The sequence below is a fragment of the Aegilops tauschii genome, chromosome 1, assembly GCF_002575655.3.
Source record: "Aegilops tauschii subsp. strangulata cultivar AL8/78 chromosome 1, Aet v6.0, whole genome shotgun sequence".
NCBI classification, from domain to species: Eukaryota; Viridiplantae; Streptophyta; class Magnoliopsida; order Poales; family Poaceae; genus Aegilops; species Aegilops tauschii.
The window spans coordinates 53,316,869-53,388,957 of NC_053035.3; the positions used below are offsets into that span (position 1 = coordinate 53,316,869).

General features: G+C 45.6%; 1 long non-coding RNA gene across 1 annotated transcript; it reads right to left on the reverse strand.

Moving 5' to 3' along the window:
• Positions 1-38,308: 38,308 nt before the first annotated feature.
• On the reverse strand, positions 38,309-43,791 carry LOC120967171 (uncharacterized). Its single transcript, XR_005761063.3, has 4 exons — positions 42,898-43,791; positions 41,532-41,784; positions 40,557-40,736; positions 38,309-38,644 (listed from the first exon to the last, which is right to left on the reverse strand). It is a non-coding gene; the product is annotated as an uncharacterized lncRNA (long non-coding RNA).
• Positions 43,792-72,089: the final 28,298 nt, after the last annotated feature.

Genomic DNA, 72,089 nt, shown 5'->3' on the forward strand with positions numbered 1-72,089 from the left:
ACGGTCTCATGTCTTGGGCAGCCCCAAACCTCAACTATATATAGGGGGGAGGGGGCTGCGCCCCCTCTAGGGTTTCCACCCCAAGGGCTGGCGGCCAGCCCTAGATCCCACCTAGGGGGGCGGCCAAGGGGAGGAGAGGGGGGGGGGGCGCCACTAGGGTGGGCCTTAAGGCCCATCTGGACCTAGGGTTTGCCCCCTCCCACTCTCCCATGCGCCTTGGGCCTTGGTGGGGGGCGCACCAGCCCACCTGGGGCTGGTCCCCTCCCACACTTGGCCCACGCAGCCTTCTGGGGCTGGTGGCCCCACTTGGTGGACCCCCGGGACCCTCCCGGTGGTCCCGGTACATTACCGATAACACCCGAAACTTTTCCGGTGACCAAAACAGGACTTCCCATATATAAATCTTTACCTCCGGACCATTCCGGAACTCCTCGTGACGTCCGGGATCTCATCCGGGACTCCGAACAACATTCGGTAACCACGTACATACTTTCCCTATAACCCTAGCGTCATCGAACCTTAAGTGTGTAGACCCTACGGGTTCGGGAACCATGCAGACATGACCGAGACGTTCTCCGGTCAATAACCAACAGCGGAATCTGGATACCCATGTTGGCTCCCACATGTTCCACGATGATCTCATCGGATGAACCACGATGTCGGGGATTCGATCAATCCCGTATGCAATTCCCTTTGTCTATCGGTATGTTACTTGCCCGAGATTCGATCGTCGGTATCCCGATACCTTGTTCAATCTCGTTACCGGCAAGTCTCTTTACTCGTTCCGTAACTCACATCATCCCGTGATCAACTCCTTGGTCACATTGTGCACATTATGATGATGTCCTACCGAGTGGGCCCAGAGATACCTCTCCGTTTACATGGAGTGACAAATCCCAGTCTCGATTCGTGCCAACCCAACAGACACTTTCGGAGATACCTGTAGTGCACCTTTATAGCCACCCAGTTACATTGTGACGTTTGGTACACCCAAAGAATTCCTACGGTATCCGGGAGTTGCACAATCTCATGGTCTAAGGAAATGATACTTGACATTAGAAAAGCTCTGAGCAAACGAACTACACGATCTTGTGCTAGGCTTAGGATTGGGTCTTGTCCATCACATCATTCTCCTAATGATGTGATCCCGTTATCAATGACATCCAATGTCCATGGTCAAGAAACCGTAACCATCTATTGATCAACGAGCTAGTCAACTAGAGGCTTACTAGGGACATGGTGTTGTCTATGTATCCACACATGTATCTGAGTTTCCTATCAATACAATTCTAGCGTGGATAATAAACGATTATCATGAACAAGGAAATATAATAATAACCAATTTATTATTGCCTCTAGGGCATATTTCCAACATGCCCCTAGGGGGATAGATTGGTAGGAAAAGACCATCGCTCGTCCCCGATCGCCACTCATAAGGAAAGCAATCAAAGAACACCTCATGCTCTGACTTCGTTACATAACGGTTCACCATACGTGCATGCTACGGGACTTGCAAACCTCAACACAAGTATTTTTCAATTTCACAATTACTCAACTAGCACGACTCTAATATCACCACCTCTATATAGCAAAACTATTGCAAGGAATCAAACATATCATATTCAGTGATCTACAAGTTTTATGTAGGATTTTATGACTAACCATGTGAATGACCAATTCCTGTCAACTCTCTAAATAGATATAAGTGAAGCAAGAGAGTTTAATTCTTTCTAAAAAATATATGCCCACGCTCTAACAAATATAAGTGAAGTAAAAGAGCATTCTACAAATGGCGGTTTTCTATGTGAAGAGAAACACGCAATCCAAACTTCAAATGATATAAGTGAAGCACAAGAAGCATTCTATAAAGCCATACTCAAAGAATATAAGTGAAGTGCAAAGAGCATCCTATAAATCAACTAAGGACTATCTCATACCAGCATGGTGCATAAAAGAAAAAAGAAAACTAAATGCAAAAGACGCTCCAAGATTTGCACATATCGCATGAACGAAACGAATCCGAAAACATACCGGTACTTGTTGAAGAAAGAGGGGATGCCTTCCGGGGCATCCCCAAGCTTAGATGCTTGAGTCTCCTTGAATATTTACTTGGGGTGCCTTGGGCATCCCCAAGCTTGAGCTCTTGCCTCTCTTCCTTCTTCTCACATCGAGACCTCCTCGGTCATCGAACATTTCATCCACACAAAACTTCAACAGAAAACTCGGTAAGATCCGTTAGTATAATAAAGCAAATCACTACTCTAAGTACTGTTGAAAACCAATTCATATTTTGTTTTTGTACTGTAGCTACTGTAGTATAACTTTTTCATGGCTTAATCCACTGATATAAATCGATAGTTTCATCAAAACAAGCAAACTATGCATCAAAAACAGAATCTGTCTAAAACAGAACAGTCTGTAATAATCTGAACATTCACCATACTTCTGATACCTGAAAAATTCTGCAAAACATTAGGAAAAATAAAAAATTTGTATAGAAAGACATCGCAAAAAGAATCAACCATTTGACGTTCCAGTAAAAAATGTAAAATCGCGCACTACAGCCAGAATTTTTGTCCTGCACCGCACAAACCAACAAGCATTGTAAACATCCTAAAGGCAAACCTTGGCACATTATTTTTATTATACAATGGAATTGTACAAGGGGATAATTATTTTTTTTGAAAAGTTTCTGTAATCAAGATTCACAAACTTTCCGTGAGCATGAACAAAGTTCAAGGCTAGCTCCCACTTTAACAATGCTCGTCTTTCTCACTTTCGCTTTTCTTTTTGAAAAAGTTTTAGGCTCCCCTATTTAATTTTTTGTTGTTAAACTTTATGAAAGCACTCAACAGAAATAAATGACTCTCTAAAACTTCCGGGTTGTCTCCCCGGCAGCTCTTTCTTTAAAGCCTGATGAACTAATGATTGTTGATCCTTAATTTAGGGCAATATATCTCTGACTAGTCCTGCTCGATGTATTTGCATGATAGGCCGGGTGTTGTTCGAATTTGAACTTTGTGTACGGATTGATGACAAACTAGAATGCCCATATTTTCCTTGCAAATTACTGATCATTCGAAAAGGCACGGTAATTGATTTATGATGAGTTCTTGAATTAGAGTGAGTTTGTGATATAGTGATCTCAACGTGGATTTCACATTTCATGGTATCCGTAGTAAGTTTTTCATTGAAAATTCAAATTTAAAAGATGAACGGTATGGTGGTGAGAAAACTTTGTATCACTACTAGAATCAGCTTCTTTGTCGTCTGCCATGGCAGACGGCAAAGGCATGGATCACGGACGGCAAACTTCTTTGCCGTCTGCTAGCAGACGGCAAACTGTCCGTCTGAACACGTGCCAGCAAAGGCCTTCTTTGCCGTTCGCTTCCTGGAAATGGACGGCAAAGGATTGTGCCGTCCTCCATCCGAGGCCAGTAGACGGCAAAGACAACGGATGGCAGTGCGGTGGCATGAGAGCCGTTAGGGGGTTAACGACGCTCTTTGCCATCTGCCAGCGGACGGCAAAGAGTCAAAGCTCTTTGCCGTCCGCTAAGAGACGGCAAAGAGCTCAGCTAGGCAGCACTGGGAAGCTGCCACGTGGCCAGCTATGCCATCTGCCAGTGGACGGCAAAGTGATTTGAATCTTTGCCGTCTGCTGGCGGACGGCAAAGTGACCAAATAGGCAGCCAATGTTCCCAGTTTTTACAGGTAGCTGCCACGTGTCCTCTTTGCCGTCCGCTAGCAGATGACAAAGAGCTTCGCCGTCTGCTAGCAGACGGAAAAGAGGCTACATGTCCCCTATTTTTATTTGAATCCATTTAATTTCACAGGAATTCACACACAGATATACATATTTTTTTTCACATGCACAGCAGACATATGATGTATCCAACACATAGCTCCATCCATGACAACATACATACATAATAAGAAACAGAGTTCCATCCATACATATTACAGTAACATCACAATGTTCATCCAACACATTGTTCCACGCATCCATATAACAAGTTCCACATTTTTCATCGATACAAACGAAAAAAAGAAAAGGGAAACAAGCACTCCATCCATGCAAGCTTCCATATAGTGAATTAAATCTGCAAAATGGGAAACAAGAAAGTTAGAAGAAGAAGACTAGAATCAGAAGAAGAAGAAGAAAATGAAGAAGAAAAAGAAGTAAGCATACTTAGGTAAAATGGAGCTAATCTAGCTAATTATGCCATTTTTGAGCGAACTAAGCATATTATGCCATTTTTGATATAACTTAGAGCTAACTTCATTTTGGAGAAGAAGAAGAAGAAAACTAGAAGAAGAAGAAGAAGAAGACTAGAAGAAGAAGAAGGAGTTCTTCTTCTTTTTCTTCTCCTTCTTTTCTTCCTATTCCTTCTTTTCTTCCTCTTCCTGGATTCTTCTTCTTCTTCTTCTTCTTCTTCTTCTTTTCTTCCTCTTCCTTCTTTTCTTCCTCTTCCTGGATTTTCTTCATCTTATTATGTCATTCGTGGACTAAATAGGCTAAATTATGTCATAAATGGACTAAATAGGCTAAATAAGAAGAAAAAGAAGAAGAAGTCTTCTTCTTCTTCTTCTTCTTCTTCTTCTTCTTTTCTTCCTATTCCTTCTTTCCTTCCTCTTCCTTGATTTTCGTCATCTTATTATGTCATTTGTGGACTAAATAGGCTAAATTATGTCAAAAATGGACTTAACAGGCTAAATAAGAAGAAAAATACCGTTATCACGGAGGTGTAGGAATAGTCGGGGCCGCGCCACTGCCAGACGGAGGTGAAGGACCGGTCGGGGTTCCTGCATTGGCAGACGCAGAAGGATTGGTCGATGCTTGTCGGGAGCCATGCTGCACCAAAGATCATTTCCAATAATGTCTCGTTAGCAAGTTCGCAAACTAAAATGTGAATAGTAGTAACTAACGACCATTCAAATCAAACTCACCGTGGTCGCCAGAGCAATCTGGGGCATCGGCGGAGGGGCCTGACCATTTTTCTCGCACATGGTCTGCACATTTGGTTCTCACGAGTCAGTCATATTAGATAGTAATGCGAACATTACGTGCATGATTGGGCTAAATATGCACGAGAAACGTACCACGATGAGATCGTATAGGGCCCGGTTAGCGTTGTTGTTCCGGTTCCTCTCCTCCTCCAACAGCTTAGCCTTCCTCTCCTCCAGCTCCCTCTCCCTCTCCGTCGCCTCCCTTTTTGCCTCCTCCAAAAGCGCTTGGGTCTTCAATCTCTCTTTCTCAACCAATGCCTGCAATACACCACTCCTCGTTAGCATTGTAATCATTGACGGACGCACACACAATGTAATGGAGGAAAGGTGAGAGAGTCCGTATAACTAACCGCCATGGCGAGCTCCGCGGGCCGTGCACGAGGTGTTATCTTAGGATCAGAGCTACTCGGGCGCTTCTTGATCTGCGGGAGAGTCCTAGGACAACGTATCAGTCCATCACCAATGGCTTGAGAGTCATGGGACCTCCCGCCACCAGATATCATCACTAGATCTGTATCAAAAGGATCCTGGCTCGGGTTAAAGTCCTCCCCTTTCCTCGCCTTCCCATGGTCTCTGTACTTCACAAGCTTGTGGTGGGAAGAGATGTTGGTGAAGCTCTCTGGATGATCTAGGTCAGACTCCGTGAATGGCTTGGCCTTCTTGTACCGGGCCATATGGGCCATGCCATAGAGGTCGAACAGATTTGGCACAGGCTTCTTGTGGTGGTGCGCCTCAGAGAGAGGAACAAAATATTAGTTAAGGGCTCAAGCTAGCATGAAGAATGATATTGCTATGTAAATAGGTCATTTTGGAGCTAACAAAGGTTATTATGTCATTTTCGAGGAAAATAAGCTAAGTTTAGGTCATTTTCGAGGTAACCAAGATTATTATGCCATTTTTGACCAAAGTATGCTAATTATGTCATTATTGAGCTATCCAAGGTTATTATGTCATTTTAGAGCTAATTATGTCATGAATGAACTAGATAAGATTAGTTTAGGTCGTTATTGAGCTATCGAAGGTAGTTATGCCATTTTTAACTAACCTTAGCATATTAAGTCATTTTATAGAGCTATCTAAGGTTATTATGTCATTTTATAGCTAATTATGTCATGAATGAACTAGCTAAGATTAGTTTAGGTCGTTATTGAGCTATCGAAGGTAGTTATGCCATTTTTTAACTAACTAAAGCATATTAAGTCATTTTATAGAGCTATCTAAGGTTATTATGTCATTTTGGAGCTAAATATGTTATAAATGAACTATCGAAGGTAGTTATGCCATTTTTAACTAACTAAGCATATTAAGTCATTTTGGAAGGGATAAATGCTAGCATGAAGAATGGAATTGCATGAATCATGTACCAAACCACATACCCAGTTATCCCCGTACTCAAACAGGTTGGAGCTCCCTTGATGGTGTGGCACACCTTCCATTTGGTCGCGCTTATCCTTGGCCTTCTGGTGTTCGACTAGCCATTCGGGAGAGCACCACGCATCCACCAATGCCTCCCAACAGTCCATCTTATCCACAAACCATCTCGGGGGCACCTAAGTTAGTCAAGAGAAATTTCAGCGCTACGCCTACGAATCAAATCAAGAAAACTAAGTTCAAGGCCTTCAGAATAGGTAATTACCTGCATGTACTTCTCCTTACTCAGAAACTTGCCGCGACACTTCTTGGCCCTCCTAATACCCTTCGAGGCGTAGTAGTCTCGAACGGCCTGCACCCGAGCCTCGTGCCGTAAGTTCTGAAGTAGGCGCTTGCACTCGGTTTCAACAGCCATAGAAGCGGCCTCCTGCTCTCCCTCTGAAACCCTGTAGAAGGTCTGCAATCAAACAAGACAACACTGATTAGTACAATCACTAGGTAATCACTATGTAGTGTTGACTTTTAATTCTGTAAAGGAGAAATTACCCAAAACCGACGAAACACCATGTTGGTCACCGTCTCGCACAAGACACCGGCGACCATCTCCCCCGGTGGGGCCAGGGCAACCGAGTACAGCTCCCAGCTCAGTGCTAGCTGTGGAAACTGACCCTCACCGGGCAACGTGACCCGCCCAGGGAAGTGCTGCCGGCAAATCACACCAAGGACCTGGTTGGGCCTGCGGACACCACGGGGGTATACCCAGCCCCTGCAGTATGACAAGGCCAACACATTAGATATTAATTAGAAGGAACATGAAGGCAAAAGGTTAAAAAATATTAAATGCACTTACTTCAACCCTTTAGGCGCAATCAACCACCTCTGGTCGGGGGTCGCCGGCACGGGCGGGAGCTTTGTACAGCCACACTTGTAGACCTTCTTGCCCTTCTCAACCAGCTCGTCGTCGTTGTAGCTATCATCAGAAAAGGTGTCCTCGCTGCCATCAGTAGGGCCACTAGCCTCCGGAGTCTCGTGGGAAGAAGACTCCGGGATCGGAGTCTTCTGGGACAAAGACTTTGGGACTGGAGTCTTCTGGGCTAAAGACTTTGGGACCGGACTCACGTGGGGCGAAGGATCGGCGACACAAGTCTGGTGGGGCGAAGGATCGGCGACCCGAGTGTGGTGGGGCGAAGGATCGGCGACTAGAGGCTCATGGACCGGAGTCCGAGACGGGTCCACGTGGTCGGCTGAATCAGCTGAGGGTGGTGGCGAGGAAGGCGTAGCAGCCTTCCTACCTCTCCCGCTACCACGTCCACCTCTAGCAGTCTTCTTCGTCCTCCCCCGACCTCTCCCAGCCGAAGAAGAAGTGCCCGTCGCAGCTGTCTGCATACTGTCTAGCAGCGCTCTCCGGAGGGGCTGGGCTAGAATAATTGAACCACCCCTCCCAGTAGCGCTCGCAGGAGGCTCGGGGCGCTCTCGACCCTTGCCCACCATCCTGTCAACACCTGCAATGACAAAAAGTAAACGAAATTAGTACAACATAAATATTTTGGATACCCGACATGAATAATATGTATATAATTTAAGTGTATCATCATCATGAACATAATAAAAAATTGGATGCTCACATTACTAATAATACTCTGAATCTTCTATATATGCTCCGGGATCATTAAATGCATCATCATCATTGTCGGGGTCGGGGGGTCGAGGTGTCGATTGTCGGGGTCTCAGGGTGTCGGGGTCGGGGTCGGGGTGTCGGTGGTCAGGGTCGGGGTCGGGGTGTGGGGTCAGGGTGTCGTGTCGGGGTCGGGGTGTCAGGGTGTCGGGGTTGGGGTCGGGGTGTGGGTCGGGGTGTGGTGTCAGGGTGTCGGGGGTCAGGGTGGGGGGGGGGTCGGGGTGTCGATTGTCGGGGTCTCAGGGTGTCGGGGTCGGTGCTCGGGGGGGGGGGGGGGTCGGGGTTAGGTTCATCATCATACTCTGAATCTTCTTCTTCTTCTTCTTCTTCTTCTTCTTCTCCTTTTTCCTCTTCTTAAACCTAGCACTAATTAACCTAAAACAAAACAGGAAAAAACTACACCTAAACCTAGCTATTCTTCTTCTTCTCCTCCTCTTCTTCTAATTATTCTTAGTTTTTTTCATTACTAAACATAAACCTAAAACTAAACTAAACCTAAGACCAAACTAAAAGTAATCTAAACTAAACTAAATATAAAACCAAACTAATAGTAATCTAAACTAAACTAAATCTAAAACAAAACTAAAAGTAATCTAAACTAAAAAACAGAAAAAGAGGAGAAGAGGGGTGCGGCCGGGGCTCACCTGCGACAGGGGTGGGACGGCCTGCGGCAGGCCCAGGAGCGCCGGGCGGCAGGGTTGCTCGGCGGCGGAGGGGCACTGGCCGGGCGGTGGCGGCGACGGGGCCGCAGGGCTCTGGGGCGGCGGGGTGGGGCGGCGGCAACGTGGGGGGCGGCGGCGGGGCGGCGCTGTCCAGGTGGAGGGGGCGCCGGGCGGTTGTGGCGACGGGGCCACAGGGCTCCGGGGCAGCGGGGTGGTGCTGCGGCGGGGTGGGGCGGCGGTGCTCAACGACGGCAGTGCCGGCACGGGCGCGGGGTCAAAGAGGGGAGAGAGAGGGGGGTGGGGCCGGAGAGACAGAGAGCGCGCATCGGAGGGGGGAGACGGCCGTTAACTGGGCCATTTCTTTGCCATCTACCAGCGGACGGCAAAGGTCCAGAAGGCAGACGACAAAGACTAGGCGGACGGCAAAGAATGTGACCTAGCCACGCCGTGCCCTTTGGGGCCCACCTGGCTCTTTGCCGTCTGCCTTCTAGGTCTTTGCCGTCAGCTGGCTGACGACAAAGAAGCAGCTGACGGCAAATATCCTTTTTGCCATCTGCACTTTCTTTGCCGTCCGCTTTGTGGAAGCGGACGACAAAGAGGCTCTTTGCTGTCAGCTGGCAGAAGGGAAAGAGTTGGCAGACAGCAAAATGCCAAATTCCAGTAGTGTATGTATCAAGCATACACACACACACACCAATAGAACAACAATCCAGTAAGTATAGTGCATCTATTTTTCCAAACCATGCATGTATGACATGAATTCAAAAAATACTCCCTCTGTTTCTAAATATTTGTCTTTTAGAGATTTCAACAAGTGACTACATACGAAGCAAAATGAGTGAATCGACACTCTAAAATATGTCTATATACATCCGTATGTGGAAGTCCATTTGAAATCTCTAAAAAGACTAATATTTATGAACAAAGGGAGTAAAATGTAAGCCATGCATGGTCCTTAATTCAATATTTAAAATGAACAGGAAACTGAAACATGAATATTAAGTCTAGTACTACACACATGCAAATGTTGTGTTTAGGTCTCTCCATCGACCCCCACCCCCCGCCCCCCACACACATACTTCATGTATCGATTGATATTCATTTCTTTGTTAATAGAGCTATTGGTATCCGTCACACGCGCGCTCATTATTGCTCTTCACATTTTGATCTCCATTTATGTCAATCCCTCCCTCACACTCTCAACAAATGTATTTCTCACACACAACCTCGTCATGCCTTCCATGACAAACGCTCCCTATCTCTCTCTCAAGACACATGTGTTGCCTTTATAAAACACCTTCACCGTGCGCCCAAACACAAAGTCTATCTAGGCCACTCTCTTGGTAACTATCTCCCTCCAACCCTCACCACAGCTTTGCCGCATGATATATCGGTGTATCATCTTTAACATTCGAGTGTACGCTAGGCCACACTCCCTCGATCTCTCCCTCTATAAATGACTTGATTGACCTCGCTTTCTCGCGTCGTATCCCTCACACATAGACGCTCACACTACACCTCTTGAATAGGCGGAGCTATGTAGATTGTCGGGGGTTAACCCCTCGACCTTAGATAAAATTGTGAAGCTCTATTTAGGATTTTAGATTATATTTTTTGAACATTATTTTTGTCCCCACCCTCCCAAACACTGATTGGTTGTGCATCCCCCTCCCCGGGAGAATATCATGTGCCCCCACACCTTAGATGCTATATGTTGATACGAGTTGCTTGGAGCTTGTAGATCTGAGATATAGCAGCTCACAGGATGTCTTAATATTTTTACAGGAAACCCTAATTAGTTTGAGAATTGCACACAATTTGTTCAAAAACTACTCAGATGCCCTTGGATCCCACATCGAACGACGTCGAAGCTAGTATCACCGTATCATCTAAGATGAAGGAGGACCTCATATTCTCCTGTATTTAAGAATATCATGTGCTACCACACCTTAGATGCTTTGGTGATACAAGCTCTTCGGAGCCGTTGGATCTGTGATCCAACAACTCCTTGCTGGTTTAAATGTTTTTTTTGCAGAAAAGCCCCCAAAGAGTTAGGACACTGCTTACAAGCACAAAGACTGCTCAGATGCCATTGGATCTTAGATCGAACGACCTCGAAGCTCGTATCACCATAGCATCCAAGCTGCGAGAGCACCTGATGTTTTCTCGCACGGGAGAATTGAGGTGCTCCCGCACCGTAGATTCTATGGTGATACGAGTTCCCGGAGACCTAACTGCTCATAGTAGGAGGTTTGAATGTTTTTATAATATACGCCTCAAAGAGTTTGAGAATTGCGCAGAAAGTACAAGTACTACGCATGTGGCATCTGATCAGAGATCATACGATCTAGATGCTCGTATCACCATGGCGGCTAATTAAGCTACGGGGAGCACCTAATATGAGCTATTGGAAGCCGTTGGATCCAATATTCAGTGGGACACATGACGCCTGAATGTTTTATTTGCAAAGAAACCCTTAGAGAGTTTGGAAATTGCGCATAATTACAAAGACTACTCTCAAGCCATTGGATCTCAGATCCAACGACGTAAAAACTCGTATCACCATAGCATCTAAGCTGCGAGGTGAATGTGATATTCTATACCGCTGTCATTTTTGTTCCTAAACTTGCAAAATACGTGTAACTCGTGCTGTTACTTGTCTAACCGCGCAAAGTGTTTGTGCAAAAAAGCACCCTACACTGAAATATCGGAACAACACACGGGGGTCCCACTTGTCATTGATCAAATTTGTACCTAAAACTAACAACTTTGAAAGATGAGATTCGAACTGGCTACCTGGACTACAAAGCATAAGTCGATAGCCTGAAATAGCAAAGGTTGTTGGCTTTGTCCCATAACTTGATTTTATACATTATAACATTGATTAGAGTACATGGAGTGGCTCGTCAACACGTGCATGATCATTGACTCACTTACTGGTGGGTCACATGTCCGCGATCTCTCTCTCCTCTCCATCGTTTAATCTTTAGACGCACGGGCACACACGAAGAGCGGCGCGAGATTGCCGTGGTGTTATTATAACTAAAAAAAGCTTGGAAAATAGAAGAATTGCCTAGAACAAGAGATGTTGTGGCTGGTCGAGACGGAGCTAACCACACCTATCCTCCGTGCCACGTTAGCATGATGAAGCTATGTGGCTAGTGGGGTGTTTTCGGCCGACTGGCTGGGTCCCGAGGTCGAACCATAGGTAGTACGTCTGATACAGTATATTTTTACATGCACATTTTTCCTCCGTGCCGAGACATGGCACACCCTACCGTGCGGTTTCTGGGTCCTCCCGGGTGGTGCACGCATATTTTCTTCCTTGACGAGACATGGGACGCCCTACCGTGCGTTTTCTGGGTCCTCCTCGGTCATAGCGCCGAAGCAAGTAAATGAGTCGTCAAATCACGAAAGACCACCTTTCCCGCCGAGTACATTAGTGAAGCATGGTGGCTAGCTAGTTGGGCTAGTGCGACCGATTAGCTAGGCCGCCGCCACATTAATTTTTTCACCCCTTTTTTATCTACTTGCCGGCAGGTAAATTTAAATATCCACTGCGGCGTTGCTCTGGTCTTTGGGTGCGACAGTATTCTTTTTGATTGATGGGAGCAGGTGTTGGGAAACGTAGCATGCAATTTCAAAAAATTTCCTATGCTCACGCAAGATCTATCTAGGAGATGCATAACAACAAGGGGGGAGAGTTTGTCCACGTACCCTCGTAGACCAAAAGCGGAAGCGTTTGACAACGCGGTTGATGTAGTCGAACTTCTTCTAGCTCCGACCGATCAAGTATCGAACGTACGACACCTCCGAGTTCTACACACGTTCAGCGCGATGACGTCCCTCGCCCTCTTGATCTAGCAAGCTGTCCAGGAAGTAGATGTGTTCCGTCAGCACGACGTCGTGGTAACGGTGATGGTGATGTGATCTGCGCAGGGCTTCGCCTAAGCACTATGAAGATATGACCGAAGGCGTAAACTATGGACGGGGGCGCCGCACATGTGTTCTAGGCGCCCCCTCCCCACGTATATATAGGTGGGAGGGGAGGATAGGCAGCCATGGGGCGCCCCAAGTAGGAGGAATCCTACTTGGGGTCCTCCCCAATTCGGCCTCCCCCTTTCCTTATTTCTGGAGGGGGAAAAGGGAAGAGGAAGGAGAGAAGGAAAGGGGGGGACGAACCCCTTCTTTCCCTTCTCCAATTCGGCCTCCTTCCTTGGGGGGGGGGGGGCTCCACCTCTTGTGGGGTGGTGTGCTCCCCTCCTATGGCCCATATCTTTCCCCCGGGGGTTCCGGTAACCCCCTAGTACTCCGATAAATACCCGATACTATCCGGAACACTTATGGTTTCCGAATACTATCATCCTATATATCAATCTTTACCTCTCGACCATTTCGAGATTCCTCGTCATGTCCGTGATCTCATCCAGGACTCTGAACAACATCCGGTGACCAAATTACATAACTCATATAATACTAAATCATCATCAAACGTTAAGCATGCGGACCCTACGGGTTCGAGAACTATGTAGACATGACCGAGACACTTCTCCGATCAATAACCAATAGCGGAACCTGGATGCTCATATTGGCTCCTACATATTCTACAAAGATCTTTATCGGTCGAACCATTATGACAACATATGTTATTCCCTTTGTCATCGGTATGTTACTTGCCCGAGATTCGATCGTCGGTATCTTCATACCTAGTTCAATCTCGTTACCGGCAAGTCTCTTTACTTGTTCCGTAATACATCATCCCGCAACTAACTCATTAGTCACTTTGCTTGCAAGGCTTCTTATGATGTGCATTACCGAGAGCGCCCAGAGATACCTCTCCGATACTCGGAGTGACAAATCCTAATCTTGATCTATGCCAACCCAACAAACACCTTCGGAGATACCTGTAGAGCATATTTATGATCACCGAGTTACGTTGTGACGTTTGATAGCACACAAGGCATCCTCCGGTATTCGGGAGTTGCATAATCTCATAGTCGAAGGAATATGTATTTGACATGAAGAAAGTAATAGCAATAAAACTGAACAATCATTATGCTAAGCTAACGGATGGGTCTTGTCCATCACATCATTCTCCTAATGATGTGATCCAGTTATCAAATGACAACTCATGTCCATGGTTAGGAAACCTTAACCATCTTTGATCATCGAGCTAGTCAAGTAGAGGCTCACTAGGGACACCGTGGTTGTCTATGTATTCACACATGTATTTGGGTTTCCGATCAATACAATTCTAGCATGAATAATAAACATTTATCATGAATACGGAAATATAAAATAACAACTTTATTATTGCCTCTAGGGCATATTTCCTTCAGTCTCCCACTTGCACTAGAGTCAATAATCTAGATTACATTGTAATGATTCTAACACCCATGGAGTCTTGGTGCTGATCATGTTTTGCTCATGGAAGAGGCTTAGTCAATAGGGATGGTAGTTTTGCCCATGGGTATGGGTATCCGTGGGTACCCTACCCGAAAACAGCGGGCATGGGTAAGACTTGGAAAGATTTTGTACCCATGGGTAATGGGCATCCATACCCGCAAAATATATGGGTAGGGCATGGGTATGAGATTGCGCCCATGGGTAACCCAATGGATGCCCAAATTTTTTTAATAAGTGAAAATAACTCCTATGACATGTGGAGTCAACATCCAACTCGTATGGCCCAACTCTCAATCTGTTATTCCCTAAACCAACCATAGTTCGTAGGCTCGTAACAATTAGCTCGCACTCCTACTATGTCCTACGCGACTCCTCGAAACGATGAGATCTTGACTCCCATCATCAACACACTCTTGTCCATCTCTTGAACCAATGATCCCCTGTTCCCACCGCCGCCTCCCACTGTTTCAGCCTTCCACCAACCACTTACGGTATTCCCTTGTCGCCTATAATTGGCCACCCACCGGAGGAGCTCGCGTCGGTACTAGACAGATCACCCATAATCACATGAATTTTGCACTCATTTCTCTACTTCTTTAAAATTTGAATGCTATATGTTGTACCCACTGGATACCCATTGGGTATAGAATACCCGGTGGGTATGGGAATGGGTGTCAATTTATACCCATGGGTATTGAAATGGGTGGGTATAGAAAGTTTCCGTGGGTATGGGTTTGGGTAGAAGGAGGCTGTACCCACCCATACCCTACCAATTCCCATCCTTATTAGTCAACCAGTCTGCTACATTCAGATCTGTATGTATTTTGCGAATCTCTATGTCTCCCTCCTTGACTTGATCACGGATGGAGTTGAAGCGTCTCTTGATGTGTTTGGTTCTTTTGTGAAATCTGGATTCGTTCGCCAAGGCAATTGCTCCAGTATTGTCACAAAAGATTTTCATTGGACCTGATGCACTCGGTATTAGACCTAGATCGGATATGAACTCCTTCATCCATACTCCTGCATTTGCCGCTTCTGAATAAGCTATGTACTCCGCTTCACATGTAGATCCTGCCACGACGCTCTGCTTGGAACTGCAGCAAATGACAACTCCACCATTCAATATAAATACGTATCCGTTTTGTGACTTAGAGTCATCCGGATCAGTGTCATAGCTAGTAGCGACGTAACCATTTACGACGAGCTCTTTGTCACCTCCATAAACGAGAAACATATCCTTAGTCCTTTTCAGTTACTTCAGGATGTTCTTGACCGCTGTCCAGTGATCCACTCCTGGATTACTTTGGTACCTCCCTGCTCAACTTACAACAAGGCACACATCAGGTCTGGTACACAACATAGCATACATGATAGAACCTATGGCTGAGGCATAGGGAATGACTTTCATTTTCTTTCTATCTTCTGAAGTGGTCAGGCATTGAGTCTGACTCAACTTCACACCTTGTAACATAGGCAAGAACCCTTTCTTTGACTGATCCATTCTGAACTTCTTCAAAACTTTATTAAGGTATGTGCTTGTGAAAGTCCTATGAAGCGTCTTGATCTATCTCTATAGATCTTGATGCCCAATATATAAGCAGCTTCACCGAGGTCTTTCATTGAAAAACTTTTATTCAAGTATCCTTTTATGCTATCCAGAAATTCTATATCATTTCCAATCAACAATGTGTCATCCACATATAATATTAGAAATGCTACAGAGCTCCCACTCACTTTCTTGTCAATACAGGCTTCTCCGAAAGTCTGTATAAAACCATATGCTTTGATCACCTCATCAAAGCGTATATTCCAACTATGAGATGCTTGCACCAGTCCATAGATGGATCGCTGGAGCTTGCACACTTTGTTAGCACCTTTAGGATCGACAAAACCTTCTCGTTGCATCATATACAACTCTTCTTTAAGAAATCCATTAAGGAATGCAATTTTGATATCCATTTGCCAGATTTCATAATCATGAAATGCGGCAATTGCTAACATGATTCGGAAAGACTTAAGCATCGCTACGGGTGAGAAAGTCTCATCGTAGTCAACTCCTTGAACTTGTCGAAAACCTTTCGCGACAAGTCAAGCTTTGTAGACAGTAATGTTACAATCAGCGTCAGTCTTCTTCTTGAAGACCCATTTATTCTCTATGGCTCGCCAATCATCGGGCAAGTCAACCAAAGTCCACACTTTGTTCTCATACATGGATCCTATCTCAGATTTCATGGCCTCAAGCCATTTATCAGAATCTGGGCTCATCATAGCTTCTTCATAGTTAGTAGGTTTGTCATGGTCTAGTAACATGACTTCCAGAATAGGATTACCGTACCACTCTGGTGTGGATCATGCTCTGGTTGACCTACGAGGTTCAGTCGTAACTTGATCAGAAGTTTCATGATCATTATCATTAGCTTCCTCTCTAGTTGGTGTAGGGATCATGGGAACGGTTTTCTGTGATGAGCTATTTTCCAATTTGAGAGAAGGTACAATTACCTGATCAAGTTCTACTTTCCTCCCACTCACTTCTTTCGAGAGAAACTCCTTCTCTAGAAAGTTTCCATTCTTGGCAACAAAGATCTTGCCTTCGGATTTGTGGTAGAAGGTGTACCCAATTGTTTCCTTAGGGTATCCTATGAAGACGCACTTTCTCGATTTGGGTTCGAGCTTATCAAGCTGAAGCCTTTTGACATAAGTGTTGCAACCCCAAACTTTAAGAAACGACTCCTTAGGTTTCTTGACAAACCACAGTTCATACGGTGTCGTCTCAATGGATTTAGATGGTGCCCTATTTAACGTGAATGTAGCTGTCTCTAATGCATAACCCCAAAACGATAGTGGTAAATCGATAAGAGACATCATAGATCGCACCATATCTAATGAAGTACGGTTACGACGTTTGGACACACCATTACGCTGTGGTGTTCCAGGTGGCGTGAGTTGTGAAACTATTCCACATTGTTTTAAATGAAGGCCAAACTCGTAACTCAAATATTCGCCTCCGTGATCAGATCATAGAACTTTATTTTCTTGTTACGATGATTCTCCACTTCACTCTGAAATTCTTTGAACTTTTCAAATGTTTCAGACTTGTGTTTCATCAAGTAGATATACCCATATCTGCTCAAATCATCTGTGAAGGTCAAAAAATAACGATACCCGCCGCGAGCTTCAACACTCATCGGACCGCATACATCGATATGTATTATTTCCAATAAGTCATTAGCTCGCTCCATTGTTCTGGAGAACAGAGTTTTAGTCGTCTTGCCCATGAGGCATGGTTCGCAAGTATCATATGATTCATAATCAAGTGATTTCAAAAGCCCATCTGCATAGAGTTTCTTCATGCATTTTACACCAATATGACCTAAACGGCAGTGCCACAAATATGTTGCACTATCATTATCAACTTTGCATCTTTTGGCATCAATATTATGAATATGTGTATCACCAAAATGGAGATTCAACAAAAAATGACCACTCTTCAAGGGTGCATGACCATAAAAGATATTACTCATATAAATAAAACAACCATTATTCTCTGACTTAAATGAATAACCGTCTCGCACTAAACAAGATCCAGATATAATGTTCATGCTCAACGCTGGCACCAAATAACAATTATTCAGGTCTAAAAATAATCCCGAAGGTAGAAGTAGAGGTAGCGTGCCGACGGCGATCACATCGACCTTGGAACCATTCCCGACGCGCATCGCCACCTCATCCTTAGCCAATCTTCGTTTAATTCGTAGCCCCTGTTTCGAGTTACAAATATGAGCAACTGAACCAGCAGTATCAAATACCCAGGCGCTACTACGAGCATTAGTAAGGTACACAACAATAACATGTATATCAAATACACCTTTGTTCACTTTGCCATCCTTCTTATCCGCCAAATACTTGGACAGTTCCGCTTCCAGTGACCGGTCCCTTTGTAGTAGAAGCACTCAGTTTCACGCTTGGGTCCAGCATTGGGTTTCTTCCCCGGAGTGGCAACTTGCTTGGCATTCTTCTTGAAGTTCCCTTTCTTTCCCTTGCCCTTTTCTTGAAACTAGTGGTCTTGTTAACCATCAACACTTGATGCTCCTTCTTGATTTCTACCTTCGCAGCTTTGAGCATTGCAAAGAGCTCGGGAATTGTCTTTTCCATCCCTTGCATATTATAGTTCATCACGAAGCCTTTGTAGCTTGGTGGCAGTGATTGGAGAACTCTGTCAATAACATTATCATCTGGAAGATTAACTCCCAGCTGAGTCAAGTGATTATGATACCCAGACATTTTGAGTATGTGTTCACTGACAGAACTGTTCTCCTCCATCTTGCAGCTATAGAACTTGTTGGAGACTTCATATCTCTCAACTCGGGCATTTGCTTGAAATATTAAATTCAACTCTTGGAACATCTCATATGCTCCATGATGTTCAAAACGTCTTTGAAGTACTGATTCTAGCATGGCACACTGAACTATCGAGTAGTCATCAGATCGAGCTTGCCAGACGTTCATAACATCAGCATCTGCTCCTGCAGCAGGCCTTTCACCTAGTGGTGCATCAAGGACATAATTCTTCTGTGCAGCAATGAGGATAATCCTCAAGTTAAGGACCCAGTCCTTGTAGTTGCTACCATCATCTTTCAACTTAGCTTTCTCTAGGAACGCATTAAAATTCAAGGGAACCGTAGCACGGGCCATTGATCTACAACATAGATATGCAAAATCTATCAGGACTAAGTTCATGTAATTAAGTTCAATTAATCAAATTACTTAAGAACTCCCACTTAGTTAAACATCCCTCAAGTCATCTAAATGATATGTGATCCAAATCAACTAAACCATGTCTGATCATCACGTGAGATGGAGTAGTCATCAATGGTGAACATCTCTATGTTAATCATATCTACTATATGATTCATGTTCGTCCTTTCGGTCTCCAGTGTTCCGAGGCCATGTCTGTACATGCCAGGCTCGTCAAGATTAACCCGAGTATTCCACATGTGCAAAACTATTTTGCACCCGTTGCATTTGAACGTAGAGTCTATCACACCCGATCATCACGTGGTGTCTCAACACAACGAACTGTCGCAACGGTGCATACTCAGGGAGAACACTTATACCTTGAAATTTTAGTTAAGGGGTCATCTTATAATGCTACTGCCGTACTAAGCAAAATAAGATGCATAAAAGATAAACATCACATGCAATAAAAATATGTGACATGCTATGGCCATCATGATCTTGTGCTTTTGATCTCCATCATAGCATCATGGTCGTCTCCCAACTATTGCTTCTACAACTATCACTAACGCATAGTGATAAACTAAAGCAATTACACGGCGTTTGCATTTCATACAATAAAGAGACAACCATAAGGCTCCTGCCAGTTGCCGATAACTTTTACAACACATGATCATCTCATAAAACAATGTATATCACATCATGTCTTGACCATATCACATCACAACATCCCCTGCAAAAACAAGTTAGACGTCCTCTACTTTGTTGTTGCAAGTTTTATGTACGGGGTTCTAGCAAGATCCGTTCTTACCTACGCATCAAAACCACAACGGTGATTTATTAAGTTTGCTGTTTTAACCTTCAAGAAGGACCGGCCGCAGTCAAATTCGATTCAACTAAAGTAGGAGAAACAGACACCCGCCAGTCACCTTTATGCAAAACTAGTTGCATGTCTGTCGGTGGAATAGTAGCAAATTCTTTCAATAGAGAGAGCAAAATAAAAATGCAAAATAGAGTTTCACTACAGATGCATGTAGGATAAATACATGGCAAACAATAATATGCAACACTCTCGCGTGCATGATTCCAGATTAATGCAGCAGACCATTGATATGTCTCCAACGTATCTATAATTTATGAAGTATTCATGCTATTATGTTATCAACCTTGGATGTTTTATATGCATTTATATGCTATTTTATATGGTTTTTGGAACTAACCTATTAACCTAGAGCCAGTGCCAGTTTATGTTCTTTCCTTGTTTTAGAGTATCGTAGAAAAGGAAAACCAAACGGAGTCCAATTGACCTGAAACTTGACGGAGCTTATTTTTGGACCAGAAGAAGGACAAGGAGTAAAAGAGTTGGGCCAGAAGAGTCCCGGGCTGCCCACGAGGGTGGGATGCACGCCCACACCCCCCGGGCACGCCCCCTACCTCGTGGACAGCCCGGAGACCCCCCTGAATAGTTCTCGACACCAAAACCTCTTATATATACAGAAACCTCCAGAAATTAACCTAGATAGGAAGTTCCACCGCCGCAAGCCTCTGTAGCCACGAGAAATCAATCTAGGCCCTCTCTGGCACCCTGCCGGAGGGGGTCATCATCACCGGAGGCCATGGAGGAGGATCCCGGAGGGGCCATCATCGCCATGAAGGCCAAGGACCAGAGGGAGAACCTCTCCCTGTCTAGGGGGGCATGGAGGAGGAAGCACAAGGGGGAGAACATCTCCTCCTCTCTCTCGGTGGCGCCAGAGTGCCATCGGAAGGGGAATCATCACCGCGGTGATCGTCTTCATCAACATCACCACCATCATCACCATCCTCATCTCTTTTACGCGGTCCATTCTTCCGCACCACGCTGTAATTCCTACTCGAACATGGTGCTTTATGCCACATATTATGATCCAATGATGTGTTGCCATCCTATGATGTTTTGAGTAGATATCCTTTGTCTTTGGGTTGATCGATGATCTAGATTGGTACGAGTTGTATGTTTTATTTTGGTGCTGTCCTATGGTGCCCTCCGTGTCGCGCAAGCGTGAGGGATTCCCGCTGTAGGGTGTTGCAATACGTTCATGATTCGCCTATAGTGGGTTGGTGAGTGACTAAAACACAAACCCGAGTAAGGGGGTTGTTGCGTATGGGAATAAAGAGGACTTGATGCTTTAGTGCTATGGTTGGGTTTTACCTTAATGATCTTTAGTAGCTGCGGATGCTTGCTAGAGTTCCAATCATAAGTGCATATGATCCAAGTAGAGAAAATATGTTAGCTTATGCCTCTCCCTCATATGAAATTGCAATGACGACTACTGGTCTTGTTAACAATTGCCTAGGACAATTCCGCACACCGATCCATCATTATTCCACACTCGCTATTTATAATATTTAGTAATATATTCTAACTTTATGATAACAGCACCTACTTTCATATTTTAGCTCTCCGACACCTTGCAAAGTTATCCTCTTCATAACCACAACGTAGTTTTATTTCTCGTTTCTAGTTGGAAGCAAACGTTCGGTGCACGTAGAGTCGTATCAGTGGCAGATAGGGCTTGAGAGAATATTGATCTTACCATTAGCTCCTTGTGGGTTCGACACTCCATACTTATCACTTCCACCTTTGGAAATTGCTACGATGATTCCCTGCACTTTGGGATTATCAAGCTCTTTTTTGGCGCCGTTGCCGGGGAGCAATAGCGTGGGGTTGATATTCTCGTGTGTGCTTGTTTGCTTTCTTCACTAAGTAGATTTTGTTTTTCCTTTCAGTTTCTGTTTAGTTGTGGGTGAAACATTAAAAAAATTTAAAGAATGAAAATACCAAAAAAATTTACTTGCCTCTCATGCCTAATTTTTTTTCAAAAAAGAGAAGTGATTGGAAAGTTATGCATTGAAGAAGTGAGGGTCGACCTTGAGCACTTGTGTTCATGCTCACGGAAACAATGTAGAATTTTTCATGGAAGTTTCTCTGTAAATAATTATCCCCTTGTGTATATCCATTGTATTATAAAAATAATGTGGCAAGCTTTGGTTTTAGTATGATTAGATTGCCTGTTTACTAGGTGATTTTACATTTTTTACTGGAGAGTCAAATGGGTCTGAAACTTTTTGAAAATTACTTCTGTACAAATTGTTCAAATTGTTCAAATTTATTTCATAATTTTGGAGTTACAGAAGTTTACTAAACTTCCAGATTACTACAGACTGTCCTGTTTTTGACAGATTCTGTTTTCTATGTATTGATCGCTTATTTTGATGAATCTATGGGTAGTATCGGGGGGTATGAACCATGGTGAAATTGGAATACAGTAGATAAAGTGCTAATATGAAATTGCAATGAGTTTGCAACAGTACTTAAAGGTAGTGATTTGCTTTAGTATACTAACGGATCTCACAAAGTTTTTGTTAAGTTTTTGTGGATGAAGTGTTCGAAGAACGAGGAGTTACCGATGTGAGAAGAATAAAGAGAGGCAAGATTTCAAGCATGGGGATATCCAAGGCACCCCAAGTAAATACTCCAAGGATACTCAAGCATCTAAGCTTGGGGATGCCCCGGTTGGCATCCCATCTTTCTTCTTTAACAATTATCGGTATACCTCGGTTTTTGTTTTGTTCACATGATTTGTGTCCTTTGTGTTTTTCTTTTTCTTTAAGAACCATGCTAGTATGAGATAGCCCTTCATTTATTTATAGAATACTTCATGGTGCTTCACTTATATCCTTATAGAATGCTCTTTGCGCTTCACTTAAATCTTTTGAGTATGGTTTTATAGAATGCTTCGTGTGCTTCACTTATATATTTTGAGCTTGGATATTGGTTAGCCTATATTAATTGTAGAATGCTCCATGAACTTCACTTATACCTTTTGGAGTATGAATAATACTATCATCTAAAGCGGGTTTGGAAGAATGTCAACTTTCGGAACTGGTGATCCCGCTATTCCGAATGAGAAGAATTTTGCTTATGTGGAGAGTAGAAAATTCTCTATGCTTGTAGATCATGAAAAGAATGCTTTATGTGATGGTTACATTGTTGAATTCATTCATGATGCTACTGAAAATTATTATGAGGGAGGCATATATGCTTGTAGGAGTTGCAATAATATCAAGTTTCCTCTCTATGTGCTTAAAGTTTTGAAGTTATACTTGTTTTGCCTTCCTATGCTAGTTGATTCTTGTTCCTATAAATTATGTGTTCACAAAATCCCTAGGCATAGGAATTTTGTTAGATTCAAATGTGGTAGTCATATTCTTCATGATGCTCTCTTTATGTTTTAATTCTTATCTTTTATGTGAGCATCATTGAAATCATCATGCCTAGCTAAAAGGCATTAAAGAAAAGCGCTTGTTGGGAGACAACCCAATATTTACCCTTACTGTTTTCATGTGATTACATGATTAAGATACTGTAGTAATCATGTTTTATAGCTTTTGTTTCAATAAAGTGCCAAGTAAGACCTTTGGGAAGACTTGGGTGAAAGTTAATGTGATCTTGCTGTAAAAAACAGAAACTTTGCGCTCACGAGATCAGGTGTCATTTTTTTACAGAAGAGTGATTTTGAGTTGATTCTTTTTGCAGAAGATTAATAGACAAATTACTCAAGTCCACCAATTTATTTCATAATTTTTGGAGTAGCAGAAGTATGGTTGCTGTTCAGATCATTACAGACTGTTCTGTTTCTGACAGATTCTGTTTTCATTGCATAGTTTGCTTGTTTTCTAGTTTCTATGGCTTATATTTCTCAATATAAATTGTAGAAATGATAAGGTACAGTAGGAATTGTGAGAGAACAACTATGAACCTTGTCTTTGACAGTACCAAAGTGAATGGTTTACTCTTTATCATACTAACCTATCTCACGAAGTTTCGTTAAGTTTTGTGAGATTGAAGTTTTCAAGCTTTGGGTGAGATATCGATATGAGGAGAACAAGGAGTGGAAAGACCCTAAGCTTGGGGATGCCCAGGGCTCCCCAAGGTAATATTCAAGGAAGACTCAAGCGCCTAAGCTTGGGGATGCCCCGGAAGGCATCATCTCTTTCGTTTTCAAAATTATCGGGATACCTTACTCGGAGCTATATTTTTATTCGTCACATGATATGTGTTTTGCTTGGAGCGTGTTTTCAATTTTACTTGCTGTTTGAATAAAATCATTGGATCTTAAATATTGAATGAAAAAGAATCCTCCCATGGCTAGTTAATTATTTGACTACTCAGTGTTCTCCACTTATATCTTTTGGAGTTGTTTGTCATTTACTCATGTGCTTCACGTATATCCTATGAGTAAATGGTTGAATGAATTGAATGTAATAAATCTGAATTTATATATGTTTCATATGCATATAACATGGGGATTAATGACTTCACACATAATAAGTATAGGTAGTAAACTTATTGAAAGTTAGCAAACGTAGAATTGGTCACTTGAACAATTCATGAAAGAATATTGAAGGAAGAGAGATTTCACATATAAATATACTATCTTGGACATGTTTTGTAATTGTGAGCACACATTAAAATATGACATGATAAAAGGTTGATGTTGGACAAGGAAGACAACTTAATGGGTTATGTTTTGTTATATCCGAAATAAAGTATGGATCATCCAACATGCTGAGCTTGCCTTTCCCTCTCATGCTAGCCAAATTCTTTGCACCAAGTAGAGATACTACTTGTGCTTCCAAACATCCCTCAAAACGAGTTTTGCCGTGAGAGTCCACCATACCTACCTATGGATTGAGTAAGATCCTTCAAGTAAGTTGTCATCGGTGCATGCAATAAAAATTGCTCTCTAAATATGTATGATCTATTAGTGCGAAGAAAATAAGCTTTATTAAAACTTGTGATAGGGAAGTAATAAAAGCGACGGACTGCATAATAAAGGTCTCTATCACAAGAGGCAATATAAAGCGACGTTCTTTTGCATTAAGATTTTGTGCACCCAAGCATAAAAGCGCATGACAACCTCTGCTTCCCTCTGCGAAGGGCCTATCTTTTACTTTTATCTTCTACCTTGCAAGAGTCATGGTGATCTTCACCTTTCCTTTTTACATTTTATCCTTCGGCAAGCACATTGTGTTGGAAAGATCCCGATATATATATATCCAATTGGATGTAAGTTATCATGAACTATTATTGTTGACATTACCCTTAAGGTAAAAGGTTGGGAGGCGAATCTATAAGCCCCTATCTTTCTCTATGCCCGATTAAAACTTTGAACCCATAAATATCACGTGAGTGCTAGCAATTGTGAAAGATTAAATGATAGTTGAGTATGTGGAGTTTGCTAAATCAAAGCTCTGACATAGACCCTTCCTGAAGATGAGTTGTAATTGTTTGGTGCCTGAAAATATAGTTTGTTAGTTTCAAGGAAGTTTATGATCTATACTTTAACATGTGAATAGTTTGTTACTTGATCATGAAAAGTTTTATGAGATGAGCTACTGTTATGACATATAATGATGCTAGAAAAAGTGATTGGAACTATCATTGATCAAACTTGTGCACTTGCTAGCATTCACACTTCATAAATTATTTCTTTTATCATTTACCTACTCGAGGACGAGCAGGAATTAAGCTTGGGGATGCTGATACGTCTCCAACATATCTATAATTTATGAAGTATTCATGCTATTATATTATCAACCTTGGATGTTTTATATGCATTCATATGCTATTTTATATGGTTTTTGGGACTAACATATTAACCTAGAGCCCAGTGCTAGGTTCTGTTTTTTCCTTGTTTTAGAGTATCGTAGAAAAGGAAAACCAAACGGAGTCCAATTGACCTGAAACTTGACGGAGCTTATTTTTGGACCAGAAGAAGGACAAGGAGTAAAAGAGTTGGGCCAGAAGAGTCCCGGGCTGCCCACGAGGGTGGGATGCACGCCCACACCCCCCGGGCACGCCCCCTACCTCGTGGACAGCCCGGAGACCCCCCTGACTTGTTCTCGACGCCAAAACCTCTTATATATACAGAAACCTCCAGAAATTAACCTAGAGAGGAAGTTCCGCCGCCGCAAGCCTCTGTAGCCACGAGAAATCAATCTAGGCCCTCTCTGGCACCCTACCAGAGGGGGTCATCATCACCGGAGGCCATGGAGGAGGATCCCGGAGGGGCCATCATCGCCATGAAGGCCAAGGACCAGAGGGAGAACCTCTCCCCGTCTAGTGGGGAGGCCATGGAGGAGGAAGCACAAGGGGGAGAACCTCTCCTCCTCTCTCTCGGTGGCGCCAGAGTGCCATCGGAAGGGGAATCATCACCGCGGTGATCGTCTTCATCAACATCACCACCATCATCACCATCCTCATCTCTTTTACGCGGTCCATTCTTCCGCACCACGCTGTAATTCCTACTCGAACATGGTGCTTTATGCCACATATTATGATCCAATGATGTGTTGCCATCCTATGATGTTTTGAGTAGATATCCTTTGTCTTTGGGTTGATCGATGATCTAGATTGGTACGAGTTGTATGTTTTATTTTGGTGCTGTCCTATGGTGCCCTCCGTGTCGCACAAGCGTGAGGGATTCCTGCTGTAGGGTGTTGCAATACGTTCATGATTCGCTTATAGTGGTTGGTGAGTGACTGAAACACAAACCCGAGTAAGGGGGTTGTTGCGTATGGGAATAAAGAGGACTTGATGCTTTAATGCTATGGTTGGGTTTTACCTTAATGATCTTTAGTAGTTGCGGATGTTTGTTAGAGTTCCAATCATACGTGCATATGATCCAAGTAGAAAAAGTATGTTAGCTTATGCCTCTCCCTCATATGAAATTGCAATGACGACTACCGGTCTTGTTAATAATTGCCTTGGACAATTCCGGACACCGATCCATCATTATTCCACACTCGCTATTTATAATATTTAGTAATATATTCTAACTTTATGATAATAGCACCTACTTTTATATTTTATCTCTCCGACACCATGCAAAGTTATCCTCTTCATACCCACAACGTAGTTTTATTTCTCGTTTCTAGTTGGAAGCAAACGTTCGGTGCACGTAGAGTCGTATCAGTGGCAGATAGGGCTTGAGAGAATATTGATCTTACCTTTAACTCTTTGTGGGTTCGACACTCCATACTTATCACTTCCACCTTTGAAAATTGCTACGATGATTCCCTGCACTTGGGGCTTATCAACCATCTACATCCTACCAAATCATCTTCTACGTTTCTTTCTGCTCAACAAAGCCATGCATGTATTCCACCTCCGAGCAAGGCCTATACATATGCAATGGTCCAGAAACTTTATGGCTTTAATCTCTTTTGTTTATCATGGCAAATTCTAGATGGCAAATGAAGAAGGAAACATTAATTAATAGGCCTTTTCTCCCTACGTAAAACATTACTCTAACATGCTGGTGCTAAAATAAAACTGACGGTAGTGGTCAAGCTGATCATACCACACGCCCTGACAAACATATAGTATTCCAACTTAATTCAAGACCGGTATATTCAATTAATGCCTAGAAGCTTTAAAAGTCAATCAATTTGTTTTCTCGAAACTATACTTGGCTTTTACCTTTGGTTACTGTTACATATAGACTTGTGGTGCCATGCATATATATTTTTGAGAAAATACATGACTAGTAGAACTACAAGTGAAGCAGCTCACAACAGTATTATGGAAAATAAGATACAAGTGGATGGTTTGGATTTGCACCAGCCTCCAGCAAACACTGAACACATTTAGTCAAGATGTTGTACAACAAACACCTAAGCTAATTAATCATCCTCGACAGGAACATTTATTTACTTTGGTGGATCATTCGGAGTTTCAGAGTGAAGCAATTCTTGAATACTAACTAATTATTAGGTGTGTGATGACAAGCTACTCCTGTTCAATTGGAGTACTGCTAGAATGTCATTATCATAGCATAGCACACTTGTATGAATCATACTCGCACCAATTATTTAATTTTGATATATTATTAAAGAGCTAGGTTATGTGTGGTGGTCAATCAGAAATGCATGCAGCTAGCAGCCTGTAGGTGGCTTGCTAGCTAGGATTTGACAGACACAAATTCAGAGAAGGAAGTTCACACATAAAAAGTAGCTCCAGCCTCACTGTTTTGACTTTGAACTCAAGAGACTAACAATGGTAAGAGATGTCAATGCATGCACCTAGTTGCAGCCTGTAGGTTTACACATGAAAGCATTGAGCAGATGTCAATGCATGTACAGTTTTTGCACTAACCTTTGATTTTAATTGACTCGTGTGATGTGTCCTCTTGTCCGGCAACTTCCTGGCCGCACCTCTGTCCATGTCAATATGTAGATGCATCACTGCCTCACCACCAGGTCCAAAAAAAGGCATCAGTCTGAGTGGCACCACGTCAAGATGTCCTTAAAGAATGTTATATCCATCAAAAGAGGGTGCGCTCTTACATTACATAACAGAGAGGGCGGAAAATGTGGATGAGCTACAGGCGACAGCGAGGGCGGACGGGGTGCCCAAGACAGGGGCATGGACACACACACGACACAGCTTATCAGTATTGATGCGCCATAATATGGGTAGAGAAATGGAGTTGTTGGATTGGGAGCAGAAAGGAACAACAAGGGGGGGAGGCGGGGATCCATTTATAGAGAGGAGCGTGGGCGTCATCGAGCGGGCGAGGAACGTGGGGAGGCATTGGATGGGAGAGGGATCCGCGTGAGTCTGCATGGATGGATGAGATGGGATGGGATCGAAGCAAGCCATGCAGGTTGGAAATGAGAGGGGCCTCGATCGATGCCATGGGCGGAGTAATGGAGGAGGCGGCGCCGCTGCATGCGTTGGTTTTGGTTTGGGAGAGGATTGAAGGAAGGTGCGCCTGATTTCAAGGTGGAAGCACGAGCCCTTTGATTTCTTTGTTGAAGTTATGGTTTCCTATAAAAAAGCAAGAGTAGTCCCTCAACTAACGCATCAGAGAGAAAGAGAGAGAGAGAGATCATAACGCCTGGTGGTTACCATCTCTGCATGCATGCATGCTTACATATCTGCAGGCTTGGTCAATTGCTTCGCTTAGCTTAACAAAATCAGATCTGTTCAATTGCATGTTCCGTTTAGGAAGAAGCAAGAAAGATCTCATGGATGGATGATATACTTTGCCTCTTCTCTTCCTTCATACTAGGAACCAACTAATACAATGGATGGAGGCATGTGGTTGCAGCTGGGCACGCGCAGGAGCAGCGGGAGGAGCACAGGAATACAATGGCATTAGCAGTATTGTCATGGCCATTTGTTTGCTGGCAACACCAAAAATAAATGCTAATCAGTTTGCACTCACCCAAGAAGGCTCCCATTTTCCAGGACATCAAACAAAACCTGGAGCTTGCCAACCCAGATCCCTGAAAATTAACCATACACTTATTCCAAATTACATTCCTTACTCATTTCTTCTTCTTCCCTTTTTGAGTTGTATAAGGGAACATTTACCACTCTAGTTGTACAACAGTCACACAGGCACCGAGCCGAGCCTTCTTCCACTGCGCAAGCATGGGTCGCGGACAACTGCAAAGTCGTGCCAACAAGACACCACATATGTATGTAGTATTAGTAAACCAGGAGCGCAAAAATTCGTCAGCCAAGACAGCAATGGGGGCGCTGCTAACCACTTCAATCATTTTTTTTAGAAAAGGGGATCTCCCCGGCCTCTGCATCAGAGTGATGCATACGGCCATCTTATTAACGAAAAATAAGGTTCTAACAAGGTTCCAAAGTCTCCGACTGAAAAGTAATAAAAAGACAGGTCACACAGAGCTAAAGAGGCTGGACACACAGACTAGCCAAAATAGGACGCCACAACCGGCTGGCTAAAGATAGATAGGTAAACTAATTGCCTATCCTATTACATGACCGCCATCCAAACCGGTTGAAGATATCCCGAGCTACCATCTCCCAGCGGATAGATCCAGTAACCAAATGCTCCCTGGCCTCCATCTGAGTGAGTAGCGACCATGAACGGATCACAGCCGTGGCTCGGAAAATAACCTGCAAAAAGTGAATACGTGATGTTCTGTTAAAAACCAAATCATTTCTGCAAGTCCAGATAGTCCACAACAAAGCGCAAACTCCAACACGAATATGTCTCGCTAAGTCAGGCTCAATCCCAGTGAGCCATGTCCCAAATAACGTAGTGATAGAATTCGGTGGATTAATATTAAAAGCAATGTGAACCGTCCGCCAAAGTACTCTGGCAAAAGGGCAATCAAAAAAGAGATGTTTGATCGTCTCGTCCCGATCACAGAAGCTACACCTCGTAGGTCCTGTCCAATTACGCTTAATCAAGTTATCCTTGGTTAAAATAATCTGTTTATGGACAAACCGCATAAACACTTTTATTTTCAACGGAACTTTGACAGCCTAAACATGCTTGGAGGTAGGAATGGAGCTCGAATTAATAACATCAATATACATTGATTTAACCGTGAATACTCCAGACCTAGTCAGTTTCCAGCGTAATACATCGGGTTGTTGAGAAAGATGGACATCCATTAGTCTCCGAACTAGACGGAGCCAATCTTCCCAACGATTGCCCACTAACGACCGTCTGAACTGAATATTAAGGGGGGTTGACTGAAACACCGTAGCAACGAACACCTCACGTCGTTGAACAATGCGATATAACGACGGATATTGAGTGGCCAAGGGTGTCTCGCCGAGCCAAGTATCCTCCCAGAAGCGTGTACTAGCGCCGTTACCAATGACAACCTTTGTCCTATTAAACAGAGATTGTTTGACTTTCATCAAGCCTTTCCAGAAAGGCGAGTCAGTTGGCCTGACTGTGACCTGGGACAAGGACTTTGTCTGAAGGTACTTGCTTCGAAGGATTTGGGCCCACATGGCATCAGTCTCAAAAGAAAGCTTCCACAGCCACTTGCTTAGAAGGCATCTGTTCTTAACTTCAAGATTCTCAATACCAAGACCCCCTTGGTCTTTCGGTCTACAGATGATATCCCATTTTGCAAGTCTGTATTTTCTTTTTAGATCATCACCCTGCCAAAAGAAACGCGATCGATAAAAGTCCAGTCTTTTCCTAACACTAACTGGGACTTGAAAGAACGATAAGAGAAACATAGGCATACTCGTGAGCACCGAATTAATCAGAATTAATCGGCCTCCATAAGACATGAGCTTACCCTTCCAACAACTCAGTTTCTTCTCAAACCGATCTTCGATGCACTTCCATTCTCTATTGGTCAGCTTTCTATGGTGGATTGGAATACCTAGGTAAGAGAAAGGTAAATCCCCCAAGTCGCACCCAAACAATTGCCGATAAGCCTCCTGTTCGTCTTTGGCTCTACCAAAGCAGAACAGCTCGTTCTTATGAAAATTAATCTTTAACTCGGTCAATTGTTCGAAGAGGCATAACACCAGCTTCATATTTCTCGCCTTGGCCAGGTCATGCTCCATAAAGATGATTGTATCATCAGCGTACTGAAGGATGGATACACCTCCATCAACCAGATGAGGGACCAAGCCACCCACTTGACCATTCTCCTTAGCCCTTCCTATCAAGATGGCTAACATATCAACCACAATGTTAAACAAGATAGGGGACATCAGATCTCCTTGTCTTAGGCCTTTATGTGTCTGGAAGTAATGACCAATATCGTCATTCACTTTAATTCCCACACTCCCTTTTTGCGTAAAGGATTCAACCTGGCGTCGCCAGGCTTCATCAAAGCCTTTCATACGCAATGCCTGTTGGAGAAATGGCCATTTAACTTTATCGTACGCTTTCTCGAAATCCACCTTAAAAATGACACCATCTAACTTCTTGGAATGGATTTCATGGAGCGTTTCATGAAGGACGACCACCCCTTCAAGGATGTTTCTGTCCGGCATGAAAGCAGTTTGGGATTGTTGCACCACAGAATGCGCAATCTGTGTGAGCCTATTAGTCCCGACCTTGGTGAAAATTTTAAAACTAACATTGAGAAGGCAGATCGGCCTGAACTGCTCAATTCTCACAGCATCCGTCTTCTTCAGAAGCAGTGTGATAGTTCCAAAATTCAAGTGAAATAATTGAAGCTGTCCAGAGAACAGATCATGAAACATAGGTAGCAAATCCCCCTTGAAAATATGCCAACACTTCTTGTAGAACTCCACCGGAAATCCATCTGGTCCGGGAGCCTTATTGTTTTTCAACTGTGCTATAGCATCAAACACCTCCTTCTCCGAAAACGGGGCAACCAGAATATCATTTTCCGCAGCCGAAAGTTGAGGCACATCCTCATTTCTGGACTCATCGAGAGATACACAGTTATCCTCCGGGGGTCCAAATAGCTGCCTATAATACTCGGTTATATATGTTTTTAGGTTATCCTGTCCTAAAATAGTGCCCTCATCTTGTTCAAGTTGGAATATTCTCTTCTTTCTGTGCTTACCATTAGCAATCAGATGAAAGAATTGAGTATTCGCATCCCCTTGGACCACTTTGCGAACCTTAGCCCGCAAAGCCCGCTTCAATTCTTCTTCGCGGAGAAGTTCTTTCAACCTCTTCTCTGCTTCAATCTTAACCTGGAGCTCAACAGGCATCAAAATCGTGGATTCAGCCTTAACGTCCAGATTCTGAATAAGAGAGAGGAGCATGTCCTTCTCAATCTTATATACCCCACTAAGGTGTTTAGCCCAACCCCGTAAGAAGCTTCTCAAACTCCTAATCTTATTTTGCCAACGCTCGACCGCGGTCCTACCGCCTACACCCTTCGCCCATTCCCTAGCGATCAGGTCTAGGAACCCTTCGCGTTCGAACCAGGCCATCTCAAAAGAAAATGTGCTTTTGTTTCCCACGTGGTTCGGCTCCCCTGAGTCAACGAACAGGGGTGTGTGATCGGAAAAACCCCGTGAAAGAGCTTGAACTGTCACAAGCGGGAACTTCTGTTCCCACTCCACACTCGCAAGAACGCGATCAAGCTTTTCGTACGTCGGGTTGGGCAAAGAGTTAGCCCAGGTAAACTTTCTACCAGAAAGCTCTATCTCCCTCAGATCCAGGCTTTCAATAATAGTATCGAACATGAACGACCACCTGCCGTCAAAGTTATCATTGTTCTTCTCCTCTCTCCTCCTAATGATGTTGAAATCTCCCCCAACTAAGATTGGAAGCTGCTCGGACCCACAAATCCGAACAAGATCCGCCAAAAATTCCGGTTTAAGCTCGGGCTGTGCGGCACCATAAACCGCCACCAATGCCCAGTTGAAACCATCAACCTTAGACCGGACTCGAAACTTAACCGCGAAGTCGCCCATGACTACACTCCGGACTTCAAGCGAATCGCATCTCACACCCAGCAAGATACCACCCGATCTTCCTCGCGGAGGGAGGCAATGCCAATCAAAATCAACACCACCCGCAAGAGAGGAAAGGAACTGGGGCGCAAAGTTGTCTCTACCAGTTTCCGATAGAGCAATAAAATCTAGACGATGCTCCAGAGATGCCTCAACAAGAAACCTTCTTTTAGCCAAGTCTTTCAGACCTCTGCTATTCCAAAAGATTCCTTTCATCACTCATCATGAAATTTTTTAGTAGTCCGAATCCTAGCACTTCGACGAACTGCAGAATCGGGGTAAATTTTCCGTTTCCACTTACGCTTGGGTTTGCTAGGTCCTGACTCCCGATCCTCATAACCGGGCTCAGCGGCACAAACAACTACATTCTCTATGGGCCTATCATCGTCCTCTGACTCATGATAGGATGGTGCTAAATCCACACACATATTATTGAGCACTCTAACCCCTAATGCATCAATCTCATTGTCATTCATGGGTTTAACCGCTGCAAGATTACGAATAGTTTCTAAGGCACGTTCCGCCTCCAAATCTAACAAATCATTCACCGAATTGGAAATCTCACTATCTGTAGCCCCGAGAGAAACTCCCAATTGGTTTGCATTATTTATAATCTCCTCATTAGAAAAATGCAATAAAGAGTTAGATATGTTGACGGACATACCAGTAGAGGTTGCAGCATCCTGAAGCTTAGCCACCCTCATGGCACACCGCTGCTGAATGTCGTCCACTTCCGGCTGTGTCTGGAGACGGGCACTCACCCGTCGCCCCTCAGACATCGGATCCGGGATCCCACCGAATGCAATCACCTTCTCCCGAGAGATCCTGGTCGGAGTAAGGCCTCCTGCCTCACCCCAACCGCCAGGCCGGTCCGTCTGCACGGACTGGCTCTCCCCACAGGACTGCACCGGTGGCGAACGGGGGGAAGGGAGTGCAAGGGTCGCCTGCCCTAACGCCCCCGAGTACCGCAGAGGCCACCAACATGGGCGCCTTAGGAGAAGGAGGCCCCGAGGCCACCTGCCCCGAGCCCCCCCCCCCCAAAGGCACCGACGCCACCAGCAGAGAGGAGCAGGCGACGGGATAGGAGGTATCCGTGGCCACCTGCCTCAGACCCCCTCCCAACGCAGAGAAGGACACGGGAGCCACCTGCCCCGAGTGCCCTACCTCAGCCGGAGAAGAGCGACCGGAGGCCACCTGCCCCAGGGTCCCTCCCGACAACCCATCCACAAACACTGGCGCCACGCCCTGAGGATGGAGAACGTGCTGAGCAGGAGAGAGAGTGGCCACCTGCCGACTCACCCCCACCCCTCCGCTGCCCGATATCGACGAAACCTCAGTAACCACAGGCAGAGAACAGTCAGAATCCTCAAACCCCAAAGCAGGCAACGCAAGCTCAAAAGCCTCGTCGGACTCAACCCGATCACTCCACAACCTCGGGGGTGCAGAAGCGGGTTCAAAAGACCCAAATCTCAGTGATGCCACAGGCAGCGAGGAGGGTGGCTCCGCCCCCTTCTCGGTCATCGCAGTGTCGGGCCCCGGTCCCTTGGACATCTGTCGTCCAGACTCCTCGACCGGCGGCTCCCTCGCTCCTGCGCTGCCGTCACCCTCGTGCATATCCACATCGGACCCGTGAGTCGCCGCAACCAAAAGGCTCTCATCCTCAAACTCAATAACCAAATCATAGATCCTGCCTCGATAAGCCCACTTAACCACTTCCGGCACATACTCAACGTTCAGAATACTGACCAAAACCCGAGCAATCCCGTGAGCTCTGGTGAACGCCATGTCCACTCGCTCAGGCTTCCCAATCAAAATACCCAAGCTGGCCACAACGCGAGCATCCTGCAAAGGCTTGGATGGGGCCCCGGAAAAACGCAACCACGCCTGAGTAAGCGGCGCACCCTGAGGCTCCACCAGCTTCCACTTGTGAAACTCAAGGATGCCATCAGTTCCCGGTACATTACACATCCCAAAACTCAGCAATCTCTGCAGGTCCTCAACCGAAGGAAACTCAACTCTGAACATCTTATCAGCGAGACTGACGAGGTCCCACTGGAAGTCCCCAGGGGCAAGCTCCCGAAGCCTCTGCACAATCTGCGTCTCAGAGACCTCCCCTCTGGCGACCTTAACAATCCCCGTAGTCATGCTCGGGGTCTCATCAGTAACCTCTCGCTCATACGGAGACTCAAAAAACGTGAGCTCAGCACAGTAAACGCCATACATCATAAGTGACGGTGCCTGCTCTCGCAAAAGCGGGCAGTCCCCGGAATCGTGCGCCGGCTTGCCGCAGGTGTCACATAGCCGAGCCACACACTCCGCAATGAAGTGGCCCTTGTCGCCACAACGATAGCAGAGCATCTTTTCCTTCTTACGCGCCCATTTGGACGCCCTATCCACCTCAGCCCTTTCCGTCCTATCCGCAGACACATCAGTCATAACCTCATTCTCAGGGACCTGGACAGTAGCAAGAGCCGTCACCACCTCCATAGCGTGACCGGTCAGAACTGGTTCCTTGGCAGCCCCGCTATCAGTCCCTGCTCGACAACAACAGGAGGGGGTGGTTGACGAGGACGGTATCGGCCCCCTCGGCCTCCCCGACCCCCCCGATGGCCACGGTAACCACCACGCTGCCGATTATCCGGACCAGACTGCCCCTCAACAAAGCCACCGGACGGGCCCAAGAACGGCCTCTCAGCTGTACCATCGCTTTGCCAAGCGTAACCTCGACCTCCACCCGTTGACGAAGAACCGCGGTGTTGTCCAGTCCCGTAGACATCGTAGCCGTCATCCCCCCATTGACCCCAGGGCACAACCACAGAGCCACCACCGTTGAACTGCGGCGGCGGACATGGGCGAGCAACGACGTGGGGAGGGGGGCCGGTCTGGGCAGCGGACCCGACGACACCGGCGCCTTCGGGGGAGGAGCCCCCCGGCCTGCAACGGTCAACACAGCCCCGTTGGCGGCCATCGGCCGAGGACCGGTAGCCGGCCCGCCTCGCCCGCCCGCCGACAAGATGGGAACCGGCGGCTTCCCGGCGGGCGCCACACCAAGGCCACCTGCCCCGCGTCCCGCCACAGCCTTGGGGGGGACCACTCCGCCCCGCCCAGCCCCAGGCGCCGGCGCCGGCGACACGCCCCGGCCACTTCCATGGCCCGGTGGCGGCGGCACAACTGCCCTCGCAGACCCGCTAGGTGCGGGCGACCGCTTGCCTGGAGGAGGCGCACCGCCAGGAGCAGGCGGCCTCTTGCCCGGAGGAGGCGCACCGCCAGGAGCGGCCATCATGCAGAGAGGAGGGATGCGGCGAGCCCGGCCCGGCCCCGCCAAACGGCGATGCGGCGCCCGACGCAGCGAAACCCTAGCACTCGTCGTGCGCGGCGAAGGGTTGGGAGACGACGAACGTAGCATGCATGCGCCCCCCTCGATCGTAATAATTGGACTCGACTCTGGCTGGGCCTCATACCCACCAGAACTCGGCCCACTCAAACCACACGGCCCAACAACTTGCGGCTCGACAAGGCCCAGCAAAAAATTCAAAACGCACCGTTCGAGCGTCTCGGATCTGGATCGCCGTGACCAGCTGCGACGCAGCCGCGGTCACCTCCGGCGCCGATCGAGAGCTCGTCCGGTGAGCAGCCTTCCGACCTGGCTGCTGTTTAGAAGCTACCACACCATGCTTCTTTTTCTTCCGCGTAACTTTCGTCCAACCATCCGAAGAGAAATAATCCGACAAAGTATGAGGCGGCAAAAATACCTTGGGAATTGGTCCTTTCCACGGCTTGATCTTCGTCGACGAGGATTTACCGTGTCCCTCCGTTTTCTGATCGAGAACCTTCTTGACCTGTTGACCTTTAGACGGATCTCGTATCATGCCCGAGTCAAACCGATGCATGATCGCGTTGGGCTCGGTCTCGTCAGACAAGATGCATCCGCCCTCACCTTCTTCGTCCGCATCGGTATCATCCGCAAGCACCCAAAATCGTCCTCCGATGTTTGGCTTAGGTGCTGCACTCTCGGAGTCCGACGCGAGATCGACTAATTCAATCGACTCCTCCACCAGCAAACTCTCCTGCACACACTCGAGAACGACAAATTGAAAATCATCAATAGCAAAACACGCACCCGCTTGGATCTGTTCGTCCACATCCAGATAGCGTCCCGCGAGAATGTCATGATCTCGATCTCGAACTGTCGTCCATCTAGATGCCGCATGATAGTAGAGGAAGCCATCTCTTCCCGATCCAATCTTGTGGTCATCACTGAATTGGATCCTCCATCTGATAGGGACCAAGAGAGGATCAGCCTGAATTAGAACCGCGTCGTCCTCCGATCCGTTCGACCCCCTCCGAATTGCCAGCGCTGGCGGCGACGGAGCCACGGTCTCCAGCACCGGCGACGATGTAGTCGCCCCCCCTGAATTGCCAGCGCCGACGGCGGCAGAGCCACGGTCGCCAGCACCGGCGGCGGTGGATCTGGAGGCCGCACCATTTCCGGCGGTGTGTCACAGATCGACCCCCTCCAAATTGCCAGCGCCGGCGGCGACGGAGCCACGGTCTCCAGCACCGGCGACGATGGAGCCGGCCCCCCCTGAATTGCCAGCGCCGGCGGCGGCAGAGCCAAGGTCGCCAGCACCGGCGGCGGTGGATCTGGAGGCCGCACCATTTCCGGCGGTGCTGATCAAGTACCTCGAGTAGTAAGCTGACACTTCTTCTCTTCCCATTGAACCATCTATTTTGGCTTCCTTGCTAGCAATATATCCCACCACTTCAATCATAATATGCAAATGCAAAATATCATGAAAAGGATGCACACGTATCAAGTTGAGGACACGTGATAAATTTGATCAAAAAAGCAGATCATGTTAGATTTGGAATTTTAAAACCCCTGACTGTTGGACCAGCGTTTTGCTTCGAAAGCAAGGAGCTCCGGTGCCAAATTACCCAATTTTCATGCAGGATGGAAATTTCAGTTTCAGGACAGAACAAAACCAGCCAATTCCAGTTTGTTAGTAATACTGCTGAATGGACAAAGTAGCCACCATTCATTCATTGCATTCTCTCATTGGGAATGAAGTAAAGATTCATCCAGAAAAGAGCCAAGCAATCTGCTTGGTATACCAAACATAGTATTTCACATTGACAAAGTGACTCCATGCCGCGGAAATAGGAATGTAAATGGCAAATAAGCAGGTTCTTCAAGTCTTGTTTAGTTAGCTTTACTTAGCTCCATAGTTCATTTTCCCCGAAAAGAAAACGAATAATTGAACTCTTAGATCATTAGTATGTTTAAACATGATTTAATGGGACCCGGTTTACATCTCTACATGGAAATACAATCCAAAGTTTACAACAGTGCATAGCACTCCCTAGACAAGACCAACATCACCATTCCATCTAACATCCGTTCGAAAAACCATTCGGATTCGGTCGACACCCAGCGAAACAAGGCTTTTTCAGAGCATCTCCTGGGATTTGCGCCAACCCTTTTTCTTCAACATCTCTCTTCTAGTCCTTCTGCAAAGCAAAATGCAAATGAGCTTCAAAAACCAGAGCAACTTCAAAGAACAGAGGTTTTACAATGGTGGTCCAAACAGACACTAAAGTCTCACACCAAATGTTGGTTGATACTGCCACGACAAAGCAACAACAACATGCTTTGCTCAAAACCAAAAAGGAGAGGAAACTATCCATTCCAGTGTCTATGCTTCTCTAGCCTAACTAGCCTCTGTGGTTATACAACTTGACATTCACTAGTTTTGCACCAACTAACAATCCATACAACAATATGGAACCAAATATTACTTGTTTGTATGTACATCATGACAGAACCTCCCGGGACATCCTTTGGCCATTCAAAGGACTCTAGTAAGCACTGGAATGTCAAGCCTGAACAAATCAAATAAGGTTGGGACCTGTCTACAATTCACATCTAAAATACAAATTACTGACAATTGCATCTGCAGCTGAACAAAATATTGTTTGTACCGAGAAAACTTTTAGCTATGCAAGGCGCTCTAACAAGCACTAGAATATCATAGACACATGATATGATTTCCCATACTATTTTCACAGTTTAATTTCATGAACTTAGTCCAGAATTAAATCATACACCAACATTGTGAACCTACAGCTACAGGATCAGAAACAGAAGCATATTATTCATTTGAATGTGCAACATGTAAAGTGAAACAGTCTTCATCATGACAAAAGGAAAAGAAAAGCTACAGAAACAGAACATGTTGAAATAATGCTGCATTGTTGCTAGTACATGAAGTTTGCCCCACTCAAATCTATCTAGATGAACTTGTTCAATGGACAAGTATAATAGAGGAAATGCCCCAGCTTTAAAGAACTGAATCTATGCAAATCACAAGACGATGTAAAATAAATGTGCAGGCATTTTGTTATCACCAGGACCAGAAGAACATTTCCAGGGTAACATTTGCATTGGTTTCATGAGTTAGACAACTGGCGCTTCAGATGTCATTCTTTCCCTTGGCTTGAACAACACGAGTTGCCCATTTCTCAGCCATGGAAGACCAGAAGAGAGATTATAAACAAAAATGAAAAGCGAGAAAGGTTTGGTTGGGTCGTTGAAGGAATCGAACTAATTGATGCCTGGCAATGAAACAAATTAGTATCCAACAGCTAATCCACCCAAGTAGTTGGCTGATTAACCCAGCCAGCAGTTCCCTGACAGGGATTCTACAGCTGCCATAAACTAACCATTGCAACAATTAGACGACAATTGACTCCGTATTCAGTTAATTACACTAGGCACAACTGTCGCTTTGGCACATCATCAAAGCTAAAGATAAGCTAGACCAAGACCACACATCCGAAACTGATCGCTACGCAGGGGTAAATACATGAAACGATGAAAATACCCGTATACTCCTAAGCACAACTCACCTATCCAGGAACAGAGCAGAACACTATGTTCTGTTTTTTCTATTTCTCGTTTACTCCCATGCAAAGGAAATATGCCAATTCTTTTTCGCAGAAATGATTTGTTTCATGCTAAAACTGATGCTCTCATCCAATGACCCAAAGATGTGAGTTCTCCCATATAGTGCAGGATATGACAAAAAAGAAGGATTTTCGCATACATATGGCAAAATCAAAGAGCTTCACCATTTTCTGTGTTTCATTGCCAGCAGATTTTGCTCAAAGTTATGCTATGCAAACACTAAATCAAAGAGCACCAAATATGTATGTAAACACCAACAGGAGCTATGCTACTATGTATCAAGCATAATCTGAATCTATGAACTACAACGTACAAATCTCAGAGACACACGCCTATAGCACACCTATGACTAAAAATCTCAATAGATAAACCCCCAGCCAAAGACTAAACATGATGATATTGTTCTTATCCCCCAGGACGAGCACAAGGGAGAGAGGGAGGAGACCACAAACTCACCAGAACCAAGGAAAAGACGACCACCACCTCATCATGCTGCAAGGGAAGTTGGAGTAGTGACCACGAAGGAAGTAGTCCACCAAAGCCGTAGTAGCCGAACACGGAGGTTACGACACAGCCAGCGGCATCTCATCGGTGATGGCGCCCAAAACAAAGGGGCATGCCGTCGAGTCAGCTTATCTATAATGAAAACAACACAACACGTCACGATACAAAGATGCATGGCATGCTGGCACAATATTCAAATATGCTCTTCAGATTCTACAACAGTCTAACAAGGACCTGTCGGCAAGTTGCAAATAACCAAAAGCTTCTTCTACAAAATGCAGATAATAAACCAAGCTTCAGTTGAAATATTGCCAATTTGCTCTCGACTAAAAAAAATGACACCTACCTATAAACCATTGTCGGGTTGGAAATAAAATCAGACAACTTTGCCAGCAGATTTTACTCAAAACATGCTATTATGTGAACACCAACAGAAGCTAAGCTACTATCTAGTGTACTCTAAATCAGTGAACTGCATTTTAGGAATCTCAGGAACACAAGCCAATAACACACCTATGACTAAAATCTGAATGGATAAACCTCAGCCAAAGACTAAACATGATGCTATTGTCCTTATCCCAAACTGGTCGCTATCAAACAGTAACATAGAATATCTATCTCCAATCCATTATACATATAGCATATGTAACCTGAAAACAGGGGCACCCTTTAGACATCTAAGATTAATTAGCAAGCCTAAGTAAATAGTTGCAATTCCCAAATTGTAACATCATGGCCATGATATCCAGTTGTTGAACACAGCCTAACCATCCACAAGCCCAAGCCAAGATCATGAACAGATAGCATATCAATAAGCCTCAACATGAGAACCGTAACAACACGGCACCATAGGCTGAACCACAAGAACTACTAAATCACCGGCTCGACAGCCGAAGCAGACAGAGAAAGGAGAGACCAGGGACTCACCTAAGTAGAGGGAGCCGAGGCCGAGGTTACAGGCCTCACCATCTCATCGGCACGAGAAGCAAGGTGAAGCACCACCATTTCCAGAGACCGCGATGACAAACACAAAATCACACCGAAGAGAGCTGCTGGTCACCGTGCACGCAACACCAGGACCAACCAAGGAGTGGTCACCTCTAATAACTGGATAGCAGTCCTCATGCAATCAAATATTAATGGTAATTCCTCCTGCTTAAATCTAGACGCACCACCAATGCTGCAACATTAACAGAAAAGGGCATCAGAAAAGCTACGAACGAGTTACAACACCGAATACATGTGACAAAATGATGTGAATCATAGTACACAAGCACAGTGGCAGGTTTGAGCTAGATTAGCATTTGTCAGTTGCACCTAGACAATACTGATACATCCAAATTATAAAGAGTGGTCAAGATTGAATTAACATATGTTTATATGGTTAAAAACAAACTGTTATGATCTCTAGAAGCCAAAAAAAGGTGTCAAGAACTGCAAGACATATGCTTTAGGTCTTCACGAAATCGATTGACCCAAAAGAAGTGAGTTCTCCCATATATAAGAGAAAAAGGAAGGATTTACACATACATGTGACAAAAGGATGTGAATCCTTGCTAATCCCTCAGCAATAGGATTGGTAACTTGACAGCAAACAGAGGTTCACCATTTTCTGTGTTTCATTACCAGCAGATTTTTCTCAAAGATATGCTATGTAAACACCAAATCAAATAGCATAATTTTTTTATGTAAACACCAACAGAAGCTAGGCTACTACTCCCTCCATTCCATATTACTTGTCGCTGATTTAGTACAAGTAATATGGAACGGAGGGAGTATCTAGCATAATCTGAATCTATGAACTGCACCGTACGAATCTCAGAAACACACGCCTATAGCACACCTATGACCAACAACTAAATAGATAAACCCCAGCCAAATACTAAACATGATGCTGTTGTTCTCATCCCAAACTGATCGTTATCAAACAGTAGCACAAAATACCTCCCTCCAGTTCATTATACATATAGCATATATAACCTGAAAACAGGGGCACGTTTGAGACATATAAGATTATTTACCAAGCCTAAGTAATCAGTTGGAATTCCCAAATTCTAACATCATGACCATGATATCCAGTTGTTAAATAGAGCCTAACCATCCACAAACCCAAGCCATCATCATTAACAAAGACCATATCAACAAGCCTCGACATGTCAACAGTAACAATATGGCACCATAGGCCAAACCACAAGCACCACAACATCATCGGCTCAACGGCCAGAGCAGACGCCATAGCTCAAAGGCTATTTCCCGGAGCAGACACAGGAGAAAGGAAAGACTAAGGACTCACCTAAGTAGAGGCAGCCAGGGAGGTAGTCGTGGGAGCCGAGGTTATGGGCCCCATCGCCTCGTCGGCGCTGGAAGCAAGGCAGCACACCACCATCATCGGAGACCGCGATGACAACCATCAGGTCGCCCTGACGAGAGCTGCTAGTCCATGTGCAAGCGATGTCAGGACCAACCAAGGAGTGGTCACCTATTTTACAAGACTTGTGACTTCCAGGCCTGATACTTAGGGATTTGACCCCTATTGTTTTTCCTAGACTGCCCACATCACATCAGGCACACAGTCTGGTATAGGACTGCTGGATAAGCTTGACAACTGTGAGACTACTACACATGTGGCATGCATCAACTTCTCTCCCTCCTTCAGCCTGTGGCTTCCTGTAATATTCGAAGAAACTACTTGAGTCAGCTCTCTCTATAATGCAACACAACACGGTACAACACAAATATGCATGGCATGCTGGCAAAATATTCAAATACGCTCTTCAGATTCTACAACAGTCTAACAAGGACACATCATTGAGTTGCAAATAACCAAACGCTTCTTCTACATAGTGCATATAATAAACCAAGCTTCAGTTGAAACATTGCCAATTTGCTCTCGAATGATAAACAGACACCTACCTATAATCCATTGGTTGGAAATAAAATCATACTCCCTCCATTTCTAAATATAATCCATTTTAGAGATTTCAATATGGACTACATACGGATGAATATAGACAACCGTATGTAGTCCATACTGGAAACTCTTAAAGGTCTTATATTTAGAAACAGAGGGAGTACAACTTCACCAGCAGATTTTGCTCGAAGACATGCCATCATCATATTATGTGAACACCAACAGAAGATAAGGTACTATCTAGTTTAATCTGCATCAATGAACTGCACTGTAGGAATATCAGGACCACAACACAAGACAGAAAAAAGATGATGACTAAACAGGTAAGAACAGGTTAATGGATCTTCACATTGTACGACAGTCTAACAAGGACACATGAGCTGGAAATAACCAAAAAAAATCGAGGTCTAACAAGGACGGGCACAAGGAAGAGAGGGATGATACCACAAACTCACCAGAGCCGAGGATGAGATGGCCACCACCTCATCCCGCTGAGGGGAAGTCGGAGTAGTGGCCGAGAAGGAGGTAGTCCACTAAAGTCATAGTAGCCGAACATGGAGGTTACGACACATCCAGTGCCATCCCGTCGGTGATGGCGCCCAAAACAGAGGGGCCCGGATGTTTGGTCACCAAGCGACACCACTGTCGGGCACCTTTAGCAGCTGAATCAGACACCTACCTATAAACTAATCAGGTTGGAAATAAATCATACAACTTTACCAGCATATTTTGCTCAAAGACATCCTATTATTTGAACACCAACAGAAGCTAAGCTACTCTCTAGCATAATCTGAATTAATGAAGTGCACTGTAGGAATCTCAGGAACACACACCAATAGCACACCTATGACTATACAGGGGACACTGGGGTTGCACGAGATCGGCCAATACTTGCTCCTTTGGCAAGCTTTGAGCCACATCACTCTCTCGAATGAGCCGGACTGCTTGCTCTGGAGGTGGACGGCCAACGGACGCTACTCGGCGCAATCACTACAAAAAAAAGACACATCCGTGACATTTTGGGCCGAACGAATTTTTTTTTCTGTCATACTTATGGCACTTCTATGACAATAATTTTGACAAAACACGGTATCATCATAGATGTGGTGGGGTCCTACTTCTATGACAAAAAATCATGATAGAAAATGGGCTTTTCATCCTGGGCGGGCTAGAGACGCAGCTGCATGACATTCTTTGGGCCGTCCATGACGGAAAAAACCGTGGTAGAAGCGAGGGCGAGGAAAATATCGGGGTGTTCCCGGTTACGGTGGGTGGTCGGGGCCGAGCGATGCGCGTTTCTCTCGTACACGCACGCACGTGGGTGCGAGGCGTTGGGCTCTAACTGAACCCGAGCGATTGCACTGCAGGCTATGCGTTATTGAACCCGAGCGATCGATCAATGGCTGTTAACTGAACCCGATCAAGCGATTCCTTCGCTACTGCTGCTAACTGAAGCCGATCGATGCTGCCTCTGGATGAACAGTGAGTGTTGCTAGGGGTTTGGATGAACAGTTCCCGGTGGGGGTGGATGAACAGGACCCCGTGGTGTTGCCACTGGATGAACAAGACCCCGATCGATCGAGCCGGTTGGGGCTGGATGAACAGGACCCCGTGGAGGGCTGGATGAATAGGACCACCCCGTGGAGGGCAGGATGAACAATAGACGGTGGAGGGATAGATGAACAGTAGCCCGTGGAGGGGTGGTTGAACAGGAGCCCGTGGAGAGGGCTGGTTGGACAGTAGCCGGTGGAGTAGCACGTGGTGGAGGCTGGATGAACAGAAGCCCGTGGATGAACAGTCGCAGGTGGAGGCTGGAGGAGGTCGACGGTGGATGAACAGTAGCCCGTGGAGGCTGGAGGGTGTCAACGGTGGAGATGAACAGTATCCCGTGGAGTCCCGTTTTGTGGTACGCCACACCCCTCCCGATGAACAGGACCCCAGTTTCGACCGTAGCGCTCCAACACAAATCCGTTTCCTCCGTTTTGCGGTACGCCACACCCCTCCCGATCAACAGGACCCCCGTTTTGACCGTAGGAGGTCCGTTTCCTCCGTTTTGCGGTACGCCAGACCCCTCCCGATGAACAGGATCCCGTTTTGAACGTGGTCGGTCGAACACAAGGCCGTTTCCTCTGTTCTGCGGTACGCCAGGCCTCGTTTCCATCGGCTGTCCCGTCCAAGCCGGGTTGGCTCCCACGCGTTCCGTTGCCTCCCGATGAACACGACGCATTCCGTTGCCTCCCATGAACACGATGACGACGCAGTTTCTCCGTTCCGACCCAGCCATGTACACGAGCCCTGGCCGTACGTACGCGCGAGTAGGCATTCGAGACCCCGCCCGTATGTACGTACGTGCCCGTATTTACTTTCTTGCACCCTCGCCGCTGTATGTACGTGTACATGCTACGTGCGCGCCTCTACTACGACACGTGCGCGCCTCTACATCGACCAGTATGTACATACACGTTCGTGACCAGAATGACAACGCTACGTACGCTTCGACCAGGTGGGTCCCGACTGTCAGGCATTTCCTTGCGTGCGAAGATGTAGCTGGTGGGTCCCAGCAGTCAGGGGGGCGAATCATTTTTTTGCCCGGACGCACTTCCTTGCGTGCGAAGATGTCGCTGGTAGGTCCCAGCAGTCAGGGGGGAAACGTTTTTTTCATGAAATACGGTTGCCCGTCCGGTGGGTCCCTGCTGTTAGGTGGAGGAATCATTATTTTCCGCGTAATAAGGAGGCACTTCCTTGCTGCGGCCATGGACCCAGCTGTCAGCCTCTCCACGTACAGTCCACGTCTGATGGAAGCCGTTCCTTGACCACGTTGACCACGCTGCGCCGAGAGCACCAGGGCGGTGGACGACGGCGAGGCCTAGGAAGGGGACGACGCGGAGCCGGGGAAGACGCGGTAGTGGATGCCCATGCAGAGGAGTATGAGGGTTCACTGGTTCGCTGCGGTGTGAGGTTGCCGTCGCCACAGAATAACAGGGGGGTGTGAGTGAGTAGAGGGATGGCCTGGCCAGCGGTGGGAGTAGTAGGGGGCGGTGAAGCCTCCGCGGCATCGCAGCCGACCACGGGAGGCAGGAGCACGAGGCACGACCGGTGCTGCTTTAGGCGGCTGGAGCAAGAAGACCACAGGTTGAAGAAGCACTACGGCCGTTGGTTGGGCATCGTATGGTCACTGGAGCTAGAATCGTTCATATTGACTAAGTTGACAAAGCCCTCCGTCCCCGTCAACTTAGTTGGCCCACAAGTCAGCCTCCCACTATTGTGGGTCCCAGCTAGCAGGGGGTATTCATTTTTGTGTGCGTAATAAGGAGGCACTTTCTTACGTGCGAAGATATAGCTGGTGGGTCCGACCTGTCAGTGGTGGGAACGTTTTTTGTGAAATACAGAGGCCCTTCTGGTGGGTCCCAGCTGTCAGGTGGAGGAATCATTATTTTGCGCGTAATAAGGAGGCATTTCCTTGCGTGCGACCGTGGACCCAGCTGTCAGCCTCTCCACGCACAGTCTACTTTCGATGGTGTCGTTCATTGACCACGTTGACCACTCCGCGCCGAGCGTATCCAAGGTGGTGGACGACGGCGAGGCTGGGCTGGGCTGGGCTGGGTGAACAAATAATGTAGCGTCCATGCGGCCCATTTATGTTTTTCCTAAAAAATTACAGGCCATTTGCACTTTCTCGAAATACATGATTTTGCTGGGCTTATTCTAATTATAATGTTGGGGTGGGCGCAACAATGTTATCAAAAAATAAACAGGGGCTGAGCATTTTGTTATATATATATTTAAATAATAAGTGATTTATTATTCCATTGGTCCTTAATCTTACCAAGCTTTTGTACACAATCACCAGGATTTTCATTGCCAAAAAAAATCCAGGATTTTATTGTTAAGAAATTATTTTTATAAGTTAATAAGATGTGGGATATAGTTTTCTTACATATGTAAGTATCTATTAAATATATGATGACAATAACAATAATATATAATAACAAATAAAATAATTTAAATATATATAATATAGTTAGAAGGGAAACATAAGTTGGACCAGGCGTTCCTATTCTTATATAGAAAAATAGAACAGACCTCTACGTTTTCTTCAAAAAAAACATAAATTGGGCTGCCGATGTTTCAGGAAAAATAAAACCTCGGATGGGAGGTCCATAGGCCGGTCGATACATGACGGCCCTCAAGAAAATGCAAACAGGCCTATGGACCTCCCATCCAAGGTCGTGGGTTGCGCATGTTAAAAAAGAAAGCCTAGACGGGGAAGCCCAAAACCGAGCTGATACTTGCTGCCCCAGTGATAATAAATGATACCTGCCAGCTCCCCGGCTTCATTGTGAATTTATCTCCTATGATAACTACGTTGAAGCACCTAAAAAAATGTAACTATGTTGACAAACCCGTGGGCCCCAACGTCAGTATACCATTAGGAGGAAGTATTTTTTCGATGAGGCACTTGCTTGCGTACGGCCATAGACCTGGTGGGTCCCGACTGTCCGCCTCTCCACGTATAGTCCTCTCTAGATGCCTCTCGTTTGTTCAGCATGTTCACAACGGCAAACAGCGGCGTCGCGGCGAGCGCACAAAGGCGCAGGAGGAGATCCGACCATCTGAGGAAGTGCCTTATTAGTAACAAAACAACTGAACTAGCCTAGTGGCAGAGTGACACTACCCGACAGCTGTTCCGCCCGGGTTCGATTCCACCTGTGCAGAGAAAATATCTTCAAAAATTTTGCCTCTGCCTTTATTAACATGTGGGTCCCAATTGTCATCTACGCACACCACGTCCAACACTTGCCAAAACTTCGTCCCTCGTTTTCTCTGTTTTTCTCACACTCGACATTGTGTAGGCATCTTGACAATAGCATGTCTTTTTGACTGTGCATCATATAAAGATGTGCTATGCATGAATGTTGATCAGCATGATGTTAACTGGCTGGTAGTTCCAGTTTCGACCATGAATAAAACTTCCAGCATGATGTTAACACTGTTTGAAAAGGCCGTGTTAATATAAATAATCTGCCTCTGAAAGTTGCAGTTTCTTATCTGAAACTAAACTTGGAGTTTCTTATCTGAAACTGAAACTTGCAGTTTCTTCTCTGAGAATCACATTGTCTGCACTTTTATACTCCTATGAAACTATATTTTTTTAAGTGCTAAAAATAGATCTCTAGAATTCATAAAATACTTCATATGCTCAATACTACAAATCTGAAATTCAAAAGACATTCATATCTAAAAGTACTCTCAAAATACACAACACAAAACACAATTCACAACCTGCAAATACCAACAACCCTAAGCTCCTCCTGACAATTCACAACCTGCCCGACTATTGGTCGGGGGGGGGGGGGGCAATCCCTCCTATTCCTCGGCCGCAGACAGCCTCCCTGTGAGACGATGTGAACGGCCAGGGAGAGGATGGCGGGGAAGCGTCGCCGGGCCAACTATTTTTCTCCTCTTGCTGTTGGGTTCGGTCGACGAAGACTCCACTGGCTCGCTCTGGCACGACACCCTCACAAACGGCACCCTGTAGATGCTCGATCCTTCAATCTCTGGTGGATGCTCCATCTGGGATCGATACTCCCACCACCGCTCCCTCACGATCGGATTCGGTGAATCTGTTTGCTCCATGGCCCAGAGGAGCAGCTCTATGTACTCCTGCGCGACTCCCTCCTGGAGTATCGCCGCCTTTTCGCTCTGTTGCAGATATTTGGCCATGGATGTCGCCGTCGCCGCTAGTTGGTCCTTGTTGTCAAACCAAGACTGTATCTCCAACATCCTAGCTAGCTTCACAGGGTCGCCGTCTGCGATCCTCACGTATCGGTTGTACTCCTCCATCGATCTACTTCTCAACAGCACCTTCACTCGCCGGCGATGGTTTTTGAATGGAAGAGGAGAGGAGAAGCGCTGGTTTTGGTTTAGAACGGGAGAGGAGCGATGCTGGTTTTGGATTGGAACAGGAGAGGAGGGGCGGTGGTTTTGAAATGGAAGAGGAGAGGAGCGGCGCTGGATTTAGATTGGAACAGGAGAGGAGCGGCGGTGGTTTAAGAGGAGAAGAGCGGAAGAGCGGCGCTGGTCTTGGAAGTATTTTTTTTATTTTGCGTATTTTGGGTCAAAGTTTGACCACGTACTGTATTTGACAAGCAAAATGTGAATGCATGTCACCAAAAATTGTATCGTTTGGTTCGTATCTGAATGTACTTTCAAATTATATTATTTTTGCAACGTATAACATATATTTTATTTGTGAAAATCATGGTCAATTATGACCCAGAATAAAAGGGAGACTAGTTAATGTGGGGTCGCTTTCTTAATTGAAGGGTAAATTGATTTTGATTTTGATCCAGTCACAGCGCGCCGGCCCTCTCGTCCAATCCTAAATCGCTGCCGCACGCTCCTCTCCCTCTTCTCCATTGCAAAACCACCTCCTCTCCTCTCCATCATCTCCATTCCAAAACCACCGTCTCGCCTCTCCCTCTTCTCCATTGCAAAACCACCTCCTCTCCTCGGACGAGGATCCCCTGATGTAGCCCATCCTGCCATTGAGACACTGACACATGGGTCCCACCAAGCACGGGGCCCACCTGTCAGCGACCGAAAGGCAGGGGAACCTCTCCTCTCCATCATCTCCATTCCAAAACCACCGTCTCGCCTCTCCCTCTTCTCCATTTCAAAACCACCCCTCTCATCTCCATTCCAAAACCACCGTCTCGCCTCTCCCTCTTCTCTATTGCAAGACCACCGTCTCTCCTCCCATCTTCCAAAGCTAGCACCGGACCACTCAGAAGGACATCTATGGAGGGGATGCAGCAGCGAATCAGGCAGATCGCCGGCGGCGACCAGGCAAAGTTAGCCAGGTTGAAAGAGATCCTTACTTGGTTTGACAATGAGTGGGAGATTTCGAGGACGGTGAGGGCCATGTGGCAATGTATGCGAAAGAGCGAGACGGCGGTGATGAGGGCGGCGATGTACTCCTCGGCGGCAGTCACGCCGCAGTCCTTCGAGTTCATCGAGTATCTCCTCTGGGCGATGGAGCAGACAGATTCGCCCGAGGCGAAAGTCAGGCGGAGGTGGTGGGTGTATAGGTCGAAGGTCGAGCACCCAGAGGATAACGAATCGATTGAGTACGGTGTGCCGTTCGTGAGGGTGCAGAGCCAGCCGGAGCCACAGGAGTATTCATTCTCCCACCGCAAGAGGAGGCCGAATGGCGCGACGTCGCTTCCCCGCTATTCTCCACGGTTCCCTCGACGCTCGCCTCGTTTCAACGACGTCGGTAGGGTTTAAGGTAAGCTTCGCACTAACCTAATCTTCCATCTGCTCATGCTTACAATCAGTGTGACAACTAATAAAAATCATGCTTACAATCAGTCTCCGAGTACTACACCAATAACCCTAAAATAGCTCTGGACCTTTGGGTCAAAGTTGTGACACTGTGTACAAATAAAGAAAAATAGATTGGTGCTTCTTTCAGAAAAGAGTACACCCCTAGAAAACTGCCAATATAAGCTACTAGTTTTTTTAAAGTCTAAGCTACTAGTATTTGGTTAGAGGATATGCTGCCGAGAAAGATCCGTCCACAGTGAGTGCCACACATCCCATTGATGGTGGTGGATGCCAATGCTTAGATGGAGCAGGGTTGGTGTCGGTAATTTTTACTTGGCACCTCGCACTCTGCATATATGTCGGGTCCATCCGTACATTTCTGCTGTTCCACCAAAATGCAGCTGAATAACCCTGTTTGCACAGATAATGAAAAGGCATGATTACATTATAGTGGCACTAGTTGATGAAACATACACTAATAAACAGAAGAAAATATTACATCATACTGGAAATCGACCCAAGTCTCCCCGATACACCTTCTGCCAGTGATGAACATCAGTGTACAGCGGTAGTACAAGGAGGGGCGTTGAGACATTCAAATCTCTATTTTTGTGCAGATCAACTAAAATTAAGCACCCTAGTTTGCAGAAACGCTTAAACATTAACAATGGGACTAGTTGATGAAACATACATTAACAAAGAGTAGCACTTTCTTTATCTACATTGGAAATGAAATGATAGAGAGGACACTCGCTCTATTTTAACTGTATTATTACTTTGTTTTATTAGTGACACTAGGGTCGAGCAGGTGGCAAACGAGGTGTACCGTGCATCGCAAGGATGAAGGCCGGGGGTGCTTAGACTGGGATGCTGAAGCTGGCTCTTTCAGTCCCTATCTTCCCCCTGATGTTTCTGTGGTAGCATTTGGGTTGTAATCCAAACTTGGTCGAGCTGGTGCTACGTCCCCCTACCTGCCTAGATTATGTGGCGAACTTGTCTCCTGCTAGTACTCAGTCCGTTCTAGTAGTAGTTGCATAACTGCCCGTTTACACTGAGATGTTGTCGGATAATGGTTCTCTATGGTTGGGTTTCTTTAATGAAACCGGAGGGAACCCCCTCTTTCGATATATATAAAAAACAGTGGCACTAGCGGTGCCAAAACATTGCCTCAAATTAATAGTGCCACTAGATTAAGGTGCAAAATAATAACATTACTGGTTTATCATGGCAGTGCCAAAACAGTAGCACAAGAGCAGGATCAACATGCAGGATCTTTGACAAACGGTCAGACCAAAAAGGAACATACCTCGTGATGGGAACCATATCTGCAGTCAACGCCATCGTAGAAGGGATGACACCAGTCACCAACATGGATGATTCAATTCATGGGAGCTTTTGGTGCAGTTCACCTAAAATGAAGCAATGTCCCATGAGCTAGCAGCTTCTTCTTCTTTTTTTAAGAAAAGGGCTCCAGCCCCGGTTCCATTTCCATCAGAAAACGAAACCCACAGAGCTTCTTCTTCATTAGTTGCAATAAAATTGAGCAACATCAAGATTGGTCATGAAGCTCCTGGAGAGTAGGCGGACCAGGACAGTTGCATCTCTAACAAAAAGAAGCAACTTATCTTAATGGGAAATTTAGCATGACATGAAAAAAGTGCCATTGATTCATATTACTGGAGGCATTACATTGAAAATAACATTGGTTTAACGTGTCTTACTTTTAACAGTGTGACTGCTACATTTTACCAGTGGCATTACATAAGAGCGGCTCGGGGCAACAAACATCAGAAGAGGATATCTGGGTTGGTCCCATTTTTGTTCGGTATATAGCCACCTTATACTGTGTGAGGCTAGCAAATCTAGTGCTGGACTTACTCTGTTGACGTGTCCCCCAGTCCCCACTTTCTTTCCTTTTTCAACCAATAGATTGGGTTTATATTGAGTTGTACTGCGTTCCCTTTATTTCCCTATTAGACCTAGAGACCAGTTGGATAGCCAGTCTCTGCTACTTTTCGCCCCCATTATTTCCTCTTTCGACCAAGTCCTAGATTTAGGTAACAAATCTTCCCCCACCCCCACCCCCTTTCTTCCTTGTTTGAACCAAGTACTACTAGATTCCAGTGCATGAACTAGTTTTACCTCCTAACAGTATAAAATTAGGTGGTTTTCGAACAGCCGATCGATCCTATCTACACGAGGGTGCCTGAGAAATAGTAAAAGATACAAATGCAGCGACGTCAGGAGCTCGGGAAGTAAAGCAAGGCCGGTTTCAAAGCAAGTTATACCTGAGGGTCGCCGGGATGTCGCTAGGTGGGCGGCGGGAGGCCGGATATGCCCACACTACGGCAGCGAGGAAGAAGGGGTGGGAGGCCCTCCCTCGCCAGCGATGCTTGGGAGAGAACGGCAAGGCACGCTGATCGGGACGCGCCGGCAGTGGGTAAGAGCCATCGCCGAGGACGACCGCGTGAACGTTGCACCTTCTCACCTTCCCCGGCGGAGAGGATCCGGCTGGATCTATGACCAGCGGTGACTAGAGAGAGAGTGTGTGGCCACCGCTATCGTGTTTAGATCTGGAGAGGACGAGATAGTGTGGAGAGAGCAACACTAGCAAGCAAGCGCGGAGGCTCCTTCGTATATAGTGGAGTACTAGTTTTCTTTTGTCTACCGGCCCGAGCCGGCTTGTCGTCGGCAATGGCTATCGAGAAGTCTTCATGCACGTGCCCCGGAGGCGCAGTTGTCGTCATTTTGATCTGAAGCACTGGATTATAACATATAACACAAAAAAATGCCACATGACAAGAAATCATAACCTCACTGCCCAAAGGAGACAAGATGAATCCCGACGGACAAACTAGACGAGGATCAAAGCTCAAATTAAAGATAAACTCGTAGAAAAGGGGTCCGTCGATAGATGTCCTCATTAAGATAGCCGGCTTGACCTAGAAGGCAGCCGAGTAGTCTTCGTGCATGTGCCCCCAATGACTAGCCCAAATTACTTGTCGCTGTTTAACCCTCGCAGTGATCCGAAGCACATGACACCTAATTTTGCGAGATGACAAGAAACCTTGTTTTATATTTCTCACCAGAACTACAGCCCTATACAACACAGCCTGCACGATATGTAGACAATAGCCAATCCAGGCGTGTCTGCTGGAGTCTGGTCACATGCATGGATGAACTGATCTTCCGTGTCTTGCAGGGATCGTCCAGGTACCAACGTATGTACTTCTATTAACTCACCCGACTTGCGGGGCCGGGGAGTGTGCCTATGGTCGGTTCTCAATTGCGGTCCCACATGTGTGTGCAAACGCAATATGACGCGCGTTCCATTCGTAGAGCGGCATGCCAAACCGACCGGCCGTCTGGGGTGCGACGCGAATGCGACGGGCGTCCTGTATACTCCGTACATGTGTACCGCCGTTTTCTGGAGGCTTTGCTCCATGGCGCAATCCATGGATAAAAAATTAGTATACTGTACTATTTAAAAGTCGAGGGCGGGGCTTTTCCCGCGCGGTAGGCGGGGCAGTTCCGCTTAGTCGGTTCGACAGAGACGCGAGAAGATGAGGGAGTAGGCTGCTGCAAACGTTGGGCTGTGTGATTTGACAGTGAGTTACTGCTGGACAGGTGGGGCCCGGTGATTTGACTTGCCATTATCAATTTAACTGCGGTGCTACGACCGGCTTGAGTCTCCCGATTCCTGACCACCTCCATACAGGTGCCTCTCCAGATGCTCCACCATGTAGAGGCTGGCTCTTGCTTGAGAGCCCACTCCTCCACTTTTTCCTTGCCTCTTTCCCCCACATATGCAAAAATGCCATGTAAAGCAGGCTTATAGCCCACTATTGTATTTGATCCTACAGGTGCTAAGCCTACCACATAGGCATAAAGTCTGATGTGGCAAGTTAATTAAGAAGAGAGAGACTAGTTTGGTGACCCTAGGAAGAAACGGTGATAAGCGCGTGTACCTAGATGAAGCAAACTTAGCAACAAAAAACTAAGCACCTATGCATTGGGACTTGAGTTGCTAAGCCATTTAATGCCCATAGCACCTCATCTAAGCACCATTTCATTGGAAGAGGTCACTCCTTTGCAAATGCAATAAATACTTCGAAGAAAGAGATAGAGAGAAGTAAACAAAAAATACTCTTATAGCCAACCTTATAGCTAACCTTGTTGTATGAGTGACTAAGTGATGACTATGTATGACATGCCAACATCAGATAGCCTAACGAACCGTGTTAAATCTCCAAGGGCATGACCGCGCGAGCGAGGCGACGGTCGTGGTAGGCGCGACCATGATACGGGCTGCTGGCAGCCCTTGGATCTGAGATCGAACGGTCGCATGCTAAGTTGCTGAAAATTTGCAGAATAACCCTCCAGGATAGGATATTCACCCATAGGTCTAGAATCACGCCATGCAACCGTTCGATCTCAGATCCAAGGGCTCTCGGAAGCCCGTATCATGGGAGAATGGAAAGCTTCGTATCACCTGTAATGTTCCCGACGCTTGACATGACATCGAAAGCCATTTAATGGGGCGTCGAGTAGACATGACATCTAATTGGGCCCCCATAGTACTGTGCATGAATCCATTTATCCACCAGGCAAGCCACTACCCTGCCATTCGCACGCGCCCCCCACTCGACATTTTTACAATCGATAAACCGCTCCTAGTCGTCCCGTCCTTTCACATTACGGCAGTTCCACTAATCCTAACCCTCCTCCCAAATCCATGGCGTCCCAAATCTCCATGATCGGCGGTGAGTACAAGGTTAGAACCATCACCGGCGATGAGTTCGACGTCATCTACACCCGTTCTGCCGCAACGGTGAAAGAATGCCTTGCTTGCTTCAAACGCATGTTCGAAAACTCAAATGATGAGTGGGTCGCTGGGCTAGATGTTGAGTACACCACAGTCCTGGGAAGCGAGAAGAAACTAAAGGAGGTAGAGAAGAAGAAGCCCGCCGTGATCCAGGTTTGCGTGCATGACTTATGCTTGGTCTACCACATATGCCATGCCGACGTTGAGTGCGAGGAATTTAAGAAGTTCCTCAAGGGTGGCCGATTCAAATTCGTTACTGTAGACTTTAGGAACGACAAGGAAATCCTAGGTCGGATAGGCCTCGTTGTAGGCGACCCCTTCGACCTCCAGAAGGAAGGGTTGGTGCCCTCCCTTGATTAGCCTTCAACGCTGACCCTGGCATGAGCCATGGTTCATCCTTCATACGTTGAACTGAAGAAACCTCCGCACACGTTTCATCGTGCATGGCAGTGGACTGTACTAGATATAGACCACATCTACTACGCTGTAATGAATGGCTACCTTTGTTTCAATATCTATAAGGGTTGGATGAAGAGCAAGAGCCAAGTGTGCGGTTCAAGCAAAGAAGTATCGCCCAAGAGGAAGAGGGACAAGGACGAAGTCGAGGACGTGGACGAGGACTCCGAGTAAGGTGGCCGTGTCGTTGCTCATGGTGGTTCTAATGCAGTGTCTACCAAATTAGTTGCTTAGTTTAATTGTTGGTGTTCTTAGTTTTATTTGAGGGGTGTGTTGTGCTGAGCCCCCAGCAGAACTATGTTATGTTTCTTCTCATTATATTTCGTACATTTCGTCTTTTAGTTGGTATAGTACTACCACTCGTTTCTTGACATTATATACGTACAATATATATGGCCAACATCATATAGCCAGCAGTTTAGTTGTCAAAGAATTTCAGGGCGCTTAGTTTTGTCAAAGAATTCCAGGGTGCTTAGTTTTATTTGAGGGGTGTGTTGTGCTGGACACCATTAACTTATCATTGTGAGAATCGGCTTATTTTTGTCATGTAACATGGTCAACGGGTTTTGACGTGAAAATAACAATGTCTAATAGCATTTCTAAGCAAACATCTAACTTAAGGATGGCATTTTTTAGATTCTAATTACATTTTTTAGCAGGCATCTCAGGGATCGATGGCATTTTTTGAGTAGTTGTAACTTCTAATGGCAAAACTGAGTAGTGATACACAACTAGTGGCATAAATAATAAGAACCCAAGAATTAAATAGGTATGCTAATTTCTTTATTTCTTTATATCTTTATACCTTTGTGTGCGAAACAATATACGCTGCCTCCCCCCAGATTTTCTTTACAGAGGCAACATAGAATTATATGAGTGCCCTGTTAAATTTTGGAATTATTCTGGTTCGTTTTGCCTTTTTTATACATTAATTGAGTTTCTGGTCATTTAATGTGCGTAATTCAAATTTGAACTACAAGCACATGCTCCCGTGCACCAAAGTTGACTGAAAAATCACATGTGTGTCCTCGGGTGAATTTCTAGGTCCCATGCAAGAAATGAGAATGAAATTCAAACATCTGGGCATCGTGGTTCGGCCGAGAACATTGAGAAGCTTGGTTTTAAAATTCTTGTGAATCCAAAACATGCCTGAGAATCATGAAACTTGGCATGGTGTCATGCCATGGTACTACCATGCTGTGGTAAAAAAAATTGCAGAATAGGAACAAGTTTTGGTATAAGTTTCTTGCAAACCGGAGCTTCTCTCAAGAAGGCTCGTGGTTCTGAGAGGGAACGTGTCACCTTTGTGTGCATAATTCAAATTTTAAATACAAGCACATGCTCCAGTGCACCAAAGCTGGTTGAAAAATCACATGTGTGTCCTCGGGTAAATTTCTAGGTCCCATGCCAGAAATGGGAATGAAATTCAAACGTCTAGGCGTCATGGCTCGGCTGGAAACATTGAGAAACTTGGTTTTTTAATTCCTGTAAATCCGAAACACGCATGAAAATCATGAAACTTGGCTTGGTGTCATGACATGGCACCAACATGTTGTGGTAATTTTGCTGTCCGATTTGCAAAGGCGCACACATTAACAATCAACAAAGTCATTTTGGAACAAGTGTTGTCACGTTACAATCGGAAACACAAGTATTATTGAAACCGTGGGCGTTCTATTTACCATTTACGTGCCGCCACGCGTACCCTTTTTTTATTAGCTAGGAGGCGCCGTGCAGGGTAGCTATTTGAATACGGGAGGCATGCGATCAGACCCCTGCGCGTGCTTATCGGGAGGAGAGCCCTTTGACCTCCATCTGCCGTCCACCTCTCTCCCAATGTCTCCATTAATGACGCCCGAGCCTCTGTTTAATGGCATGGCAACGTCTCACTCGACTGAGATTTAAGAGAGAAAAAAAATCTGAAAAGAAAATTTTGCACGGATCTTGATGTAAGATCGGACGTTCCTATATAGCATCTACTGCGACTTATAGCAAGACAGATGAATATATATAAGGACGACGAGAGTGGATAATATTTGTCTTACATAATTCGGAAGATAATTAAAAAAGCCACATGCGGCTACGCCCGAAATACACAAGGGCAAAAGAAGAAGGAAGACACATACAACGATCTGGCTCGCTGATCTCTACTTTCTTTATGCGCTGCAGGTCGCGGAGACTAGTTCTCGCGGCGGGCGATGATCTCTTTCATCAGTTTCATGTCCTTAATACGCTGCTTGGCAGCATCCATGGATTCCTCCACCAGCCTGTTGCACTCGATGCGTAGCATGGCATTCTCGTCCATAAGTTTCTTGAAGATGACGCCCGTCCTCTGCAACAAGGCAGCGGTCTCCTCCTCCTGCTTCGCCATTCCGGCGATCTTCGCCCTCAGTAGGTCGCGCTCGCCCTGGAGCTTCGCATTGCCCTCCCCTAGTTGCCGGATGACGCCGGTAGCCTCGTCCTGCATCCTCGCCCAGCCGGAGATCTGATCCATCTGGCTATGGACTATCGCATGCATGCGCCTGTAAGAGTCCTCGCCTGCCCGCGAGAAATTTTCCCAGGCCGCCACGGCACGGCGGGACCTCCCTACTGCTTTGGCGGCACGGCGGGACATCTCTGCTGCTTCCGCGGCGTGGCCGGACCAGTCTGCTACATCGACGGCGCGGCGGGACCTCCGTGCTGCGTCGGCGGCGCGGCGGGACCTCTGTGCTGCTACTGCTGCGCAGCTGGACATGTCGGCTGCTTTCGCGGAGAGGCGGGACATCTCTCGTGCTTCCTCTTCCATGCTCACCTCTCCCTGGTGGAAATCTCTCGACCCAGAACTCACGTTGGCTTTGGCTTGATTGACTTGATTGTTTTTTTGTGGATGAGTAGTTGAGGAGGAATGTGCAATCATCTTAGCATAGTAGTATTTATAACCGAGTACTACTAATACGCTCCTAAGTGGGAAACCGTTTAGGTTGTGATCGGTGTGAATAGGTTTGCAATTAAATATAGCATGGTAGTAGTAGTAATCTGGAATGTGACGAGACATGCTCAAAATTTATTGACGGTTCTAGTTTCGAAGTGTGGCACTATTCCCGGATGGCGTAACGTCGGGACGTTTTCTCGGCCGTGGTGTAGCATATTCCATGGTACTAGTTCTTTTTCTACTGCTGCATACGTGCAAAAACTGGCACCGTCGGATACATATCTTACGCTTGGCATTCGACAGGAATAGCCTCGTGGCGAGCTATAGACTAGTCTTTTTTTCAGACGCATTACACCTATCTCTCGGGGCTTCTCGCACGCACCATCACTGCTCCCTAGGTCGATGCCACCCACATACAGTTGTACTCTGAGAAGAGGTGCACGCACGCACTCGTCCTCTCTCACACACGCATCTGTAGCTACGAATTGTAGTGTTCTCAACCATTCGATTGGCTCTATCATAGGTTTCACGTTGCTCCTTGGCCTTGAGATTGAGAAGTTTAAAACGCGGAGGCTAAGATGGAGGCGTGAGGTTTTGGTTAATGTGTGGGCTGCACACGGCACCAACATGACATGAGCTTCATCTGCCTGGTGCGCATGCAGTCGGGTGAGTTGTCCAAGTATAGACACAACCAGGCCCTCGTTGGTATCCGTGCCTCGACTTTGGCTGGTCATAGTGGAGAGTCGCATAGACTAGTTACTAGTCTATGTTACTAGTACCTTCATAGTGGGTAGTGTCATATAGTATATGCATAATTTGGCGACGAGTGCTCTCTATATGTACCACCTTTTTTCTTTAATTACATCTTGTTAGTTTTGCTCCATGGCGCAATCCATCGATACTACTACTGTACAAATGTATACATTTTTTAAAAGGCTAGAGGGCGGGGCAGTCTAGCTTGGTCCTTTTCACGAGAGGCGAGGGCATTTGTGATTTGATGGCTCATTACTGCTGGAAGGCGGGGCCTTGTGATTTGACTGCTCATATAAATGTGCCGATGACCTGAGGAGGAGCAACGAACCGTGCGGTATACTCAAGTTTTCCACTGGAGTACGACGGAGGAGCACGAAACACGGCAGCCCAGTGCCATATCCTCTACTCTCTACTCTTATTATATATTACTAGCAAGAGGCATTGTTCTATTGGCGATAAAGAATGATCTAATTTGCTAGTCATCTCATTTTTAGCATTGTTCTATTCATGCCTCGCAGAGAAGGTGACACGTGCGGCGAAACACCCGAAGCAAAATAAGAAACACAGGAGCAAAAGAAGAAGGAGGATTATCACCCCAAAAAAAGAAGGAAGATGCACACACAAGTCTGGGGCGCTGCTCTCACTACATGAAGGGTTGCTGGCCGCGGAGTCGTAACTGCTTCTTCATCGCCTCCACAACCTCCATCTCCTTGCGCGTCTCCTCCACCATCTTCATCATTGTGTCCATGATGCGGGATTTCTCGATGCAAGCCTTCATCATCTGTTCCACGGCCGCATTACGTACCTTGAAAGCAGTCGGGTGCTCGATGCGGAGCTTCGACAACTCCTCCTTCTGTTCCATGACGAGGGCCTGCAACATCTTCATCGAGGAACTACTATTCTCATGCAGCTTCTTCCAGCCGACGTTCTCCTCCTTCAGCAGGTCGAGCTCGTGGCAGAGCTTCGCCTTGTCCTCCTGAAGTTGCAGGATTTCGCCGGTCGCCTTCTTCTCTGAGGCAATGCTCTTCTTCAGCAGCATCACCAAGCCGACGGTCAACTCCCCCTGCTCATTGAGCTCAGCGGGCATGTCGTCGAGGCTCTCCTTCAGCAGCTCCACCAAGCCATGGATGAACTCCTTCTGCTTATTGAGGTGCTTATTGAGCTGATCGGGCATGCCGTCGAGGGATAACGACTCCTGCGCCGCCAGCTCGGCATGTTCGCCTCCGCGTCTAGGGCGCTCCTAGGAGCCATCGCCTGCCCGTGAGAGATCTTTCGAGGTCTCTGCGTGGCGGCGAGCCCTCTTTTTTTTCCACAGCCTTGGTTGCCGCTCCCTTGTTACGAGTAGTTCTCGACCTAGAGCTCTGCACAGCGGCCATGGCAAGGACGGACGAAGAAGGAGGACTTATGAGGAGGAAGATAGAGTAATTTTCGGTTAGGTAGTTCCCTTTTTATAACCTAAGTACTAGCACTCGTACTAAAACCTGCATAGTGGGAACACGTTCAGGTTTGGTACGTACTGGTAGGTGTGAGCAGGCTTGCACTTAATTGTAGCGCTAGTACTTTCGAATGTGATGGGAACAAGGTAAAGATTAATTGATGGTTTTTGGTTTCGAGGCCTGAAACGGCTCCCGATGAGTTTAGTGGAACATAAATTTCAAGTAGACTACACTGCTCAGATGCGTAAATATTATGTTACTGTCAAAAATTGGCACAAAATACGAAGGAGACCAATGAAAGTACTACTAGCAACCCATGATTTAACTACTCGCATGCGCGCATTGGAGTAGTAATGTCTTTCTTCCGCCCTCACGTCCACTCAATTTGCATGCGCTGTATTAATTGACCATCAATGAAGTGAAGGACTTTACACGCGTCAAATTATCACATGGGGTGGATCTTGGTACAAAATTGCATCCGCCCGTGTACCCGCGTGTGCGTGCAGGGGAATGATGGCATGCATGGCGTGCGTGCACATCTTCGCTTCATGCATGTACCGCCAGTGCGGCTCAGGGAGGACGAGTACATTCTTCTGGAACCAGCAGCATGTCACTGTGATCAATCCACACAAGGATGTCGCGACAACGCCTCCACATGTGCCACGTGGCTTCATGAACTGTAAGAGAGACACTGTGTAGCGTGCCATTGTGTGTTGCACATACTCGAAGCACTAGTAAGGTACACGTGCATTGCACGCGTCATATTTTGCAACCAAATTATGAATAAATACCACACTGTAGCATGTAAGCTCTGAGTCATATATGCCTCATGTAGACCTTCGTTTAATTCTTATAGTTCATCTCATTCAAAATCAATTAGTTTTTATAAAAAACCTAGGGCCTCTTTGATACGTAGGATTTCCAAAACGCGGGAATAGGAAGAACATGGGATTAGAGTGGAATGTCGTCTTGAATCCTACAGGATGGTACGAGTGTTTGATTGTGCATAGAAAAAACGCAGAATTCTTTCGAAGAGGTTTGAGTGGATGGGATGTTTCCTATGAAATCTAGTGCAAATGAATCATATGGAAAAATTCCTATGGTTTACAATCCTACGAATCAAACAACCAAGATAGGAAAAATTCCTAAGGATTAGAATCCTCCAAAATTCCTTCGAGAATCCTTTGAATCAAAGAAGCCCTTAATCTAGTTATGATTCATGGAATTGTGCATTGTAAATCATAAAGTAAAAACAAATAATGGCAATTCAACTAGAAAAAAAGTTTGGGTAGTTATGATACGGAAGATTCTAGAACAAAGGAGAACCACTGTTGTTTTGAGATTTGTGCATTATGCTTAAGTTCAACCATGGAGTCTGCTAGATTGTACATGTGGCAAAATCCGGTGGGGGGCTAGAAGATGGTGCGAGGGGCCGAGTGGAGGGAGACTATGAAGGAGTGCACAACTGCGAGATCGATATTTAGAGAGAGGGGGCGAGAACGTGCGCTGTTGCGCGCAGTGGCGGAGCCATGAAAAATGTCCCATGAGCTAGGGGGCCAAGCATTGCTAATCCTTTACGAGGAGGGCCAATTCATCAACTTAAACCATTTTTACCAACAATTGTCTAATGATCACATTCATATTAGCCTCGATATATCGTGATGTTAGGGGGGCAGGGCCCTTGCTGCCCCTGTCTTCGCCATTGTGCGCGCGTCTGAGAGATGAAGCGGAAGGCATGGATGATGAGAGGGGGGCGTTGGATATATAATTAATGTGGGTGTATTAGCTATATATGTAATCCTATATAGAGAGGTATAGATTGATCGATGTGGACGTGGGAAAGAGGGTGAGACCTCACTAGATATATAGATTGATCGGTTTATGTGGAAAACTATGAAAGACCTAGCTATATACACACACACATAGAGGAACATCGATCGTTGCGCATGCACGTGAGAGATAAAGAATGCCCGATATGATGGAGAGGGGGGGTGTGTGTGTGCCTTCATGGGAGACCGACCTGAAGAAAAAGATTGCATGTGTGCGATGGATAATGCCGACTGGTAGTGTGTGTGCATGCATGCACGAGAGAAAGTTAGTGGTACAATTATAAAGAGAAGACCAATGTGTGGGTGTAAAAGACTAGGTGAGGTCATAATCAATGTAAAGTTGAATTCAAATATTTGAATAAGAGATCATGATGTATGAAAACCATGCATGCATGAATATAACGGAGATCTGCGCGGTGTGGTTTGGAAACGAGCATGTTGTAATGTATACACATTGAACAAGGTCAGACTGATTTGAATATGAGATACCGATGGCAGACATCATTTGGCCACATTGCATCCGTGCATGGACACACTATTCTACTTGGAGATGATGGGTGGCTTCCGCATCACATATCTATATCTATACCCCTATATATATTATATTTTATATTTTTTATATAGTGTGCGGATAACTTTAACTTTGAAAGATGGTCGTTGGATGAGGCCAATCCGTTGGTGCAGAGCTGGCAAATTTGAGCACTACTGGCTGTTGGATATCATCTAGATTCCACCAGATTTTGCCACATGTACAATCTAGAAGACTCTATGGTTGAACTTAAGCATAATGCACAAACCTCAAAACACAAGCACTTCTTCTTTGTTCTACAATATTCCGTATCAGAATTGCCCAAATGTTTTTCTACATGATTTGTTTTTTACTTTATGCCTTACAACGCACAATTCCATGAATCTTAAAATAGATTAGCTTTCTTATAAAAACTAGATGATTTTGAATGAAATGAACTATAAGAATTAAACGAACATCTACATCATTCATATATGACTCAAAGCTTACATGCTATAATGTGGTATTTATTCATAATTTGGTTGCCAAATCTCATGCGTGCAATGCACGTGTACCTTACTAGTCTAAATGGTGTATGTGTGTGTGTTGTGCGTGTTAAACACATTGTACGTAGTATATCATGCTAGTCTAAATTGTCTTTTTTTCTCTTGGGTACACGTTAAGCTTGTTCTCCCGAAATTTCAAGCCACGCCTTGTTATGCCGAAATGTCAAGCTAGCGTCTCTGTCTATCGTGCTGCGAAACTCCCGCCTCTTCAACCCGCGCCTTGTTACCCCGAAATATTTAAGATAAATCTTTGTCTCGTTGTGCTCCGACAACTCCCTCCATCTCAACCCGCGCCTTGCTATTCCAAAACTACAACGCGCGCGAAAACTCCCACCTCCTGTGAAATCCCGACAAGTGAAATGCCTGTGGTACCCCTGAACCGAAAGAACCGCCTCAAATCGGTGGGGGTACTTTCATAACTTACCCCACATTTCGGACAAGCGCGTCCCTAAGCCATGGTTCCCCACTCCCATCCCATCCGCTCACCCATTCGTACACCGAGGCCGGGAAAACCCGCCAAGCCCCACACCCTCCTCCGTCCGCCACCCAGCCGGAGCCTCTTCCCCAACGACGTCGTCCACATCAACAGCACGACGTCCCTCATCCACCGTATCGGATGAGGATCCATCGTCGATCTGGTCGTCCCGCCGGTTCAGCCACCCCGTCCTCCACCTCCAAGGAGCTGCCCCGATGTTCCCCTCGTCTTTCGCGCCACCTCCATTCCCACACCGCCGTCTTCACCTGCACCACCGGAAGAGCATCATCATCACCGTTTCCTCGGATGAAGCTACAGCCTAATCGACGCCACCAAAGAGGTTGTACACTAATCGCCGCATTTTCTTCTTGATTCGATCTCACGGTGCTGCCGGCGCTCAGTCCCGAGCCGACACGGCGCAGATCCATCCACGGCGGCGTCGCCGGCCACTTCCTGCACGGCGTCGCTCCCTCAGCGGCGACGTCCACATCAGTAGGAGCTGCTACTACTTTAGCTCTCGCTCGCACTGCTGCTCTCCTCTTGCTCTTGGTCCCCTGCCTGGTCTGCTCTTGCTCGCGCTGCTACTCTCGCTCTTCCTCTTGCTTGCGATGCTGCTCCGATTTAGCTACACTTCAGTCGACTGAATCGACTTTTGGGTCAGTCTATTTTCAGGGGGTGGGGCCGGTGGCGTGGGGATCGCAGCGGGGAGGGGGGCTCGCCGGAGAGGTACCCCACTATCTATCTTAGGGTTCAGGGTGGGGGCGGTGGTCACCGGCAGTGGTGGGGCGGTGGCGTGGGGATCGCCGGAGAAAAAGCTCGGCACGGGGGGGCCTAGAGGGATGGCCGGGGCGGCGGCGGACCAGCGGTGGGGAGTGTTTTCGGGGCGGGTGGGGCAGCGCACCGTCGGCCGCGGGCGGCGGGGGCGGCTGTTTGGCCGGTGGTGGCTGGCGGCTCAGGGGGGTGGAGGTTGAAGATGAACTGCAGGCCCTTGATTTCGTATCCAACGGCTGCAAAATCGACTGACCAGAGATGAAAAAGTCAGTCGACTGACGTGTAGCCTCACCTTTAGTGCGTTTAGTTTCGACAGTAAAATTCAGTTTCGGCAGCAAAATTCAGTTTCGACAGTTAAGTTCAGTTTCGACAGTTATGTATTTTACGTCATCTATTGGAGATGCTATTAGAATTCCACTCAGTTTAATGTTGTCTCTCTTGTCCTGCTTCAGCCTCGGCGTCGTACAACTCACCGGAGCTGCTCCAACGACGAAACCCTCCATCACAGCGGAGCAGTACCTCGGGCTCCATCTCCAGACGCCTAAGATCTTCTTCCCCTCCTCCGACAGCCAAGTCAGTCGGAGCATCCTCACCGGCCAACCCAATCACACTGAGATCGACATGGCTTCGCCAAAGAGGTTGTACACTTCTTGTGGTTTGACTTAATCTCACCATGCTTCTTTGCATCCTGTGATCTTCCAATTCTTGTGAACCAAACACCCAGATTGGCAGAAATCCTGTGTTTTTAAATTCTCTGTTTTGCACGTGCATTCCTATCCTATTCCTGTCTATTTCCTATCCCTGCATTGTTAGAATCCTCAAATTCAAACAAGCCCTTACACAATTACTTCTGTTACAGATATGTGTCAAAGAAAACCTTGTGTGGTTTGTCCTGCTCCTGCGGTGATGTGTTCCACCCCAGCTCAGCTGCTCCAACGACGAAAGGGTTCACCACAGCAGGGATCCGCTCTCCAGACTGTCTTTCGCCGCCTCAGATCTTCTTCCCCGCCACCGGCAGCCACGACAACTGCATTACCATCATCAACTGAGCAGATGACCTTGAGGACTACACGGGTACGCAAGAGAGGTCGCACTCTTCCGTGTCTGCTTACGTTATGCATTTCTTAATATGATGACATGCTACTTTATCGTCGTGTTCACCTATTAGACTCCGACTCAGGTCCAAACTTATGCTGAAACTTGAGTTTTTAAATGGTTGTGGGGTACATATTGGGGCAGCAATCAGTACTATCTGTCTACTATCTGGTTAATCTCGGGTTTCTACTATGAGTTTCATGTTGGGTGCAAACAAACATTAAAGGAGCCATTATCTGTATTTTTTTAATTAAAGCTATTATCTGCCTGCTATCGTTTGTTTTGGGTCTATCCACAGTTTGCTACCATCACTCTGGATTTGTGCATGCACTCCTTACATAATCTCACTATGTTTTATGCCTATGCATGTCAGTTATTGTACACAATGGAACTGAACATGTAGAGCAAAAGAGATGAGCCTTGCGTGGCAATAAAATTTCATGCAGACGTTGCTCCATGGTGGGCGCAAAAGCAGCCCCCCTCCACCCATTTCGGATCGTAATCAAGAGGAAGATAACTGTTCTGAGGAGGATTTAGAAGCAGAAGACCACCCCCATTTACCCCATTAGGTCTTCACTCTAACTTGGCATGCTGATGTTGGTAAAATCAAGCATATGGTGCCTTGCATTGCTTACTGTATACATCAAAGATGTCATCTGCTTAGTTTAGACATGCTTTGTGTCAATGCCATCTGTTTAGTTTCTTTATCGTATATGTGAATCATGCAATGCCATCTTGTTTAGCCAGGCGTCATATATGTGAATTTTGCAATGCCACCCTGGTTAGCCAGTCATCTTATATGTGAATTATATCATGAGATCATTTTTTATTACGTGTTAAATTTGTCAACAATTTTAGTACATTCAATTACTCTTCCTGTGCATCAGCCATTCGGCACGGTCATGGAAAAATCTGGAGTGAAAACAAGGTCTTCAGAGCAGACAATGCTATCTGACGAAGCGCATGTCTTGCTGGTTACAGATAGCTCCTCAGAGGAGGATTGAGAGATAGATGACCAATCCTATTCCCCCCCCCCCCCAAGGTGCATGCTCTAACTTGGCAGGGTTATGTTGCTCATATCGTGTGTATGGTATCTTGCATTGCAATGTCATTTGCTTAGTTTAGACATGATTTGTGTGAATGCCACCTATTTAGTGTCTAATTACCATATATGTGAATTATGCAATGCCATCTTGTTGCAAGACATTATATATGTGAATTCTGCAATGATATCTTGTTGCAAGGCATTATATATGTGAATTATGCAATGCCATGCTGTTTAGCCAAGCGTCATATATGTGAATTATATCATGTCGTCCTTTTTTTGTATTTCTCATTGCTTTTGTCGACAATGTTTGTATATTCAACTGCTCTTCCTGTGCATCAGCCATTTGAATTGGTGATGGAGAAATCTGGAGTGAAAACAAGGTCTTTAGAGCAGACAATGCTACCTGGTGAAGCAGATATCTTGCTGGTTACAGATAGCTCTTCAGAGGAGGATTCAGAGGTAGATGACCAGTCCTATTATCCCCCTGAGGTGTATGCTCAAACTTGGCAGGGTTATATTACGCATATCATGCATATGTTGTATTGCAATGCTTAGTTTTTACATCATATACACGATATTGAATGACATCTCCTTAGTTGACACATCATATATGCGATTGCCCTCTACTCACTTCCTTAGTATATAAATCATATATTTGAATTATATCATGCCATGATGTTACATAGACAGCATGTATCTGAATTATGGCATGCCAACCCATTTTCTAAAGACATAATATAGTTATATCATCTCATCCTGTTCACACTTCACATAGTCATCATATTTTGAATTATGTCATTCTATCCGTGAATTATATCATGCCATCATGTTTCCATCGATGGCATGTTTGTGATTTATGGCATGCCAAACACTTTAATAGACACATCGTATAGTTATATCATGTCATCCTGTTTACATAGTCATCATATTTTGAAGTATGTCATTCTATCATGTTTAGTTAGCCATCATACATGTGAAATTGTGTCATGCTATCCTGTTTAATTATCCATCATATATGTGAAATTTATGTCCTGCTATTCTGTTTGGTTAGACAACATAAATGTGAATTATTTCATGCCCTGTTTTCTTCCCTACTATCCATTGCACCTGTCTATCTTACAATGTCTGTACATTCAATTACTTTTCTTGTTTATCAACCATTTCAATTGGAGGGGGTGATGGCAGTATCTGTGGGAGTAAAAACACGGTCTTCAGAAAAGATCGTGCTACCTGTCGATGGAGATAGAACCACGGTTGTACTTTCCCAAGAACCAGCCCCACCACACATAACCCAGACTCACGCAGATTGTACCCCTACCCAGTTGGACAGAGAACCAGCTACACCCCTTCTAACCCCAACCCCAGCGGATAGTAACCCAGTTCCCGTTGACACAACAATGTCTCCACCACAGAGCACCCAAACACGAGCAGTTAGTAAGGCAACTGCAATGCCCAAAGCATGAGGACCACCACTCCGAACCCCAAGTCAACGCTTAAAGCAGAAGAAGAATTGTTCTCAGGTTAGGTTCCGTAGCTATGGTTCATACTACTTTGCTCTTGCATCACTGTATTTACTCATCCCAACTAATTTCAAATTTGAAGGATGCAATTGAAACTCCAATGGCGCAACAGGTATGTTTTAAACCTGTTTCTTTAATGTGTTTGCGGTTGTAACTTGCTCTATGTGGATTTCAGTTTCAATTGAATAAACAGTTATATTCTCATGCCATGCACCTTACAAGTGTTGTTATTGCTATGTAGTTTCCCACACTTATATTCTGTCTAAGCTGCTTTGTCTTAAATAGATATGATTCGAACGGTATCTATCTTGATTTGGCAACATAAACTAGAATGATATAGACCATACAGTGACCATACTACATAGATATATCTTTGTTTCATGCTGTTATCCTGTCCACCTTACTACTGAACTGGTTTACCAAAATGAGTTTCATATACTACATTGTAAACCTGTGATGTGTTTGTTTGTTTCTCTTTTAGAATGCGGATAAAATATTGGAGAAGAGTACCCCGTTATGCAATGGTACAGGAAGTAATGCAGATAAGGATCAAGATAGTGAGACATCCCTGTTGGTCTCCAAGAAAGCTGATAAAAACTATATTGAAGACACTGAGACAACCCCAAACTCCTGTCTTGATGTAGTGTTCGAGTTACTGGCTACTACTGCTGGCACCAGCTCTTCGAACTCGCTGTCTGAATAAGTTCGGCTTCTTGCGTCTTGATACATCTCCAACGTATCTAAAATTTTTTATTTTTCCATGTTATATTATATTCTGTTTTGGATGTTTAATGGGCTTTATTATACACTTTTATATTATTTTTGGGACTAACCTATTAACCAGAGGCCCAACCCAGAATTGCTGTTTTTTTGCCTATTTCAGAGTTTCGCAGAAAAGGAATATCAAACGGAGTCCAAACGGAATGAAACCTTCGGGAACGTGATTTTTGGAACAAACATGATCCAGAGGACTTGGACCCTACGTCAAGAAAGCAATCAGGAGGGCACGAGGTAGGGGGCGCGCCCTCCACCCTCGTGGGGCCCACGTTGCTCCACCGACGTACTTCTTCCTCCTATATATACCTACGTACCCCCAAACTACCAGATACGGAGCCAAAAACCTAATTCCACTGCCGCAACCTTCTGTACTCGTGAGATCCCATCTTGGGGCCTTTTTCGGAGCTCCACCGGAGGGGGCATTGATCACGCAGGGCTTCTACATCAACACCATAGCCTCTCCGATGATGTGTGAGTAGTTTACCTCAGACCTTCGGGTCCATAGTTATTATCTAGATGGCTTCTTCTCTCTATTTGGATCTCAATACAAAGTTCTCCATGATTCTCGTGGAGATCTATTCGATGTAATCTTATTTTGCGGTGTGTTTATTGAGACCGATGAATTGTGGGTTTATGATCAAGTTTATCTATGAACAATATCTGAATCTTCTCTGAATTCTTTTATGTATGATTGGTTATCTTTGCAAGTCTCTTCGAATTATCAGTTTGGTTTGGCCTACTAGATTGATCTTTCTTGCAATGGGAGAAGTGCTTAGCTTTGGGTTCAATCTTGTGGTGTCCTTTCCCAGTGACAGCAGGGGCAGCAAGGCACATATTGTATTGTTGCCATCAAGGATAACAAGATGGGGTTTATATCATATTGCATGAGTTTATCCCTCTACATCATGTCATCTTACTTAAAGTGTTACTCTGTTCTTTTGAACTTAATACTCTAGATGCATGCTGGATAGCGGTCGATGTGTGGAGTAATAGTAGTAGATGCAGGCAGGAGTCAGTCTACTTGTCGCGGACGTAATGCCTATATACATGATCATACCTAGATATTCTCATAACTATGCTCAATTCTGTCAATTGCTCAACAGTAATTTGTTCACCCACCGCAATACTTATGCTCTCGAGAGAAGCCACTAGTGAAACCTATGGCCCCCGGGTCTATTTTCCATCATATTAATCTTCCAACACTTAGCTATTTTTATTGACTTTTATTTTACTTTGCATCTTTATTATAAAATTACCAAAAATATTATCTTATCATATCTCACTTTCGTAAGTGACTGTGAAGGGATTGACAACCCCTTTATTGTGTTGGTTGCGAGGATTTTATTTGTTTGTGTAGGTGCGAGGGACTCGTGCGTGGCCTCCTACTGGATTGATACCTTGGTTCTCAAAAACTGAGGGAAATACTTACGCTACTTTGCTGCATCACCCTTTCCTCTTCAAGGGAAAACCAATGCAGTGCTCAAGAGGTAGCAAGAAGGATTTCTCGTGCCGTTGCCGGGGAGGCCTACACCAAGTCAAGTCAAGATTTGACTCCCGACAATGAGCCATTTCTGGCGTTGTTGCCGGGGAGTCTACGCAAAAGTCAACATACCAAGTACCCATCACAAACCCTTATCTCCCGCATTACATTATTTGCCATTTGCCTCTCGTCTTCCTCTCCCCCACTTCACCCTTGCCGTTTTATTCGCCCTCTCTTTTCCGTTTGCCTCCCTCTTTCTTTTTGCTCCTCGCACTTTCTGCCGTTATGTCTGAAATTGGGGAAACTATTGTTGGTATGGACAATAGTAATAACATGGAAAATTCTGATGCTCCTGTTGAAGAACCCCCTATCCTACATACAAAAAAATTCCGAATTGGTAGTGGTAATATTATTGTAAAAGGGCTTATTCAAGATTTCTTTACTTGTGCCGGTGCTTTGCCTTCTGTGGGCAGCTCTATTCTTCATAGAACTAGTAGTCTTGCGGACGCTATTGCCATGCTTGTAGTTGAACTTGAAAGGCAATTTATGCACATGCACCCTTGCATACAAAGGATTTTCCTAGAATTTTCTAATATTGAGCATTCTTCTGTTAAGCGTGCCGCTACTATCTTTTTGGCTCATGAGTTCAGATTTATAATAAAAGAGGCCAAAGAAATCTTTGCGCATTATAGGGTGAACGCTGGCCGTCCTCCCATAGAAACTATCCTATTTGATCAAGAGGAATAATGCGTTTTCAATCTCTAGACTATGTTGCTTTTAATGAGAACCCTAGAA